The 65,218-nt window shown below is 52.0% G+C and overlaps 2 protein-coding genes across 2 annotated transcripts in view; one reads left to right on the top strand and one right to left on the bottom strand.

The window, feature by feature from the left end:
• Positions 1-1,380, top strand: part of LBX1 (ladybird homeobox 1) — a 2,655-nt gene extending 1,275 nt beyond the window's left edge. The window contains exon 2 of the mRNA XM_071446223.1: positions 1-1,380. This exon is cut by the window's left edge and continues 10 nt beyond it. Within this exon, the coding sequence (XP_071302324.1) occupies positions 1-493 (493 nt within the window). The 3' untranslated portion in view covers positions 494-1,380.
• A 28,671-nt stretch (positions 1,381-30,051) lies between these two features.
• Positions 30,052-37,672, bottom strand: TLX1 (T cell leukemia homeobox 1). Its single transcript, XM_071446094.1, has 3 exons — positions 37,204-37,672; positions 35,367-35,568; positions 30,052-31,982 (listed from the first exon to the last, which is right to left on the bottom strand). The coding sequence occupies exons 1-3, from the start codon at positions 37,670-37,672 to the stop codon at positions 31,760-31,762; spliced, it is 894 nt and encodes a 297-aa protein (XP_071302195.1). The 3' UTR covers positions 30,052-31,759.
• Positions 37,673-65,218: the final 27,546 nt, after the last annotated feature.

The following is a 65,218-nucleotide window of genomic DNA, read 5'->3' on the forward strand; positions in this document are numbered from 1 at the left end:
GATGACCATCTTCGGGCAGCGGCAAACGCCGAAGAAGCGTCGGAAGTCGCGGACGGCCTTCACCAACCACCAGATCTACGAGCTGGAGAAGCGGTTCCTCTACCAAAAATACCTGTCGCCGGCGGACCGGGACCAGATCGCCCAGCAGCTGGGGCTCACCAACGCCCAGGTCATCACCTGGTTCCAGAACCGCCGCGCCAAGCTCAAGAGAGACCTGGAGGAGATGAAGGCCGACGTGGAATCGGCCAAAAAGCTGGGCCCCAACCCCGCCGTGGACATCGTGGCCTTGGCCGAGCTGGAGCCCAGCGCCGAGGGACGGGGCAAGGCGCGGCCCGGGTCCCCGCCGCCGCCCCCCGCCGCCGCCCGGGAGCCCGGCGCTCCGCCGCCGCCCCGCCCCGCCTCGCCCCCCACGGAGCGGCCCCGCAGCCGCCGGGACAGCGAGGAGGAGGAGGAAGAGGAGGAGGAGGACGTGGAGATCGACGTGGATGACTGAGGGGCGGCCGGCGTCCCCCCCCGCCATGTCCCTCCCTCCCCATCCCGACAGCTCCAAACCGGCACCCTCGGCCCCCATCCCGGCCCCGGCAGCGCGGCGGGGCTGCTGCTCCCCTCGGTCGGAGCAATAAGCAATAGAACCCCACCACAGACACACACCCCCCCATTAATTTAGGGTAGAGTCGATATCCCTCCGCCTGCCACATCTTCGGAACGGTGCAATTACGGACGGCTTCTGTATAAATATTTAAACTTATATATTGGAATTTTTTTCCTTCCCCCTTCTTTTTGAGGTTTTGATTATTATTTTTTCTAATAGCTATCAGTGATGATTATTTTATCTATAAGGGAGACGCGTAACCTTGGAATAAACCTGGCTTCCAACAGATGTTTGGGAAAGCAGTTGTTTTCAAAGACTTCCGAAACGAACCACTTTAGAGAAGATTTAAGTTAGGCTTAAAACGGCAACAGCAAAAAATTAGCCGCTTTCCTTTCCTTGCATGTTTCAGATGTGCACGAACTAATTTTTTTCCCTTTAAAAATATTTTTTTTTTCTTTCGCAATCTTGGGAACTTGGGGCTGGGTGATAATGCAAGTTGAAAAATATATACTTTCTTTTTTTCCTAGAGCATAGAGATTTGTCTCCAATGCAATTTCTGCCTCATTTTAACAATTAAAAGCTATTTTTACCATTTTCTGCTATTGTTGTGCTTTTATTAAAAAGCTGCCTTTCGTATTTTTGATATGAAGGTGGTAACAAAAAAAAAGGAAAAATAAAAAAATCCTAGAATTATTTTTTACTCTTTTTAGAATTTTTTGCATGCTATGGAAATAAAAAAGTACAAATCCCCAAATCAATACATTTAAATATTACACTATAAATTTAAAAAAATGTACAGATTTAAGACCTGGTTTTGTTTGAATTGTACAAATTTTAAAAGGCCTGCTATTTAAGTTCCGATAGGGACAATGTCGCTTTATTTACTGTCTCTTAGAATTGTACAGATAGCTCTTTTTTTCCGATACAATAAAATCCTTACCATTTTAATATACTTTTTAACGTCCTTCATTTGTGACCGAAAAAACACGCCGCCGGTCCGAGGCTACACCGGACTTTTCCCCCGCAGGAATCTCCCTTCCCGTTTGTATTTAAAGTTACTGTGAGAGCAGTACCTGCGAGAAAAATGACGGGAAAGGAGAACACGAGCTAGACCAATATTATTCTTTTGGGGTTTTTTCTAAGTCTATTGCCAGGCAGAGTTTAGCAGGGGAAGAACGCGGAGCATCGATAAGGCCGGAGGTGCGGGCAGCGCTTCCCGGGCGCGGGGGATGCGCGGCGGCTGCGGGAGCGCGGAGGGGCGAGCGGAACCACCGGGACCCCGGGACCCTCCCGCTGTCAGCAGGGCATTTCCAGCCTGAAGTTGCAGGGCAAAAAGAAGGGCAGGAAAAAAAATAATTGAAAGAAAAAACAAATCCGAGCGGCAGCAAGGAGTTATCAGCGATTTGGACAAAAGGAGCGGAGTGTGCTGCGGGGGGAGTTGCCCTCCGCCTGGCTGGCCAGGCCTCCCGCGTCTGGGCAAAAGCTGCCACGGGGACACAGGGATGGAAAATGTTTAATTTCCTCCCTTTAGTTATTTTTCTTTTAATTTCCTCCCTCCTTTTTTTTTTTTTTTTTTTTTTTTTTGAGGGGGGGTGTTCCATTTCTTTTTTTTTTTTTTTTTTTTTTTTCAGCCAAAATTAAAGCTCTGGTGAATGTGTTTTCTCTTGGCAGCGTGACTTGCCTTTGGAGTCGAGCAACGTGTGTTTCTCCCTATTCTTTGTAAAATTTATGTGAGAAAGGCAAATCTGGTGTACAGTGGTGGAGTCGGCAGAGGTGTCCAGATAAGACAGGGTTGGTTTGTGGGTTGGAGTTTTTTTTTTTTTTTTTGGTCCAGTTTCTCCGAGGCTAAATAAATCTTTCTCCTCTTTGAGAATGGATGGGGTTGTAATTTTTAGCGTAAAGCATGAAAACTGGGGACAAATGAGCCCTCTTCTCTGAAGTGACAAGCGACAATGGAGCATATACAGCCTCCTGCGGTTCGCCATGCTGAAACAAGCGTGCCCCTCCGCAGCAGAGAGAAGGCGAGCGCTTGGAGACCATATGGTTTTTGAATTTTCTTCACAATTTCCAGACAATTTGATGGATTAGGTTAACCCTCCCTTCCACTGTTTAACTCCACAACAATGGGAGCAGAGCTGTTCTCCCTTCGTCGGGGCATCTGTGCGCTTCTATTCTTTTTTCTTTCTCTCTTGGTATTTGGAACAAGCCTATGAATTACAATGAAATTCACTTTTCTTTAGTATTATTTGGAAGAGCACTTGTTTTCCGCCACCTCCCGCCCCCACTTCGCCATCCCCTCTTTTTTCCTTTTTCTTTTTATTCTTTTTTTTTTTTTAACCTCCGAATGATAGCTTTGACTTCTGTCCAGATCTCTCGGAAAGCCTTCAATCTTGTCCTTAAGTGTTTTTATGCTAAGCAGGGAAATCGTAAATGCTGAGAAACTGTGACATTTATGTGAAGATCTAGTTAAAGGGCTTTATTTGTTTTCTTTATCTGTTTTTTTTTTTCCCCATTCCCTCTCTTGTTCCCCCTCCTCTCCTGTCCCCTCCCTCCCCCCAGTCTTTTATTCTTTTGTCTTGGAATGGATTTAATGAGGCTGCAAACAGTACAATTCACTATAACCAAGAAATAAAAAAAAAAAAAAAAAAAAAAGAAAGTGGCTGGGTGTATGGAAAATAGGCTGGGAGTTAATTTGGGTTTCTGATCTATTGACTTCTGAGTGCAAAGAGAAGAGATGCCGGGCCGCCTTGCACCCGCAGAAGTTTACCACACGTGGCTGGGGCGGGTTAGTAAATAAAGCCTCCTCCTGAAGATTTGTAGCCTGTTAATTTGGCTAGCCCCCTATTTCCAGAAAACTGGGATTTTGGATGTTTAATCTGCGTTTTGACAAACAAAAGATTTTCTTTTTAGCTTAAAAATGAAGCTCTGGCTTGTGCCCGTCGTTTGTCATCCAGTTTGAAATGCGCCGTTCCCTAGGATCACCTACATGAGTAGATCTATTGCTCTGGGTTCGCTCTCCCTCGAATTTTAGATACAATACGGGGTTTTGTTTGTTTGTTTGCTTGTTTCCTTTTCGGTGGTATGTTTGTTTGGGTTTTTTTTTTTCTTGTTTCTGTTCTTTTTTTCGGGGGAAAAGGGGGCGGGTGGGTGGGTGTGGGAGTGGGACTACTGTTTGTCGGCTGGTTTGGGTTTTTTCCCCCGCAGCAGCAAGAGGGACGCGGCGACAGCGCTGAATCGTGCCCTCTGGGCTGACCCAGCCGCAGCCCTTCCCGGCCCACTCGGAGGGCTGCTGCCATGGACGCGGCATGGAACCCCTCCTGCCCGCCCCAGACTCCCAGATTTACCCCAAATTAGGGATCTCCGGATCTGCCTCGCCGAGCCACGGGCCGCCGGCCGCTCCTGTCCGTGTCCAGCGCTATCCCGGAGAAGAAGGGTGCTGGGCCGAGCCCCCCAGCTGGAACTTCTTGGCCGGGGACACCTGGGACAGCAGTCCCCTTGTCTGGCCTTCAACCTGCCCGCAGTACTTCCTGCACGGATTCACAGAGGGGGCACAGTCCGTCCCGTGTCCGCTCCCGGCAAACCCGCAGCGTTTCGGAGCTCCTCGCCCCTAGCCCGGTGCTCCGTGCCCTGGGCACTGGCTCACCGCAGTTCGGCCTGGGAAAAGGTGGGCACGGGGCAGGGAGAGACACAAGTCTTTCCCAAGTGATTCCCGACAAGGAAAATAAAGGCGTTAATCCGCTTAAACACCCCAGGTCCTGGCCCGGAGAGGTGAAAACTAGCAACTGGCAAAATGGTGTGCGGGAACATGGAAGCGCCTTGCGGGAGCGAGCGGGGGCCCCGAGGTCGCTCATCACCCGCCCCGTCGGGGGCTGCGCTGCCCCGTGTCCCCCGCGTCGGGGCGGGCGCGGGCACCGGGCGCGGGCAGGTGCGGGCAGGGGCAGCGCGGACGTGGGGACCCCCGAGGGTTGGGTCCAGCCCGCGCCTCGACCACCGCTGTTCCCTCCCCGGCAGAAACCCCATTTCTCAAACGCAGGAGCCGGACATGCCCTCCTGCCTGTCGCCCTGCTCCCGCCCATCCTCCCGCCCCTGCCATACCCATCCTTCATCCCCAAACTTGACACTGCCTTAGATTTCGTTTGGAGGTGTGAAGGGAGCGGGAGGGGAGGAGGCGGTGGGGGGGTGTTGTCTGCTTGGAAAAGGCACTGTTTAGTGTTTGCGGGGGGGAGTTAAGCTTTTTTTTTTTTTTTTTTTTTTCCTGAGGGGGGTGGAGAAGATCCATATTTGATCTTGTTCACTTCACACAGGGCTCCCAGACGGAGAATAAAGCCCCCTTCTGAATTATCCAACAGGGTTGAAGCAGGTTGAGTCAGTGAAATTCAGTTCCTTATTTTATGAGGTGTCAGAGCTGATGTCGAATATGGCAACGATAACTAATACTACAGTCTGAGGGACCAGAACGTGGTAATTAATCCCAAAGACTTAAGTGTATTTTAGTTCAGGAGAAAAAAAATCACTAATTCAATCGTCCGGAAAATTGAAGTTTGATGCATGAGTCTCTGCTGAAAGGAAAGGCTTTTTCTTGCCGATTCTGGGGTTGGGGCAGGAATCGCAGCCTGTCTCCTCCGCTCCCCGGAAAGACAGCCCCTGTACAGGGCCGCTGCCCGCCCGCCCCCAGCCCGGGGCACACCGGGGACCGGCAGGCTGAGGTGACACAGGGCTCTCCTCATTCCCTCCATGTGTCACACCGTCTCCCCGCCCGCCTCCCGCAGTAAGCACTGAACATTCACGGCCGTATCGCGACCGCTCCCTGGTATCGCGACATGTGGAAAGGCTGTCGGGAAGCGCCGCGCGTCCCCCCAGCAGCTCTTGGCCTCCCACTGTTCCGTACCTTCGGCAGCGGCTCCCCTGGGGTACGAGCTCTTTGCCCGCCTGCCATGCCCACACCCACTCCCCACACCCTCCCCGCGGCCTTCGGCCCCGGGGCAAGGCCCGTATCTGCTTCCTCGGCTCTGCGGCACTCTGGGGGGCGCTGGGGACACCGGACCCCCTTCCTGTGCCCGAGCGAGGAGACGGGCACCCTGGGGCACCCTGGGGCAGCCCGGGCAGGGCCGGTGCCGCTTGGAAACGGAAATCTCCCGGCGCTGTGATATCGGTGGGGCCGCGCTCGCCGCATTCAGCCCCACGGCCGTGAGCATCCTCCTCCGAGCCGCTCGGCCGCGGACACCTTTCAGCCTTCTCCAACTCCGGTTTCTCCTGCGGGCCAAAGCGGGGAAGCCCCGCCGGACCACTCCTGTCCCCACTCCCTGCCAGGCTCCCCGCTGTCCCGCGGGATCTTGAGGGTCCGTCCACCCCGAAGGGCTGGGCTGGCACCCCTGGGGTATCCATGGGGTCTGGGTGTCTCTTCTGCAACGAGGGGCGGTACTATCGACGTGCGCACCGAGGGGCCGGGCCCTTCGCCCTCCCCGTCCAGGTGAGCCCCGGGCGGGGGGAGAACAGAGCGCGAAATCTTCCCTCAGGCTGTCCGGCGAGGTGAGCCTGTCCCGGGGGGAGGGATTTCCTCCATGTGTCCCCATCCCAGGCCCGGTTTCCCGAGGGGAACATCTCCATTGCTGGAGGAAGGGACTGAGGCCCCCAAGGGAATTGTGCGCAGTCCGGTTGTGCAGGTCATACATGGAGGCGGCAGCAGAAGGTATGACGTCATCGGGGCTCACAGTGACTTCATCACCCGTCCCACCGAGGGCAAGTGGCCGTCGGAGCAGAGCCCTCGAGGGGACTGCCGTCAGCTCCGAGCCAAGAGGGCCCTCCCAGAACCGGTTGATAACATAACAGAGAGGGGCGATGGATGCGGGGGAGAGAGAGAGATGGCCGGGGACTCTTCGCTGCTGGGATTCCTCTGCCGGCAGCGCTCTGGTCCTCAGTCCCTACCCCGGACTCTGCTCGCCCCCTCGCCCATCTCGCCGCACCCCCTCCGCAGCTCTGCTCGCCGAACGCATCGTTACGCTACGTGGAGCCGGGCCAGGGGGTGCGAGGGGGTGTAAACACGTGTACAGCCCGTACTGGTAACACGTGTGAGGCCGTGTCCACACGCCCACCCCCACGGCTGCAAACTGCACATCTTCACCGCACTTCGAATTTTTATTCCCCGCGTCCGTCTCCCGGAGAAAGAGTCCGAGCGCTGCCCGCTGGGCGCGGGAAGAGCCGGGGCATCCGGAGCGGGGGCTTAGCTGCCGTTGCCCGAGGCGGAGCGGCATCCCCACACGGCGCGGAGCGGACCCCGCGGAGCTCGCACCGGAGTGCCCGGCCGGTGTTAAATCAGCCCGCTTGGGCTGAGGGAGGGAGAAACAAACGGGGAGAGGAGAGAAAATGATTGCATATTTAATGAGCTGCTCGGCAAAAGGTGGTTTTGCCGGGATGGCACCGGCGGCAGTCCGGGTGGCGGGGCCGCCGTGGGGCCGCACACCCACCCTCGTCCACCGGCTCACACGCAGGAACCATCGTGTGCTGAAGTCGTTATCATTTTTGTTAACTTTTTATCGACTGTTTGCTAGATGGCATGTCACTAAAGTGTATGATTTGAGATGAAAAATTAGACAGATTAACCCGAGGGGAGAGCCTGATTGATTACTAAATAGGATCAATTTGAAAGTTTTAGTCATAACGTTTCTGTAGAGCCCCTTAATACTTCAAACTTCAATTTTACGGGCTATTGAACTAAGCATGTTCCTGACAAAATTGATATATGTATTAATTTGCTTTAACTGTTGATTAATTACTCTCCACTGAAAGAATTATATGGAGCTGTTTGCCTCAGATTTGCATATTAATCAAATTCTAGTTGATAATTCAGTTGGTGCGATGGATTTGGAGATGGGAGGGGGCCGAGCCAGGGCAGGGCTTGCAGGAAAGAGGAAAAAAAAAAAATATATCGCTAACCTCTGCTTCCTCCCCAGGTTTTCCATCTCGAGTCCCCTCTCTCCCCACCTCTGTGCTCCCCTCACTGCTTAGCTGCCAGTTAGTGCATTAAAATCAAAGATGCAGAACGCGCTACCCTGGCTATTTGGTGAAAACAGAAATTGCCTGTCCGGTTTTTATGATGTTCTCAGCCTGAGAAGGCTGCACTTTAATGTGTCCTGTCAACATGTCTGGGATTTAAAGGGAAAACGGCACAATTTAGCGCCGGGTAATTAATGACAAAGCGCCCCGGCAGTTACGATGGCACCGACGCCCTCAGCCCCTCCGGGTGATGCCCAGTCCGGGAGGAGCATCCACGGCTGCCGTCGCCCAGCCTCGACGGGGTGAGAAATGCTGTATTTCTTGCTCGGTGTAAGGGAGCGGGCCATAGAGCTGCTCTTCCTAAATGGCGAGCAAATTAACAGGAAAATAAAATTAATTGGAGAGGCTCCGGCTCGCTCTGCGCCGAGGAAAGATAATGATGTGGGAACTGGGGAGGTGTCCGGAGGGTGACATCTCACGGAGGGGGACGCGCCCTGAACCTGCCCGACTCAGCTCTCCGGTTTCCCCACGGCGCATCCCACCCGGTACCGGCCCAGCTCGGAAGACGGCCGGCAGCCGAGACACGGGGAAATAAATATATCCCGGTGTGCGCGCAGCTCTACACGCGCGGAGACCCCTCTTCCTCCCGCCTCCGCCTCCTCCCCACCCCTGCGTCCGTCCGTCCATCCTTCCTGCAGGAGCATCCCTGCAACTCCCGCACTCTCTGTCCGAGTCTCTGCTGCTTCTTCTTCCTTAAACCTCGACACGCCCTCGCTGCGGATTGTGAGGGTCTGGTTATAGGAACTTTTCCACCCCCCCACAAATATATGGATTCAAAGGGTAACAGTGTAATTAAAACCAGATAATTAATGAGACAATATTCCTACAGCCTACATCTTTAATGAACAAAACCCTTCAGGGCCAACGTGCTTTTCCAGGCTCATTAAAGAGAATAAAGTTGTGGGGCTTATGTACTTCCCAGTGTGTTAATAATAAACCAGCAGTGTACGCTTTTTAAAAGCATAGGAGCTGATACTTTCCACACCTTGAAAGAGCCTCACAGAGCCTTCTGGGACGCTTTAAATATTTTAAATGCAAAGTAAGGTTCAAAGGATGCTACGAATCTCCCCTCCCGTTGTATTTGAGGGGCTGCGCAGCAAAGCACTCTGCTGATTCCGCGCCTTTTAAGCAGACCCAAAATGCGGAGAAGGAAGGAAAAAACGAACAACTGTTCCCTGCAACTGCATCTTGCAAACTTTCTGTAACTCTTCGTTTTCTCTCTCTTTCACTCCCTCCCTCTCTCTCTCCTCTCCTCGGTGCTGTTTGGCTTCGGGAACACACAGCCACCCAGGCACGTACGAAATCCCTTTGTTTATTTCCAAATATATTTAAGAAAATAACAGCCCTGGGTTTAATGCTGAGAATATACAGCCTGTATCTGCTGCGTGCTTCTATACATTTAAGCTTCTTGTTTCCTCCCAGATCCTTCCTGTGGAAGCTCCCGAGGTAATATTTCCATTTTAGTACTCTGCAAGATTCTAACTCAAATTGTTATTGCTTCACATTTTTAAAGTTTACTTAGCAAAAGGCCCGGCTAACGTGAGCTGCTTGCAAGCTCGGAGAGAGACGAAAGGGCCTTGCCTTCAGCTACATTCTGCAAATGTGAAGGGATAGGGGCTTTTAGGGATGAGTTATACCGCAATCAGCTTAGTAAATCTGCATGCAGAAAGGATGCTAATTAGTCTTAATAGTCTACCAATATGCCCCAAGACTGGAGACACAACAACGTAAATCTGCTACCGATAAATATTTTTAATTGTTAAATTTACTGGAAAGAAAAGTGTATTTTTCCGTAGCGAACGCGGAGGATGCGGCGGGGCCGGGCTGCGACACGACACGCTCCGCTCCTCGGCGGGGCCGGGGCAGGGACAGAACCACCCTGGCAGGGGCCCCGGGCCGCCCCGACCCCCGACGTCCCCCTCACCATCCCCCCCAGCCTTGCCCCCGAGAAGGAGGGGGAGCGCCTACTTAGATTGTGCTTGGTGAAATTAGTGATGTATCACGTTAATTACCACTGTGATCTTAAAATGGTTGCAGGCTCAAGGAAAATTAATGGAAATCCAAATTCTAATTATGTGGCTGGTGTTAAAGAGTTGAACTAAATACCCGGGAAGGGAAATTGGATGATAATGTGGAAAAATGCTACATTTTCTGGCTGCTTGTGGGTATTGCATCATGAAGCCTAATAAATGCATTATCAGAGATACTGCTGGAGGATGATCTTTGGGGATACAAATGGGGAAGGAGGTATGGTGATTCCTGGGATAACTGCGGAAAACCATGAAGAAATTCCGAGAACCGCTGACTTTGCTCCATCCTTGCCCGACGTGTGCGGGCCCAGCCCTGTGTGCTGGGGCTTGCAAGGAGGAGAGAAGCGGGAGCCTCAGGGAGGGGGCACTCGGGGGCGTCCCCAGAGCGGGGCTGCAGCCGCATGGCCCGGGCCGGCTGTCCCCGCCACGCCTCTCTTGCAGCTGGGGAAACTGAGGCATGGGCACGCATCCCTCCGGGCTGCACCTCTCCGATCCCTGTGCATCCGCCCCGGAGTCACCCAGCAACCACACATGGAGGAGTAATTAATTAACACAATTAAGCTTTCGGAACCCGAGGCTGAAACCCGGGGGGTGCAGAGATAAGCCGCGGGGACACGACACCGAGTGAGGCAATGTGTGTCACGTCCGACCCACGCGTGTCCGTGGGGAAGGAAGGCAAAACCACCTTCCCACAGGCTTAACTCTTCCCTTGCTGGCCGTCTCGGGGTCCCGGGTTTCAGTGTTAGGATCTCAGCCTCATCCATCACCGAGTTAAAAAAAAAAATCGAGAGGGAAACCAATACAGACAAACACATCAAGACTCAGGAGTGGCGACCCTTGGAAAAGGCAGGGTCCAACCAGATATGAATCATTTTTCTTTGCATAGTTTAAAGGAATTACTAGTGATATGCACGGCTGTCACTGCAAACTACATTTATGGATTTGCAAGTCATTTCCATAAATCAGCTGCATTGGATCCATCAGAAGAGCAGAGCCCGGCGTCGGTGCGAAGATGATGGAGCTCTCTTTGAACGTATAATGAAGTGTTCCAAGGGCTGCAGTTATTTTTCTGCTTGTTAAGGATTTTTTTTTGAAGGGGGAGGGGGGCCTTTTCGAATTTGATTTTAAATTAAAACGTCGCCAAGAGATGCTTTATTGGTGATCACCCTTATGATAAATTTATGCTTCAATAATTACTTTTCACGGGATATCGATTTCCTCTGGCAAAAGCCTTTCTCCCTCCTTCCCAACCCCTGTTTCCCATTTCCCGAACAAGACAGTGCTCCCCTACTGCCTCCCTCTCCCCCCCGGGAATGTCTCTGCAGGCAGAAACACGAATGGGGCAGGGGCAACCGAGTGGTCACGTCAAGGAAGGGAGCAGGGATTCCACACGTGAGCACTCCGGTGTCTGGGGGAGTCCCTGAAGCCCCCCAGGCCCTCCCCAGGTTCAGCAGGCCCATGGATGGTGGGGGAAACTTCCCCCGGTTTGGTGGGGGTCCCTCAGAGGGACGCAGGAACCTCCCAGGCCGCAGCAAATCCCCTCATGCTCTGAGTTGTCCTGACTGCTGGGGAGATTGGCACTACTGCTCCACGGCACCCCCGCCACTCCCTCCCCTGAATCCAGAGCAAGCCTCGTGGTGAGAGCGTGCTGCCGGTCACAGCAAATCAGGGGTTCCCTGTGCCCCTCTCTGGCGCGGGAGAGGGTGGCTGCCGCCTCCCGCGGTGCCCCCAGGGCTCACACTTGCCCCGGCTGCTGGGAACTCCCCAGTGCCTGGCCTGGGAAGGGAGCACACAGAGCAGCCCATGGCAAAGGGGAGAGCTCACTTCACTGGGGCCATAGCCCCCAGGATCAGAAGTGCTCTGAATGGTGTCCCAGCCTGCAAACACGTCCCCTGCCAAGGAGCCAGCTGCCCCCTCCATGCCACCCCCAGCAGGCACGGCCTCACCAACACCAGTCCCACTTCTCTGTCCCTGCAGACCCACTAACCCAAGCTGGAAAAACGCTCAGTCAAGCATGGACATTCAGGGAGTTCAGGGCATCCAGTACAGAGGGTCCATAATTGTTTCACAGCCCAAGGCAATGCCAAGGCCACACTGAACTACCACAAGTTTATTGCACAAATGTTCCTTATCTTCAAAAACATTAATATTATAGCCAAACTGGAGTTTTCCAGGATGCTGAAATTATTCTAATCTATCACTTCTGATCTGTCCTTCCCTGACAAAGTCAATATTCCTCTCAGCTCCCCCCACTCCATTTATTATGGGGATAACCTTTCCCTTGGAAGGGACTCACACCTTGCTCAGAGATCAGAGCAGTGAGAACAGGAAACCACAGAACATGTCACCACAGAAATCTGGAGCTTGTGCCAACTGCCTCAGAGGACCCTTTCACAGTTTTTTCTGCTCTTTACATTAGTATCTGGCTTCTATTCTCCTCTTGATTAAAAAAAAAAAAAAAAAAGTTCCTTTATTTGGGAACAGGAGCATGGTATTTGATGGAAAAGTCATGTGACTGTGAGCTCATCTTGCTGGCTGTGGAGAAGCCAGTTATCTGTAAATGCTGGCCCACACACAGGAGTTTATGGGTGTTGGCAGCTCATGTCCTAGCCCCCACAGCAAAAATTTCAGGTACTGCCACGTGAATGGATCATCTCATCCCCTACCACTACTGCCACTACTACTATTTATTATTATTATTATTATTATTATTATTATTATTATTATTACTAGTACTACTACTACTACTATTACTACTACTACTACTATTACTACTACTATTATTTTAAAGCAGTGGATTAGATGAATGAGCAACACTTCCCCATTCCCAAACCTCAACATCAAACCCAAGTGCTCCAGCACCTGGTCAGGGCAGGGTTAACCATGTCCCGTGCACTGAGGGTAAGGAAAGGCCTGTGACCATAACCAGAAAAGCTATGGTGGGGACACAGGGCACCCTGCGCACCCCTGCCTTGCCTGGTCTGGCTTTGCAGCAAGGCCAGGGGATGCAGCATGTACCCTTGGCCAGGTGCATGGTCTCTTCCAGCTGGGTGCAGCACCCCTGCTTGTAGTTGCCACTGGGCACAGGAAGGAACACCGCTCTTTTGTTTCCTCTGGTGTGTCTGCAGTAATTATTACCTTTTCGTGCAGCTGGGGTCACTCGTGCTTCCCGAAATCCCATGCACTGCCAAAGATGGAGCCGCCATGGTATTGACATGGGTATTGACAGTTCCAAATCCGTAACAGAGACTGGAGCAAAAACTGGATCCAGTAGCAGTTGGAGAGGAGCGATGGATGGGCTGCCCTGTCACATTGCTTTTGTCCTCAGTGATGTCAAGCCTCTAGGCCCCTGCTGTGGACAAGGCTCAAAGTGTCTCTGTCCTGCACCAGGTGCCTCCTCAGCAGGGCAGAGCGAGTCGAAGGACCCCCAATTCTGGCTGCCCGCAATTACGATGTGTTAGACTGGGCTGTTAATTGTCCTGCCTTCCCGGGGTCCCACTTCAAGGCCACAGCTTCTCCAAGCTCACCTCACCACATCCTTACAACACACCCGAGGGCATCCCAATGCTGCTTTGCCTGGGACAGCAGAGGAGGGAGCTGGGACGAGCGCTGCGAGGGATGTCAGGGGTGTGAAGGGTGTAAGGGGTGTGAGGGCTGCCAGGGGTGTGAGGGCTGTGAGGGCTGCCAGGGGTGTGAGGGCTGTGAGGGCTGTGAGGGCTGTGAGCGCTGTGAGGGCTGTAAGGGGTGTGAGGGCTGTGAGGGCTGTGAGGGCTGTGAAGGACATGAGGGCTGTGAGGAATATGTCAGTGGGAGCCGTTTCCCGCCGGAGCCGCTTTCCCGCCCGGCGCTCAAAGCTTAGGCGAGGGGGACCTCTGCAGGCGGCACGGCCACCCGATCCCCAAAATACGGCTGGCATCCCCCGTGTGGGACTGAGCAGGGCGTGCTGCTTCCTGCCAAACGGTTTTAGTAAGGGGAAAAACCCTTCTAAAAGTTGAAAGGCGAAAAGAGGAAGGGTTGCGCGAGCAAAATCCCCCTTTTTCTGTGAGGTGAGCAGCCACTTCACATCCCACAGAGAAATCAAGTCATGCTTTCCAGGGCTTGTGACATTACTAACGTCACCGTGTGAAGAAGAATATTGTCCCCCCGTACGAGGACCTGAGGAATCAGGATGCTGCCACAGTAATGCAGTCTGAAGGGAGAAACCCATCCCCTGGTTCACAGTCATTTTGGAGAGGATTGGCACTTAAAGTGACACCAATGCCACAGATGTCAGGGGGAGGATGGAAGGTGAAAACCAGGCACAGGGTTAGATGTGATCTGATGTCTCAGAAACAGTGGGGTGACACAAAAGCAAGCAGGTCTTCCTAGTCAATCCAGTGAATGCCCCTGAGTCTCTGTCCTCCCAAATTTAAATGTCTCATTGAATTTCAGCCAAAACGGGACTAGGGACATGACAAGTAAATTCAGTCCTTGGGTGTTTCAAATCCTGCTGCTGTCAGGAACTGATCTTTGGAGCACTCACTGCTGTGTGCATACAGCTCCTTTATAGCCAGGGTCACCTCTGGCAGAAATTCTCCTGCCTCCAGCTTCACCCCCAGAACCAAGAGGGTTGCAGTGTCCCTAGGTCACTGCCTGTCAACTGACAGGACTTCACACCTAGAATGAAGTATGAAGTATGTGTCCTGTCCCAACTTTCCAGCTGCTTGAGACAGTGTTCCCCCTTCACTGCTCACGGGATGTTGTGTGCCCAGCTCTGAGGCTGGCAGAGCTGGCAGCATGAAGTACTACATATGTACTGGTGGACACTCCCCAGGTTATTTTCTGCTCTCACGTTCATGGGCAGCAATCACTCTCCAGGTATTAGCCCTGCCTCTAGAGCATACAAATGAGTATTACAACCCTTTTACTTCCCATGAGTATTTTCAGAAAACTAATAATAATTTGAAGGAAAATATAATGCTTCACAGCATGTTGATTGTTTGTTTTTGTTGTTGTTTGTTTATTTACACCTGGAGAGTAGGGAGTATCACAAATCATGTTCCTTTATGCTCATGCTGACAGCTCCCCCCGGTGTCCTGTCCTTGCACATCTTTTGCACAGACACCCTTATCCAAGCCAGGAATGATTGGTGGAGTCTTAGAGAGGATGGAGTCAGATTCTTTGTGGGGTATTGGGAAAAACAAAAGGCCAAGAGACACAAAGAGTGACAGACATGTTGCATCAAAGAAAACTGTGATTACCTATAAGAGAAAGAAACTTTTCACATGAAGGATCCCATGGTACTGACCAGAGATCCAACTTTGAAGTCACTAACCATGTCAACATTCAAAGGTTTACTGAACTGAGAAACCTGACCTAGCAGCAGTGAGCCCTGCTCCTCAGAGAGAGGGCTCAATCACACTTCCTGAGGTCACTTCCGATGTGAATTATATTATTATTCAATGATGAAGCAAAAAAATCCCTGACTGCTACTCCTGCATCCCTCTCATCCATCAGTGCTTTCCTGCACACCAAAATGAACTGGAGTGGTCAAGCAACTTCTAAGTCCATCAGCACAAGTACCAACACAAAACCAATGTCACATAGCTTGTAATTCACTTCTATTTCTCGTTTCCTTAAAAGTTATTATTTTATGATCTGCTAATGTTTTTCCCAATTAGTCCCATTTACTTTTCACCTAATTCAACCACAACCCTTAACTGTTTGATACTAATAACTTTAATTTCGCTTCCTTGTGTCTTTTTTTTTTTTTTGCCCTGTAGGAGGAATCAGCCACAATACCCATGAGCAAGGTTGCAAAACAACTTCTGCCCTCCTTCTTTGTGCCCTGTTCAGCCCATGCAGAAACCATGGCCATGAGGAGAGGCAATCTTCCCTATTAGATCCATGAACACTCCCAGGGAAAGCAAAAGAATAATTAGGACTGCAAGATATAAAGACACAGACAAGATCACCCCAAAGTGAGAAGAAATAATAATCAACTGATATCTTGGTTCTGCCACCAGGACCTCCTGTTTCATTTAACTGATACCTGGGTGAGAGATTTAGGGCTGGGCTCTGAGACACCTCACTTTGGAGTTGTGACAAGTCTCCCCCTCAAAATCCTCTTGCAATGGGTTTGGCGGTAAGAAAGTTGAAGGAGTGGTAAGGTCTCCAGGAGAAACTTCCCAGGCTTTCTACCCTCTTTCTACTGTGCTGGAGCCTTGATTTTGATGCCTTCTCTAGGCTCCCCTTTACAGTAGGGAGGATGAGATTAATGTTCCAGAGACATGGAAAGAAAGCTTTTGGACAGGAGATTTTTGAGGGGGAAACAGGGCAGGTATTCCACTACCTGCAAGCATGGCTGGAGCCTGCGTGCACAGCACAGACTGAACCTTGCTCTTCTCTTAGCTGGTGTCCCCAGAGCAAGGCACAAGAGCCCAGCAATTCTTCCTGAATGGTGCTCAGTGTCCTGGCAGAGGCTGCTTGTGAGGCCCTCTCAGTGTCTTTGGCTGGCCCTGAGAGCCCCCAGGACTTGGGCAGAAGGAACCCTGCTCAGGCACAGCATGCACTGTGAGCTCTGTGCCTGAGCAGCCCTCGGGTGCTCACCCTGCCAGGACAGGACCTGGGGCTTTCCATGCAGTTTGCTGATGGGTGTGGGTCTGGCATACAGGGGCACAGGAGTCCATTCACAAGCTCTGGCAGATGCCTACCTAGACCTTCATTTTTTTCCAGGCTTTGGCTCTCAACCAAGGCAGGAATCTCTCTTCAAAGGAATAGTGCTGAAAAAAAAATTCCATTTCTTAGCCAGTGATACAGAAGGCAAATAGCTCATACCAGCCCCAGAGGTTGTGGAGTTCATCTCATATTCTTTTTCATCTGCAATGCTCAAAAAAACCAAAACCCTAATGATCTGATTTTGATGAAGTACTCCACCATGATTGCTAATTGCTTTCCCATTAGTCCTTGTTTTTGAAAGTAAAGCTGGATTTTGTTGGAAAAGCTCTGAAAATCTTTCAGGGTCAAGAGGTGTGGCTTGCTAGCAGCAGGAAGGTGCAGAGAAATAGATGATGGGTATGTGCTAACTTTTCAGATTATTGGAAAATATCCCAGTGAAGTTATCTTGTCCCTGCTGCAGACACAGGCTCTGAATATTGCTTGTCCTTGCCTGGCAGCAAGAGAGTGCAGCAGCAACATCTGTTGGCAGCAGAGGGGATGCAGCCATGAGGGATGGGTGCTCACTGTCCCAGGGACCTTGCCACTCCATTTTCTTTGCATAAGCCTAAAATTATCAAGTTCTAATTGATGGGAAGAACAGAGAGTTTGAAAAGCTGTGTCTTATTAAGAAAGTTTATTCTCCTTTTTTCTTAGAGTTAATGAACTGCTGCCCCAACCAAGGCAGGTGGAGAAAGGTTTCTGTGAGTAAGAGAGAAAAAAGGTGTGTCAGAAGGGGATTAGTTGGAGCAGAGCCTGCCTCTGAGCAAGACAGAGGGCGAGGCGACCTTGCAAAGCCTGTCTGGGCCATTTTCTCAAGCTCTGGGAAGAAGACTGTAATGGCAGTAGTGGCACAGGAGAGCTGCATTCAGAATGGAAATTAATTTTGCTGTAATGCCTGCTGTTGCTGCTGCTTACACAGCAATGAACAACGGCTGTCTAGCCTTGAAATCCTAAAATCCTCCAGCTGTCCCCAGCCCTAGGGAGCATGAGCAAGTCAAATGGAGGCTTTTTCATACCAGGAGGGCTCTTGCTCTGTGGCCTACTGGGAAATGTAGTTCAGTTCCTGCATGGCCATTTCACAGCAGCCTTTGCTCCCTCTGGTTAGCAGAGCCTGATGTTTGAGAACAAGGAATTTTGTGAGGCAAGGTTGGGATGGTTCCTTGGGTTCATTTGCTCCTTGCTACAGTTGACCATCCCTCTCTGTGTGGGATTATGAGATATTCCCTCTTTGCTAGGATGTCTGAGGGGAAGAGCTGCAAGATGTCCTTTCTAGGATGCTGCTCTGCAACTCCAACAGAGAAAGACAATCTTGGTGGTGAGGGGCTTGCCAAATCCTGCCCACTGTAGAAATAAGGGTGGGCAGAAGCAAACAGGAGACATGGCTGGAAATAAGGCATGTGGACAAAGGCTGTCCTGAACAAAGGCTGTCCGGGGCTGCTACCCTGAGCTTGTGCTTGCCTGCCCCACAGAGTCATGAGGTTAGCTCACCCTTAACCAGGGAAAGGTTCACACTGACACATCATAGAAACAAAAGTGAGAACAGTGCTCTAAGCACTGAAGACTAGGCTAGTGAGGGGCAGGGCAAACAGGGACCATTTGGGGTTCAAATGTCGCAGAAAAGCTTAAAAACTGCAAGAGAAGAAGAGGGAAGGAAGGGGGCATTTGGGGTTCAAATGTTGCAGAAAAGCTCAAAAACTGCAAGAGGAGGGAAGGAAGGACTTGGCCAACCACTCACAGATGCTGCATGTGACCAGGTATGTAACCCTGGCAAAGCCAGCAAATTTCCAGCATCTGGCAGAAAAAAAATAGTGGGTTTGCACACTCTTGAGTGTGGGGCATATCTTGAAGAACATGAGACTGGATGGGTTTGGGGGTGTTTCATCCAAAATAGGGAATTTGGACTTTTTGCATTTCTTCACGTGGCTTTTTTTCATTTCCACCAAAGTTTTCTTTCTTTCAGTAAGGAGATGTGAGTTCTATCCAGACTGCGCCTCCCCATTTTCCTCCTCAAAATAATAACAGCCTCATTTGCTAAAGGCACTATAAGGATATTAAGTGAAAATGAATCAAGTTTAATTCAATTGTTATTTTAGGAGCTTTGCCTCGTCAGGGTTTTGCAAAGCTTCATTCTTCCTCTTGCTGAAGACCAGCTTTAACACGCCCCTGCTGAGATGTTGCTGCAAGCCATGAACCCATCACGCTGGGAGTTTTACTTAATGCTTAGGGTTGGATTTTATTTAGCTTAAATGTCAGAGTCTGTCTGCGATGCTGCTGGAGGAGAGGGAAGAACCAGAGACTGGTTAGCTCAAGTCCATCATATGCAGCTTAGAAATAAAATTAATTGTCTGGCTGGTGATTTCTCAGGCAAAACCCCAGCACTTCTTTGCTCAGAAAGCACCACATCACTGCTGCCCTGCTTCAGAGAGGCTTCACCTGCATCAGGTCTCATCTGGATCTTCTCCACCTGTTGCAGTACCCTTTGGATCACCAGCACATGCTGCCAGGGTGGGAAGACCTGGGGAAGGATTAGTCTGCATCTGCAGAGCACTCATTTCACCTGCTCTTTACTCTTTGTACTGGCTTTAAATGCAATGCAAAACACCCAAACTGCATTGGGGCCTGCCCTAGTCAGGAACCACTCCCTCATCCCCAGTGAGGCATGAGCTCCACCCAGGACAAGGAGAAGCTTTGAAAAGGGGGAAGAGAGGAGGGAAGGCAGGGACAGAGGGACCTGAACTACCCTGGGACTAGTGACCATGGCTTGGCTATGTGGGCAAGCAGGCTGTTGCATGCCTGTAACCACCTGGGCATTTAGAGAAAATTCACAGCCCTGCACAGGACTGGGGCATGAGGGAGAATGTGACGCTGAGGGGTGAGAAGAAGAGGGCTTCAGACTCCCCCAACTCCCAGCAAAAATTTCAGAGGAGCTGTCAGCTCCCATAGCTTGCATGCTGGAGCTGTAAGATCCAGCACACTCCTCCTCCCTCTCATTGCTGGTTTCTATAGCAGAGGAACAGAAGGAAGGACAAGACCCCAAAGATAAAAACTCACACAGAGTGCTGGGACAGCTCAGTGTCAGCAGCAGCAAGCAGAAGGAGGGAGCACTCAGAGCAGGGTTCTCCCAGCCCCTAACCTTGCTGAGAGCCAGCACCCAGGATTTATGGAAGAAAAGCTTGGAAGTGACCTCTGATCCACTCCAGCAGCAAGCGCGGACTCAGATGGCATTACAGCTTGATGTACAGCCAGCGGGTCTGCCGGGCAGTCTCCTGTGAGCGATGGCTTGCGATATTTCTGGAGTTTATACCTAGCTCTCCAGCTCGATGGGCTTTCTGGCTATGATTTGTGCCGTGTGTAGCTCTATAAATATTGAGCTCAGAGAATTATATATGGCGACAGCCCTACAGCACTCCCGGTGATATATCCCTGCGTTTGTGGTTGTAGGCGAATAATTTTAGTTTGAGTGGTGTGGCAATGAGAACAAGGAGGAAGTAAAATAAAAGAGTAATTCGAGTCCAAGTGAATGGCAGGGAGCATGCGTGAGGCTCCAAAGCCTCTCCCACCAATCACTCAGGGAATTGACAGCCAGGATAATTTCCCAAATTAGTTACCTTATCCCGGAGTACTGCTGTCTGCAGAATTAAGATAACTCACCACTTTGCTGAAAGGATGTGTTATGAGAGGGCAAAGAAGGAGCAGGGGACAAGGCTAGCACTCCAAGGACAGGGTCAGACCATCCCTGCTGGGGCATTCCTCAGGTTGGAGCATGTGTCTCGGGGTGGCCATTGCAGTACAAATGCATTAATGGGCCCATTATACTTAGATTTCCATCTCTGTACTGTTGCAGACTTGGACTACCCGTGATTCTCAAAAATTCAGTTTGCTAGTCCAGTGTCAGTTAATAACACCAGCAATAGATTAATGCAAAGGAGCTGAGTCTCATGCTCCCCTGGAAAACCCACATGTTCAGCTCCCTCATAACCACCTAAGGGCAAAGACATGGTCCTGTCAGAACATTGGATGAGCAAGCAACAGGCCAGGAGCAGGAGACACCATTTACAAGGAGCTGGAGTGGTTTCCTCTGATTTTGTAAAGAGATGAAAGGTCAACAGAAGGCAATAACACTTCTTGGTAACTTTGTATCAGAACATAGTGCAGATGTTTGCAATCACAGCTCTTGCAGACACAAAGGATGTGAGAATTGATCTGATTTCTTCCTCCAGAAAATATTTAAGATACATGGTAAGAAAACCTACTTTCACTGAAAGCTGTTGCTTTAACCTTGAAAAGACACAAAGGGTTCAATGAGTTCAGGACTTGACACAAACCAATTTGGGGTTAAAGTTGCAACTTCTAACATGCTAGAAGCCTTGCAGGGCTGGGATTTATGGGTAGGTTGTCCATCAAATCGCCCCTTTAGCCAAATATTGATATCCCTGTAGGAAATTTGCAATGAGTCAAGAAGGAGGAGTCTGAAGCACAAAATAAGGGTCAAACATGTTGTGCCTGGGAGATCCAGTAGGTCAGATGAATAGTTAGAATGATCTGCTGTGGCCGGAAAATGTATTAATCTCTCACCCACATGAGTCACTGGAACATTTCATATTCCTTCCTCCATTTCTGGATGACTTCCCCACCTGTGCAGACCATGTGGTTCTGGAAGATGAGACCTGCATACCAAAGCCAGTGCCCTAGCATAGATAAAGAACCCAGACTTTCTTGGTTGTAGCCCTGAACATTTCCTTGCAATGTTGCCGCCTGCTTTGGTGGAGTGACTTGATCCTAGTGCAGGGGTAACGTTCCCTGGGCTTCTTTTGCAGGGACATGAGGGGTCTCCCATAAGCTGCAGCAGCCAGCAGAGCACCAGAGAGCCACTGGCCTTTGCACCAGTATCCTGTGGAGGAGGTTGTCCTGCTGCTGCTGCTGCTGTGGGAGCCAGCTCTGCTCCATGATCCCATGGCCTGGTGCAGGCTGTGGCTAGACAAAGGCACCCTGCAGGCAGCACCATCTCACCCATCCTCCTGCTTCTCACTTGGTAGTGCCCATCTTTTCCCTTGTATCAGCCAGAGGGGCTGATCTCCCTTGATAAAGACCATGTCTTTAGCTTGTTTTGTGCCATGAACAACCTGATTCTTTATCTGATGAGCCCTCTCTCTTGCACCTCTTGGTGTCTGTACTGGTGGTATTTTTCTCCAATAAATGAGGCTGGCTGCTGCTGAGCTGCAACTGTCCTCCAACTGCACTGATAATTCATGTGAGACTACATTTTGCCTTTACCTGAAGCAGCCAAATACACCTATGAGGAGAAATTAGCTGTGAGGAGAAATTAGCTGCTTCAGTGGCACAGCTCAGTTGCTTGGGAGATTCCCAGTGCCTCCAGGAAAAAGAACTAAATGAGGCAGCTCACTCAGCAAGTGTCCTCCCCAAGGAGCATGGCTCAGTGCTCTGCTCCCCTGCAGCCCCACCAGAACTGATGACCGTGCCAAGCAGGATTCATCAGGGCTTTGTCCCACAGTGTTGATGCTTTCTCCTCATTGCAGGAAACAAGGCACTACAGCAGGTTGGCTGTGCATCCACCTTCCCTGTTTTCTACCAAACTCAAGCTGTTTCTGACTCTTCACTGCTTTTCTATTGTGTACATCAGTGAGTAGTCTCATCGCCCCAAATGTCTGGCCCAGCCATGGCTGGGATAGGGGGTGGAAATGGAGTCTGGCTCCCTGCATGCTCATCTAGCCCCCAGAACAGCCCCCAACACAGCCCTTTTCTCCCCAGTGCTGGCAGGTCTCTGTTGGACAAAGAGAAAAGGGGCACCTGTGAGGCCCCATCCAGGACATTCATCACTCAAATGTTGGCCAGTGTGAAACTCACCTTCAGATCCCCATCCCAGTCTGGCTGGGCTGCTGTCAGCTCTCCTCTGCCCCAGGGAAATCCCATTTGGGGCCATGAGGAGAACATAGGCAGAGAGGACAGAGGTCAGCCTGACCTTGAGGAGGGCCAAGAGAGTGGCCAAGACTGGACCAAAGAGAACAAAACCTATTAGGCAAAGAAGAGAAAGTTCAGTTGATAGACCATCCAGAGAATGTTTATCCCAAATTTCAACATGTCTTTTTAGATCATTTTGGCCTCTGCCCTCTGGGCACAATTTCACTAGTAAATGTTCTGTGGAATAAATGCCAAGTGATGGTGAAACACAAATAATCCCTTCTCATAAAGAATTACTTTTCTGGTGAATACTGGGCTATAAATGCAGCTTTAAAAAGCAATAACTTGTTAAACTGACACACACAAGCAGACCCCATTATAGTCATTTGATGCAAGCCAGGAAAAAGTGCCTCTAAATCACATAATTATTTCAAGAGACAAAGGCATTTGCTCAAACTGGTTCAAATCACCTTTGGGGAGGGAGGAGTGAAGGTTTGTGTCTGCACCATTAAGTGCTTTGAGTTCCTGCAGCTCACCCCAGACTCTTGTTTTAATAGCATTAAACATATGAATATGTGATAATAAAATACAGGTGGTTTCCTTGAGCTTTATTGACTTTGTTTATCACAAAGACAAAAATCATTGCTTGATTATTTATGTGCTTGAGTGATTATTTATGTGCTTGAGTGATTAACAGGTTTTTTATTTTTTCTTTTGATGAATGCAAGCAGCCTCTTGGCTGTCCTAGAGAACTGTTGCAGCCACCTGTTTTGATCAAAGCTCATCCCTCTGCTTAAAAACCCCAGCTGCTTGTCCTCAGTATTTACTGCACTCCATGAGCCAGGAGGCAGGGGTGTGTAGCCAGGAGAGGGATGGAGCCAGACCCCTTTCTCCATGCCTTGCTGGAGCTCAGAGAGTCGAGGGCCTCTCATTGTGGCTGCAACCCCCCCCAGTGGCCCTGCCCACATCACACTCCCCATCCTGGCACTGCCCAGTGCACCCAAACATCCTGCAACTTACCCAGCACATGAAACATCAGCACATGGGATATCCTATGGAAAGTCTCACTTCCTAATTCCAGTGGGGAATACTAAATAGAGGGGAGTCCATTGCTTGAATTTCTCAGGGCTGGCTCTTTTCAAGAAAATGCATGCAGCTGTAGTGCTTAGGGACATAATTTAGGGATGGACCTGGCACTGTTAGGTTAAGGTTGGACTCCATGATCTGTGAGGTCTTTTCCAACCTAAATATTTCTGACCCTATGTCCACTCCAGGGCCAGGCTGTGTCTCCAAGGACGCGCTCGGGGCTGGGTTTGGCCACCCTTCATCCTGAGCACCCAGTGCTGGTGTGCCTGGGGCTCGGCTGCCCGTGGTCCCCCCCACCCTGTGCCCTGGGCGGGGGCGCGGGCGTGTGGCCGGTGCCGGCGGGGACGAGCCGAGCGCTCGCCAGGCGCTCCCTGACCCCTAGATGGAGCTCGGTGCCCGCCGATCGCTCCCGGGCGGCCCCGGGGCGGGCGGGGATGTCCCCGGCAGCTCCTCACGCACGGCACAGGCCGAGGAGAGGGGCAGGATGCGCGACCCAGTCCAGCTTGTCTAACTGCCCATGGGTGCTGACCCCTGGCCTGAGAGGTTGTCACCAGGACGGTGTTTCACGTCGTGCTGTTCTGGCCCCCTCTGCGGGTCACCGTCCACCAGGGTCAGCTGTGAAGGAGCAGTGCCGTGCATTTGGGGAGAAACACCCATAGCTTTGACCCCTATGTGCATCAGAGCACTTGTGATAAAGGTTATCTTGCCCTAGGCCCCATACTTTGGGGGAAAACAGACAGCCAAGTGTCCCTCTCTGTCTGCTGCAAGAAGGTTTGAGATTCTCTGGCTCCCATCCAGGAAAGATCCATAGGGCTTTAAAATAATGGCAGATTGAGGGAGGTTCCTGAGACTCAAGGGAGGGACAGGACACAAGGAAGGAAAAAAGGGCTGTGGGGTGAGTTCCACGCAGCATGTCTAGAAGTGCCAAGCAATACCTCACCCCCCCCACTCCTCACATCTCCTGTGTGAGGGGATCTCCACTCCTCTTATCCCACCGGAGCCAGTTTGGGCCAAGCCATCAGCAACAGTAGGGGTTTCATCCAGGAAGGGGAGTGAGGCTGGAGTAACCTCCTGCAATCCCACTTGTCAGCAGGGAAGGGAGAGAAACCAGCTCCTGAGACACAGATGTTCAGCAACAGGACGCAGTTCCTCACTCCTCACTTCTTTTGGCAGTGTCTGTGGCCACAAGGTCCCTTAGGAAATCCTTTCCTCTGGATGACATTACAGGTGTGTCTCTGCCTGTCTCTGTGCTTTCCCTGCCAGGGCTGTGTGTGTTTCCCCAGGGACTGACACACACATGTGCACCCTGGGGTCCCAGCAGGGGATCTGCATTCCTTCTCCTGCCTGCTACAGGTCTGGCTTCTGCCTGTGGTGTGTGAGATGGCTCTGCTCAGATCCTCAGATCTTCAAAGGACCAAGTCTGGAGGGAGACTGCATCATGGTGGGCACACCAAGAGATGTCTGGTGCCTTGCTCCACAGAGAGCATACTCTGCTCTACATCCCACCTCCTGCCTCTGGATGTGGTGGTATGAGCCACAGCAAAGGCAGGTTTCAGACCTGTCATAACAACTGATAAGGTTACAACATTTGTTTTCACTCCATCCCAAAGTGAAAGCCAGACCTTTTCAAGCATTTCTGTGTAAATGGGGGTGAGTGGGTAATGCCCCACCACTTGCCCCTGCGAGTGGCTAAGTCAGGGGACAGGGAGGTTGGGACACGTCCCTCTGTGGTTGCAGGTGTCCCTCCAAAGGCAGTGGAGCACAGCCTAACAGTGCTGTAAATGCATATAAAATTTCCTGGAGCCTAATGCTGGAAGGAAATGCTCTGGATACAGCCCAGCAGTTACCACCATGCTCCACAACTGTGTCACTGTGGGATGCCAGAGGACTGCCATTTCAGCAACAGCTCCATGCTGTGACATCTCCAGGCCCTGCAAGACCCTCCAGTGCATGCCACTGGTGCAGAGCCAGGCAAGCTGGGTATAAGCCCTGCATGAGAACAGCCCTCCTCTGCCCAAGCCAGGCTCCCACTGGGCCAGGACCCCAAGGTGCCCCTCACTGCCCACCCTCAAACCCCACTGCCCTGCAGACTTGGTGCCTTTTCTCTGCAGTTCTCAAAAGAGCACCCTTGTGATACACCATGGCTCCCCAGGACCTGCTGGCCTTTATCCTCTCCTCCCCCAGCCTGACCTCAGAGGACACCCCCACTTCTTCCCCGGGCTCTCCTGTGGAAACAGCCAGATCAGCTGGGAGAGGGAGAGCACACAGAGGCCTGGCCACAACTCAGTGCACTTGTGATCACCTCCTCACCACGAGCCTGAGCAAGCCCCATCCCCACCTGTACCTCTTTCTTCCCCTTTGTCACCTTACATGGGGAGATCTGGGGTCAAGCCCTGCCTTTCAGCAAATTTATGTCCCACACACCTGATAGCCTAGGCTCAGTCTAACCCCCAGTGAGCGCTGGCATCACAAACTAGACACATTCTACATGGATGCCTAGAGAGGAAGAGTCTGGTGAGCCCTTATATGTGCCTAAAACCTCACAACAGCAGGTAAAAATTGCTAAACATAATGACTTTCAAAAAATTTCCTCTGGCTGAGACAGGGAAGACCCTGGGAAACAAAGCTTTTCTCCATATTTTCATCTATCCCCGTCTTAGTACCACTTCCTAACTGTAGTTTTAAAAAGTATATATTGATTGATACTTTTTAATCACTGCTTTGTTATTTTGAGCCAGTTGCAGTCTAGGAAAGACAGACAGTTAACCGCAGCGTCAGACCAGCGGGTTCACATTCTTTACAGGCAGAGAGAGAACGAGTTTTCTCAAGCTTTGCTCCCTCCTGCTCGAAAACCAGAGCATGGGCTCCTCGATTCTGCTCCTTTTATTTTTGTCTCGAAAGCAGAAAAGCAAAGAATGCCTGAGCTGAGGGCAAGTACTGAACTTCCAGCCCCAGGGAAGCAGAGGGCAGGGAATTCCAGCTCTCTGCAACAGGGGATTGCACATCTTCAGCACATAGAGGTTTGGTATGACCTGGACTTTCAGAGTTGAAAGCTGCTGAGGCCAGCCCTGTGCTTACCACAGCTAGCTGCAAACAAAAAAATGTAAAAAAAAAAAAAAAAAATTAAAACAAAACAAAACAAACAAACAAAACAAAACAAAACAAACAAACAAAAAAAACAAAAAAACAAAAAAAACACCCCACCCAAACAAAACCAGAAGGAGGGTAAAAAATATTTTCTACTCTTAAAAAAAATCAAGATTATTCTGGTGCTATCAGAAAAAAACCCTAACATAATTCTTTGAATATAGTTTTATGTGTGACTTGAATAAATGTATAAAATTAATTTAAAACTACCAGTAACAAAGAGTTTCTGATTAATGGAAAGGAATAGGGGAAAAGACCTCTGTCCTAATCTCAGATAAGTACTGACCCATCAAACAAATTTCCTACTGTAACAGAGACAATAACAATAATTTAAGGAATATCAAAATCACAATTAGCTGCACAAACAAAAGATCTAAAAAAAAAAAAAAAAACCAATCTGGCGTGACTCCAACAAAAGTTTCTTCTGATAATCTATAACTTTGTGTGTTCTGGGGTTTTTTTCCCTTAATATTTATTTTTAAAAACCTACCATTTCCCCCCAATTTTAGACCTTCTCATTTAGAAAATTTTCAACCAGGAGAAGTTGATAACTCCAAATGTTATTCCAGAAACACTTTTAAAAAAGTGGCCATCAAAGCTGACCGCTGCACAAAGAAATCAGTGTCACTCAGCCAGTCTGCTTCTGACAAGGGAAAAAAAAGGTTAATTCAAAAAGTTCCAGCTGTCCCAGAACCCCAGAGAGGAATGGCTTTTTATTGTAACCCAAACAGTTTTCAGCAAAGCCATTTTGAATTTTGTTGGTAAGTTGGTTGGGGTTTTTTACCCCATGTAGCCCCGAGTGCCTGTGAGCTGGCCTTGGCGGCGAGGAGGGGCTGCCTCCGCGGGGATGGGCTCCTGCTGCCGCCGTGCTGAGGCAGCAGCCCCAAGTTAAAGCTTTTTTTTGGTGTACTGGTTAATCAGGAGCACATTCAAAAACACCAATCAACAGTCTCAGTGAAATAATGAAAATGATCCTGCATATGGGTGTTTGTGGGGTCAGTGCCTCCTTTCATTATCGATTATACAAACCATATTGGAGGACACGTACACTCGCCTCAGTCTTTCTCCAGCAAATACACGTGGCTCCCACTGATGCTGCTGCTGCAGCAGAAATAACTTAAAAGATATAACAAATGCCCCATAGATGGGGTAATGCAGCTCACAAAAAGCTGCATGTGGTACTCAGGTAGGAACTGGGGTGTGCATGTATTGGAGGGATCAAATGGGCTGGCCTGTGCCTAGCACAACTGCAGGCTTTGCTCAGGGTGGAAGGCTCCAGCAAAGACCCTTCAGCCTTTTCCTGGGCCATCCCTCAGCAGAGATAAACCAACTGATCCTTGTTTGGATGACTCATGTGCTCAACTAATTGGCTAAATGGGGGCCAGACCTCTGGTTCCCTCTTGCCCTCATAGTTTGCTGAGCTGGGACCAAACGCAGACAACCACAGCCCATCCCACAGGGCTTCGTCTCCTCCAGCTCCTCACAGATGTTTAATACTCCAGTTGCTCATGCAAAGACGGTGTTCCCCCCCTCCAGATTTCACCTTCAAAAGCTCAGCACATCCAACCCAAATGAATGATAGCTCTGGATCCCTGGCAGTGTTGTGGGTGAGAGAGATGAGAACAACCGCAGCACGGTCCCCTGTGACTCCCTGTGCCTTCAGCTCCAGGCAGGACACAAACCAAAGTCACTCTGCCTTGGTCTGCATTTCCTAGATACAGGCAAACATAGAAAAACATTTCTCCCTGACTCCCATTTCATGTTTGGGACTTGCTTTATTTTGAGAGCGAAGGAAGGGGGAAATGACTTTGAAGGCATCTTAATGCAATTTTATTCCTGCTCCCAAATAAGTATAATACAAAAAATTAAATCAGCTTTCAATGTGATATGGATGGCCCCAGGATACAGCTGAGGTGATGTCAGTCTACAAAACATAACATTACGTGTCATTATTTCATGTCATTACTTATTGATTTAATTCCATCATATTTCAGACAACTTTTATTGTCTAGGTACAAATCATCATATTAATAACTGGAAGCACATATGCAGATATCAAAAACACCTTCTGCCACTAAACCAATTTTTAAAATGAATCCAAGAGAAATATTTTAAGAGAAAATTCCTCCACAATCAATTTTCCAGGGACAAGAAAGGCCAGGCAACTGTTTTTCTTGTTCCAATGTAACATATATTCTCATTTCATATTGAGATTCCTTTTTTACTGTTGGTTTGCTGTTTTTTTTTTTTTTTTTTACAGGAAAGATCTTTCAGAAAAGGGGGAAGTTGCCAGTTTTGAAAACAAGGTATAGCTAAAATTCTATCTAAACCTATTCCCTCAAATGTGCAATATCATCTCTTCAACTTCACTGGGGAACATTTTAGATTATTAACTGAATAAAGTGAATATTATAAAATGGTTGTCTTACAATTAAATTTTATAATATTGATGTGTCATAATAAGAAAATAGAAAACAGTTTAAATATCAACAGTGAGATTATTATTATTATTATTATTATTATTATTATTATTATTATTATTATTATTATTATTATTTTTATTTTGTGGTTGATTTTTCCTATGCAGAAACCCTGAAAAGAAAAATTTGTTTGCACACACTGCAACAAACTGTGAACCATTAAAGGTTTGTACACAGCAATGCCTCCTGAAGGAGTTTAACTTTGTAGACAAAGTTGAGTGAATGTTAAATAATAAGCTCATTCAGAATAAAAAAATCTGACTGTAGTATAAAACAGAATTCAAACAAAAGACTTGCCTGAAATTTACATTGGAAAAATATGTATTATTTTATTTTAGCATTCTTCTGGCAGTAATAATCTTTTAAAGATATTTCCAAAAATGCATGTTCTCCAAGTTCCATATTTTCCCATGTTTTTTCCTTCTTTCCTTTTTCTGGCTTCTTTTCTCTCCATTGCTGCAGATGTTTCTCTGTGCTCTCATACACATTGGACTGCAGAACGGGAAAATACTGCAGCACCACAGATTCTCAGCCCAGTCCTACAACAGCGGATTTCGGATGAAGCAGGCTATTCATATTCTCCCTTAACAAACTCCCCAGTAACGCTGCACCCAGAGGACCCAGCCTTGAGGAGCAAGGACTGTCCCCCACCAGGAATCAGAGCTTGGGGTGTTTTGTTGCAGATGTCCCACAGGCAGCCTGGACCCCAGGGCCACGTCAGGGTGTCCCTGCCACTGCTCGTGGCTGCCTGCCCTTTTCAGCCGTATCCTCCAACATCGTTTGCTCAGTAACTCCCAGTGCTGCAAGGAAGCAGCAGGCTGAAGCCAGCCACGGGGCTGGGAGTCGCCCCCAAGGAAGCTGATGAGAGTTTTCCCACCCATTTGATTTTCCTCTGAGAAGGGCTTGCCAGGCTGGGGACAATGTCCCGCAGCAAGGCTGAGTACAAATGAAAAACAGTGTCCCCACAATAATCCCCTGCAAGATTGTCTCTAAAATGTACTCTTGCACATTTCTTTATATTCAAATTCCCCTTTTTGTATTCAGTTTCAGACACAAATATCTGTAGATCTGCCTCAGCCCAGGTAAGACCTCATTCCAAGGTCTTATTCAATAAATTATTCCACACGAGTTTAAGGCTAAACCCCTGCACTAAGTCCCTGCCACCCCCAGCAAGCCCCCCAGAAAGGCTTTGATTAAAGCAAGCGCTAAATGCACTGCTGGGTTGAAGCCTGAAAATGTTTATAGGACCAGAGATTAAAACACAGCATATTACATCTGGAGCTTCCAAAGCCAAGTGGACCTGAGCAAAGTCAAATGGAAATGCTAACTCTATTTTTATTAAAAAAAAAAAAAAATAGTACAGGCTTCAGCAGTAGTTGTGATCTGCTGTCTCCTCCTGGGGAACTAATAGACAGGGAACAGCAAGGCTTTAAATGATTTATTCAGTACCCTGGAGATTTTTTATTTTCTTTTTCATTTCCACATAAATTACACAAGCACTTTATAAAATGAATTCACATAAAACACCTTGTAAGTGCATAACTTAAAAAAAAAACAAAACAAAAAAAGCAAACAAATGAATGCCTTTAAAAATCTCACTGAAAATAGGTTTTCTGGTTGCTTGTTTGTACTAACTGCTTAAATTGGCAGTGCTGTTTTAGATTATAAGTAACTGAAAAATATATATTGTTTATATATATATATAGCTATATATTCCTGGCATTTGCTAGAAGTGCTTTGTTTAATTTTGTCTCATTCTCTTGGTACAATTAAAAGAACAACTAAGTTAAACAGCTGAGAGTGAAATCAATTTTTTGTTGTCAGGAACCGCCTTCTAACTGGAAACTGATAAAATAAAACATTGGACAACATTTTGCAAATTATATGGAAATATTCCATGGAAAGAAACTGCATTACCCCCACAAACTGCCACCCAGGTCTTCTTGTTATTAAAATACTCGCTGATGGGCACAGAGTCCGTGGCAGCCAGGGACTGTTTGGGCTCTTCATACAATTGAGATATCATATTTACCGTCCTCAGGAGTCTGTCAGATCCTTCTCTTGTTCCCCCCTCGCAAGAAAAAATTAATGAAAAAGGGGAGGAGAGACAGCGAGGTGAGATCTGAAGGGTTCCCATCTGGCACAAGCAGAAATTGCTGCTGTTTCCTCCATTTGTTGCATTCCCGAACGTCTCCGGTGCGGGCAACCCAAGAAGGCTCACAGCAGAGACATGTTTCCAAGGGAGCCTTCTCCTTTTCTTTCAAGCCAACAGTTCAAAACATATATCTATATATATATCTATATATAGATATATATAGATATACATATATATATGGTTATACATAGACTCTGCACTGCCGCCAGTAGAATCCTAAGTTTTCCTCTCCCCCAGCTGGATGATCACCAGCGGCTGTGTCTGTCAGGGCTGGGCTTTTGTCTGGCAGCACGTCAGCAAGTTCAGGGTCGGCACTGGAGACTTTCAGGAGAACAAAAGGATTGGGGGGAGGTGAGAAAGCATTGCTGCTCCAGTAACTCCATGGTTAGGGAGAGTTTCTGGGGTAACTTTCCTTCTTTTTGTTCCTTGTGGAGGGCTTCCCCAGCTGGATACATAGGATGCATGTGGCCAGAGGATCAGGGGGTTCCAGCCCTCCTCGGGGAGAAACAGAGTTGCTACATGTCCCACCAAGGATGCCTCGTGTCCCCCTGGGGACAGCCCCGCCAATAGAAGGTGTAGGTGCCACAAGTGGGTGCCAGATTTATTCACAAGCAGAGGCGACCGTGGTGACACTGGTGATCTTGGTGGAGTCATCAGACCAAGGCTGGAGATTCTGAAGGGCGAAGAGAGAGGAGTTGTGGACACAGATGGGGTCAGCTTGGATGGGCTGGTTGATGGTTTTTTGGAAGGCTTCCTGCTGCAGCTGCATGAGGATGCGGTTTGCTTGCTGCCGCTCAGCCTCCCGCTCCTCCGCTGTCTGTCTCCTAGGAGAGAGGGAGCCATTAGGGGGGTCTGGGGAAGCAAGGGAAGGGTGTTGCCAGAGAGATTAACTTGTGCTGGGTGCTCATGATGTGGGAGAGCAGGGGTAGGAAAAGAGGGTGCCTTGCCATGGTATGGTCCCACATCCCCTACACAAATGGCCAGTAAATCCCATAAACTGGGATTTAAATCCCAGTAAATCCCATAGACTGGGTCCGTCTCTCTTACTGGCCCCAGCAAAAGCTCTGCTCTGATCAAAGAGAGTTTGCAACAGCCCACAGCTCTGGATTACTCTCTGCCCACAGGAAAAAAAAACAAAGCAGGGACAAAACACCCGAAGTGTCACAGAACAGCATTGCAAAAGTTGTGATTCCCTGAAAACATGCTTTGGTCTAACAGCAAGAGCTGAGCATGCAAAGCCCCAGGAAGAAGCATGAAGGAGGGTGGGGTGAGACAGTGACTGGCAGTGCCACACAGCTGGGAGATGGGCAGTGTCACCCTGGATGTCCCATTTCAGCATCCAGGTTTGCCACCTTGTCTGCCATGCTGTGGTGACCAACTGTTGAGAGCTTGGATGAAGGCAAAAACATTCCTTTAGCAAGAAGCAAAATTTCAGCTAAACACTAGAAACACATATTTTAGCAGTAACAAAAATCAAAGCACAGAATATACTATCTGGAAAGGGTGAATGACAGTGCTTTTCAGAACAGTTTGGACATGTGTCTGCCTGGTATGACACCAGCAGAGGTGATCCCCAAGGAGAGGGTGTTAGGGGGTCAGAAGGGCCTCTTCCAGTGTTGGTCGGGCCCTGGCTCTGGGCTGCCCAGGAGCAGAGAATGGGATAGGTAGAAATAGCCTGAATCCTCTTGTATCCACAATGGAAACGCCAGTCCTGCTTGCTTGGATGACAGGTCAGTCTAAAGTCTGCAGCTTGCACTCACCCCTACTTCACCTGGCACCTCAATTGATGCTGCTGAGTAAACCTGGGAGCAACTCACGGTGCTGGTCCCAGGATAATTCTCAAAGCATCCTCTCCCTCCCTCACACCCCCAGGCTCAGCTGACATCCTCTCAGCAGCTTCAGTGGACCAGTGACACAGGAAATGGCAGCTTTTTAATTTAGCAGCTCGGGGGGGATGTGAGATGTCTCATCCCCTTTGGCCATGGGAATTGGAAGTGGCAGCTCTGATCTCCACAGTGGCGTCTCAGAGCACAGGGCAGGGGTCCCTGGCTCCCAGTGGGGAAGCAGGCTGGCACTTGGATGCCAGCAATGGCCTCTGGGCACCCAAGCCTCCAGACATGCGGCCAGTGTTCCCTCCTGGGAGCAGGTAGTTCAGGGCTCAGTCCCTGTTCTAATCACTGTGTCAACATCTCACATCAGCCATCCCGGGAAAGGAAGAGCGGGCTCAGAGTTGCACCTGCCTGGGGAGCAGCTCAGTCTCTGCCTCAATGAATATTTAATGACTCCCTGAACAACAAGGAGATGCTCCAGGAGGAGGGAGGGAGCCCCAAGTCCAGGATGATCAGGAGTACCATGGCTGTGAGCACCTTGCTCCCAAGGGTTTCCCTCCTGCAAGCAGCTGGTCTAATCATGGATTCTCATCAGAATGGGATTTCCAGGTTCATACCTGCCTGGAAAGAGCTGTGTCTAAAGCAAGAGCCCAGATCAGAGGGGATCACACAGATACCTCCCTGCAGCAGAGACATCCAGGCAAGGGGCGGGGGCAATACTCTTCTCCCCAATCTGCGTTCAAGCAGTTTAACTGATCAGAGAGCTTATAGCAACTCTATTTTCTCAGATAACTTTCCACTGCCTCATTCAGGCTGAGCCTACAGCAGCACCTTCCAGCTCCCAGTGCCCCAGGAACCACTCAGAGCCCGCTGCCCAGTGCAGGGCTCTGAGGCAGGAAGCTGGGTGTGCTATCAGCCAGGGTCACCCACATCTTCATCGCAACACCCGGCAGGCAGAGATGCATACAAGCAGAACTTACATGCCTGTGTCCCTCTTGCTCAGGCCAGAGATTCTCTCATGTCTAATATTACAGCTGAGGTCTGGCTGCAGCCTCTCCCTTAGGCAGAAGCAGGATTTTGTTTCTCTTTACCCAGCTATTTTTTGTAAAACAAGTGAATAGGTTTGTATCTTCTGCACCTCTGCCAAAAGAGGCTGAATTTAGCCAACAGACGCAAAGAGTATTGACAGATGGATTTGCCTCACTTCCTTAGGAAACCTGGTTAGAAGACACAGCTGACCCCATTTTGCAGGCCACAGCAGGACTGTTCCTCCTCCAGGATTCTTTTTCTGGCCAGCTAGAGACTTCCTAACAGTTGGGGAATTGGACTACCATGGATTCTCTAGGGAAGAACTCACTGGGGTTGAGAATTCACATCCCCTCTTGGTTTCAAGTTCCTTGACCCCCATTTCTTACCCAACCCCAGCATACTCAGGCAATCACTCTCCTGTTAACTCTTGGGAAGACCCTGGGGAAGTCCTTTCCCCCCATTGTGAAGAAGCTGCCTTCCTGCCCTCCAACACCCAGCGCGCAGCACCCAGCAGCTCAGCGCCCAGCCCAGGGCAGGAGATGTTCTCAGGGCTGGGGTGTCTCCCTCGGGAACATCCCGGGAACGTGCAGCTTGGGAGGGGCAGGGTCACTCCGACGGAGCCCTGGAGGCTCCGTGTGAGCCCAGCCTTCTCTTCCTCTCCGGCTTTACCGACACGCCCGGCAGCAGAACAAAAAGAAAGCGTTTGGGCAAGGAGGCGCCGCGAACCCCGCGGGGACGAAAATCTCCACGCTGTGCAAAGCCCGGTACTCCGACAGCCCCGGGCCGGGGGCTCCGACTCGCCGCTGCCGCGGACAGAGGCGGGGGAGCCTCCGCACCCTCTGGTGACACTGACTGCACCCACTGCACACGTGTGGGCTCACACACGCTCATCCCCGTGGCATATCCGCACGCGTTTTTGCACGCAGGTCCGGTGTGCTCACACGGCCCGCAGCACCCCGCACTCGCGGGGCTGTGCTGTACACTCACACCCCCGTGCACGCTCACACACACACACACACGCATAAACACACACACACACACATACACGCTGTTTGCGGGCACACACGGGCACGCGTGGCCTTCACACTGACCGTGCAGTTACACTCTCGTGTCCTGCTTGCACACACGCTCGCAGGTGTGCACGCAGCACATGCACACACACACACACACACCGCTGTGCATGCACACGCACGTGTACACACACAGTCACATTCACACTCACAGGGGGCTTGCACGCCTCTGCGCTGCCATCAGGGCTCCTGGCAGAGCTGCTGGCAGAAAGGTCTGTCCAAGATCTGTCCCCCCCCCGGACTTCCCCACCCCGGTCTACCGAGACCCCCGGTTCCTCACCTCCACTTGGTGCGCCGGTTCTGGAACCAGGTCTTCACCTGGGCGTCCGTCATCTTGAGGGCCTTGGCCAGGGCAGCGCGCTCGGCCGAGGCCAGGTATTTCTGCCGGTGGAAGCGCTTCTCCAGCTCGCAAATCTGCAGCCGGGTGAAGGAGGTGCGCGGCTTCTTCTTCTTGGGGGGCGTGCGGTTCTGGTAGGGGTGACCTATACGGCGTGTTACAGTGAAGGGTGAGAGGGCCACTGGGGGGGACACGGGAGGAGGGGGGATGAGAGGCAAAGAAGCAAGCAGCGACACATCAGCAGAGGGGCTCCGGCTCCCGGCCGCTGGGCTGGGGACAACCCCCCACCGCTCCGAAGCCGCGGCTTCCCCGCCGACACCCACGCACGAGCTGCAAAAACTCGGCGGCGGCGGCCCCGCGTACCGGGAAGGCCCGGCGGCCTTTCCTGGGTGCTGCGGGCACCCGCCGGGCACCGCTCGGCTCCGGCGGAGGGGAAGGTGGCCGCTTGCTCGGCCAAGCGCCCGCCGGAGAACGGGGGCTCAGCAGCGGCAGCCGGTCCTGGCGCCGGGCCGGGGCTCCGCGCCCCGTGCCAAGCGGGTTCGGGATAATTTCGTTTAGGCGCGGCGGTAACGCCATCGTCCCCGACCCCAGTGCCTCGTAGAGGGAAGTACAGTCCCGGACTGGAAACTGGAGTCGAAATTTTTTGTTCTGTTTGTTTGTTCCTTTTTTTGTTTTGTTTTAAATATATATGGTTTTGTTTGGATTTGTTGGTTTGATTTTTTTTTCCAACCTCACAAAAAAAAAAAAAAAAAAGAAAAGTCACATTGTGTCTAAGCCAGGAACAAACTGAATGAAATTCAGTCAGGTGCTTGCCAGGGGAACAGGGCGTTCGTCCACCCGCGGCCGTGCCCGAACCCAGCGCCATCGGGTCGAAATTAAACGGGAACTTTCAAAAATCGGGCCTCAGTTTCCGCCCTCGGGAAGCGGCGCTGATTTCCCCCCGTTCTAATTTCGTTCCTTTTGTTCGTTTGTTTGCGTCTTTTTTATTTATTTCTTTTCCTTCGAGTTTTTGCTTTGTTAGTGCCGAAAGACGAGCCCAGCTACACCCGAATACAGTGGCGAGGCCGGGAAGCGGCTCTAGCCGAGCCCCGCTCTGCTCGGGTCTGCAAAATGTCCCATTTGGTGGGGAAAAATGCTGAGCCGAAACCCGCAACCGGGGAAAGCCAGCTCGGTAAAGAAAGGCAACGGGACGGCCTTCCCGGGCAGGTTAGGGCCGGGGCCGCCTGTCTGCCTTCCCGCCGGCCGGGCCGTGCTTCCCAAAACTCTCAGTTTTGAAGGAAAGTTTCCCCGGGTCTGGCTCGGGCGGCAGGGATTGGGCAGCCGTGCCCGGGGCTCGCGGGAGGTCGTGTATGGAGTTTACCATCCCTTTTCCTCTTTGCCCGCCTTTGCCGACCCGTATCGCGGGGAAAAAAATGTAAAAAACCTACACCAAACTAATAAATAAATAAATAAAAAGGAACTAAAACAACAACAACATAAAACCCCCCATACATAAACAATCAATCCAACCAAAATATCAAAACAAACAAACAAAAGGAAACACAACTCATTTAGGGGGGACTGGATATGTCTCATTTCCCACCCCGTCTTGCTTTTGGCCTCCTCCAGGACCAGCTTCCCAGGACCATCCCGGCTGCTTTCTCCACCCGGCCGGAGAGATTCCCGGCTGGATCCTGCGTGCCCCTCTGTTCACCGGTTGTCGCGCCGAGGCCGGGCGGCGGGGGACGAAGCGGGGCGGCGGGTGCAGAGAGAGAAAGGGGGTCCCGGTGGCGCAACTCACCTGTGAACCTGTCTTTTGTGTACCGCCTGTTGCTCTCCATCCAGGGGAAGGTGAGCCCCGTGAGGCTGTTCATGCCGTTCACCGCCGGCACGGCGGCTGAGAGGGGCTGGTGGACGCCGCCGGCCACGGGGCGATGGGCCGGGACGCGGATCACGCCGCCGGCCGAGCTCAAGGTGTTGCCGTTCATGCTCACCGCCATGTTCACGTTGTAGGAGCCGGGCAGGCCGCCCATGCTGCAGGAGGTGCCGGTGTAGGCGCCGGCCGCGCCGCCGCTCGCTCCGTAGCCACCCGTGACCGTGTTATAGGCGCTGCCCACGATGCAGCCCAGCCCGTAGTCCGCCGAGTCCTGCAGCCGCGGGTGCGACACCATGCAGCTGCCCGGCTCCGACGTGTTGAGGATCTGGTCGATGCCGAAGCTGATGGGCTCGGCTTGCCCTTGGTGCAGGTGGTGAGCCCCGAGGTGCTCCATGCCGCCGCTCGGGCACCGGGGCCGGACCTCCGCCCCGTGCAGGGCAGCGCAGCCCCGCACCGCCCCGAAACCGGCAACGGGGCCGCACAGAGCCGGGAACGCCGGCTACGCGCTCAGTCCCATAGCACGACGGCAGAGCACCCCAAGAAACGCCAGCAGAGCCACGCAAGGCCGGGACACGGCAGCCACACGCTCAGCACGAAGACACAGCAGCACAGCCATGCGCAGCCCAGGTACAAGAGTGAAACAGCCCCGCAACCCGGGACACGACAGCCGTGCCCAGCGCGGCACAGGACACAGACACTGGAGACACAGCCGCGCCACGCACACCCGACAGCTTCCAGGAGCGGAGACCGACACCCCAGCCACGCACACTGGTCCCGCTCCGATGAGACCCAGCACCCCCAGGTACCAAGATACGTCGGGAACCTCTCACCCAGGACGCACAGACGTACGCACGGACACACACACACACACACACAAGGGTGCCCCGGGGACCCCTTGCCGCGGCGGGCGGTGGGGAGCCGGGAGCCCCGCGGAGCGGAGCGCGGCGGATTGTGAGTGCGATCGCCCGCCGCCCCGCTTGCCCATCAATCACCCTACCCAGGGCCTACTGCTGCAGGCCCTCACTCTCCATTGGTTGGATGCTGAGAGCAGCCCAGTGAATGACAGCAGAGAAGAGCACACAAGAGGAGTTTCTTCTTCCCCAGCCCCCTCTCGCACCCCCCCCACCACCAAAAAAAAAAAAAAAAAAAAAAAAAAAAAATCACCGCCCTTCTCGGCCTTATAAAGTGAGCGCTGGGTGAGAGCAGGGCACTACAGGGGCGAAATAGTGGCTGATATCGGGCGGCAGAGCGGGGTCGTTTGGTCCCAGAGTTTGTGGCTGCGGACTGCTAGGAAGGGGGATCTTGGCTGCCAGGCCCCGCAGGAGAATCAAGCCGAGGCTGCGATACCCAAGGGCTGCCGCTGATCCCGAGCGAGGGCTGAAGCCGGAGGATCCCCTTCTGGTGGGGTCCCAGACCCGCCGTGCCCCTTTGTTCCGGAAGGGTGCTCTCAATTTCATAAGTCAGCGCCTTCCAAAAAGCCGCGGAGGAGGCGGCTCTCCCACCACCAGACCCCAGAGCAGGGACACGGGGACTTTGAGAAGGGCACCCCACAAGTGCCCGGACCCATGGAAGGGGTGGGATGGGAGGAGACGAGGGGCTCCTGAAGCGCACTTTCCCCCGGAGAACCGGGGCGGGGCTCATTTCCCCGATGAGGACGACGGCGGGCCCCAGCTGCGCCCCACGGGGCAGCGGACACCGCTGACAGAGCACCCGCCACTGCTGGCCCCACCGCCTGCTGCCGCCGTCCCCTCCCGCTCCTGCCCGCGAGGAGATGAGTGTTCCCGTTAAAAAAAAAAAAAAAAATTAAAGTTTAAAACAACATGGAAATGAAAGCCGCTATTGCAATTTCTGTAAAACTTGCTGTGGCCCTGCCCCGTCGGTGCCTGCTCTGCACAGCCGGGCCGGGGTCAGGGCCGCCGATGGGACCGGGCACTGCCGTCTCCTTGCATCCGGCCTCCCACTGCAGCAGACCGGCACTGCCCAGTGCGACCCAGCGCTCCCGGCCGCGGCGGCAGGGTTTTGCCCGGTAGTTTGTGCTCTGCCCGCCTCATCCTCCCCGCTACGGGCTGCGACCGGCCCTCCAGGCCCCCTCCTTCCTGGCTGGGGCAAAGGCTGCCCTTCTCGTCTCCAGCGTGCCCGTAGTTTAGTGGCCACAAAGGACCGTGGGGATCCCACAGGACAGCCTGCTCTGGGGTATCCCCCCCACGAAACAAACGGCACTGGCATGAAGAGTCGTGTCTGTGCACTCAGGTACACCTCCTCACTCATCACCAGCTATATCATCCCATCCTCATGCTCACACTCCCAGTGTTGCACACAAGCTCACAGGCACACTCATGAGCTCACAAACACCCATGCTCACAGTCACGCACATTCCCTTGCACACACACCGACGTTTGTGCAGTTATTCAAATGCTCCACATTCACAGACAACTACAATCCCCTGCACACACAAGTTCTGACACACGTTCTCATTCATGCCTTCACAGCTGAATGTATTCACACCCACAGTCACTCCCACAACAGGCAGTAACACAGCCCAGTTCCTGTGCCTTCAGACACCCCTAGACACACACACTGACACACCAGTGCTGGTGGGTTCCTGCCACCCTCACCCAAGCCACAGCCCCGCTGTGGTACCCCAAGACCCGTCGCTGTCACCACAGCCGCCACCACAGCCCCTCACGGGAAGGCTGTGGAGACAGGGGGCGGCAGCAGCAACCACAGCCTCCCCTCGGCCCCGTGCCCGGCCGGTGCCCAGCCAGCCTGCCCCCGCCACCACCCAGCCCTGCCTGCCCGCTGGGGTCGGATTTCCCCCCCTCCTCCCAGTACCTGCCTCAGTTCTTGACTTCTGAACTCTTCAGGGAACTCGCTGGCGCCAGCTCCATCAACCAAAGTCCTTGTGGTTAGGAGGAGCTGGGAGAGGAGGGAGGGAGCGAGGGCTGGGGCCAGCCGGGGCCGGGAGGCTGCCCTCGGGCAGGGGCCCTTCTTGTCCCACAGGACTGCAGCTGCCTTTCCCCTTCCTCAGGATATGCCTGAGCTTCTTCTCCTGCCCCTTGTCACACAGGAGATGTGGGGCAGAGTCTGCTCACCTGCCCTGAGCATATCAGGTTGTCTCCACAGGGAAGCAATAAAAATGCCATGCTGGTCCTGCACAGTGCCACAAAGCCCCCTGCAGTGAGCTCTGACACCCAGAGGGACGCAGATCTGCTGCCAAGTAGTGAGACCCAGGAGATGCCCCCCTCCAGTAAATAAGACAGCTGCCTGATGCTGCTTGCACATCCCAAAGGCCCCAGCTGATGCCAGGAAAAGCCTTGGCCTCCCCTGTGCCAGGGATCCCCCAGGCTGAGCAGATGCTGAAGGCCCCAGAGGGACTGGCCTCCAGAAATCAGAAGGTCACCACCAGTGATTCAGTCTGGTTAGTGAGGGTCACAGCCCCCAGCTGCTGAGCTCAAGGTAGAGCTTTGGGGCAGTAAAATTTGTCAGGAGACAGATAACAGGTAAGTCAGAATTCCTTCTGGCCAGCACCCAGTGAGGACAAAGGAGAGGAGCAGGCAGGGCTAGGTCCTGACAGGGATTCAAAATTTCTGGAAATCAGTGGGAATTATTGATGAGTTTGGGGATGATGCAGAGCCCTAGGATTTATTCCCTGCATAAGCCAGACTTCACTTGCATCCTTGAGAAAGCCACACAGCTCCTGGCACTGGAAGTTTGGGCACTGCACATCTAAGCTCCAGGGCAACACCCAGTTGAGATGTCCCAGTTCAAATTGCTCCTGGCCCTTAGGCTCCCCAGGGCTGTGGCTTGAGCAGTACTGTAGAGCACAAGGCTCTGGAAATGTCCTCTCAATTAATATATGGGTTTTGCCTCCCTAATTCTGAGGCTAAAGAGGCCGTGCTTCAAGCTCACACACTGAGATATGTCAGGGTCAGTCTTGGTGCTTTCAGGTTCACATCCCAATGGGAGAGTCTACAAGGACCAGCACCCACTTGGAGATGCATCCAGTGAGCCTACAAATGGATCCCTGGGGTGGGGGCCAGAGGCACCCCAGCCCAGCTGCCTCTGCCTGGATCTGCAGTCAGTAGGCTTCCATTTGCTGAGGGTTGGATTTGTCACTCTTTGCTAGGACTCTAAATGCCAGGCCCTGCAAAAAATAATTCAGATATCACACTCTAGGCAGAGCCCAGGGAGACAGACATTCCCAGATGCTTCCCCAAACTGCTGCTTCAGTTCTTAGTTCTGTACAGAGAAATCCTGTTTTGTGGGAAACACCAGTAAGGTGGGTCAGACCTCCTTGGAGTCAGGCAAAAGCCTCCAATGCAGGAGCTGACACGTGCACTAAGTTGCTGCAAAATTCATACCTTAAGGAAGCCCAGTGTCCTTGCCCTCCACTTCTCCAGAGCATCTGACCTCCTTCAGGTATCCACAGCCACTGTCCATATTCCTGCAAGCCTTGAAACTTTTGTCCCCCTTCACCTACCCCAAACAGCTGCTGGGACAACTTCATTTCTAAAATGGTGTTTTAATCCTGCCCCAGATGAGGGTTGAGGGCCCAGTTTATCCATGCTAGGAAATAACAATTAAGATGAGGGTTCTTCCTGATGCATAAGGCTCTCCCTCCCCACGAAGTGCCCAGGGATCCTTTCTCAGGTTCTCTCATTGATCGTGTGCATCTGCCTCCTGCTAGCAGAGAGGAGCAGCCCAGCCAGGGCCTGACCTCCACCCTCCACTCCCCTTTTCTCCGGCTTTGCTGGCTTGCCGGGGCTCCTCTTGGCCCCTGAGCTCCTTTGCAGCTCGGGGCTCCCGGGAGTTTGGCATCGCAAGCTGCCTCTCTGCCTCGCAGCTGCTGGCCGGGACACCGCTGCGAAATACAAGCCCTCCTGAGGGGACCGGGGACAAAAGTGGTGTGTCTGGGACCTTGGCAAGATCCCAGCAAAGCCCATTGGGCTCGGTCCGAAAACTGCGCTTCGAGCAGTGCTTTCCAGAACCTTTAATATTCTCTATATTGCTGAAAGGAGAGTGAGCAGCCCTGCCGCAGGTGCACGGCGAGAAACACCCCTCAGCAGAAGGGTGCACCCCGACTCCATCCCTGCCTCGCTTCCTTGCGCTGGGGCTCCCCAGCTCGGGTATTGTCCAGCTTTCTGCCCGTCCGTCACCTCCCGCATCCCGCGCTCTCCCGCCACGGCCCCTGTGAAATCCATTGCGGCGGAGGCGCCGGTGCGGGCTCGGGCTGCGCACGGGGGCTGGCGGGAGAGCTCCGGGGCCAAGACGGCCCCGTCGGGTTCCCTCGCCTCTCCCTGGAGCGGAAGGCGCGGTGCCCGCTGCCGTCGGGGCTCTATCCCTCAGCGCTGCCGCCCGCACTAAGTTATACCGCAGGTGTCGCGACAGACGCCGATAGCGAAGCAGAACGGCCCCCGCACCAACCGGCCTGGTTCCCGCGGGGCCGTGGGCTTCCCAACGGGAAATCTCGTTTTCCGCAGCTCCCACCGAGCCCGAGCCCGCACGGACGGCGGTGCCTTTTCCCGGGCTCACGGTCTGCAGGAAGGGCGGCCTGCGCTTCCTGAACGTTAAAAGCAATTAACACCATTTGGGGAATTTTTAATTGCTCTATAAAGCACGCTGTAAATAATTACTCCCAGCTCTGTTGATCCCCCGAATACGCACTGACAGTTGTAATTTATGGCTTTGGAAACGTAGTCCCGTGCATTCAGCATAACTCCTTATTACAGTAATGACTTAGCGCCGCTGCACTTAATGAGTATAAAGTGCCCGGCGCAGCGGGAGCCGCAGCATCGCACGAACTTCGCCCGCAACGATATTTCTCCCCTTTATGGTTACAAACGACCGAGGGGCTACGAGTTAATACGGCGGGGAAGGAGCGGCGGGGCCGGCTCCCCGCTCTGTCAACGACATCTCCCGGGGCAGTAGTTATCTACCAAAAATAAGTATTCAGAGCAGTCCGCAAACTGCCCCTTCACCCTCCTGTAGCCCCTGGCTTCTTGGAGGGAACGGGTTCAGCGTGGGGATGTGCAGGGTGACGACTCATCGCACCTGTGGGCGCAAGCAGACGGTATCGGCACCGTCTCTCTGCCTCCCGCCTCCCGCTGCCCTGGGACTGACCAGCTCCATGCAACAGGCCGCGGGTCTCTCGTCCTTGCGGATCCTCCCCAGACGGGGGTACCCGCGGCGGGGGGAGATGGCGTGGTGGCCGGTGGGACCCGCCGTGCCCGGCGGCGCCCCATGAATATTCAGTGTCGCCGGTTGCCGGAGGAGCATCTGCCAATAAATTATTGGTCCTGCGGCACCAGCCCCTCTCTCCACCGTGCAGAAATGCGTGTAATCCCATTAGCCCCGTCCCCTTGGCCACCCGCCCCGCACCAGCCCCTCCGTAATGAACGGCGTCTGGTCGCCACCCCCGAGGGCATCGACGGCAGTGGGGGACACCGGGGGCTCTGCCCCGTTATTAACTCACAGTTTAATTACACTCCCCGTGGCAGCAAGGGAGCAGACATGGGCTGGTCACCCGCGTACCTCCGCAGCCTCCCCCTGGGTCTCCCCCACTCCGAGAAACTCTGACCCCGGCGACAGCCAGGCCCTTCGCGACACAGAGGATGGCAATGGGGATACGGGCCGGTCCTGCGGTTGCCCCTCACCCACGGGGGCTGCTCACTGCCGCCGGCCCCGGCTGCCGGCAGCTGCCCTGTTTGCTCGCCCGCCGGGGAAGCGGCGGCCTCTTTGTCTCCCCCCCGCCCCGAGCCTTAGGCCTTTTCCCCATCAGACAAAGTCCTGTTTTGCCAACAGATTTGTGTCTCTCTCCTCCCTGGCCCCCCATCTTAAAAGCCGCCCTCGGGGGCAGGGGCGCAGGCAGCTCCCATCGCCGGGCAGGCGGGAAGCGGCCCGCCCTGCCGGCTCCGCTAACAGAGTAGCTTTCACTAATGAATGAGAAGATCCGATAATAATGGTCTTAATTATTGCAAACATTGTTACGGGCTTAGCTCTAAAAACCTCCAAACCCTCCTCGGTAAATCCTCGCGTTTGTTTGTTTATTTCCTCCCTCTTTTCCCCTCCCCGAGGTCAATTAGTACGCAAAAAGCAAATACAAATTATGATAGAACCAATGGGTAAACTTAAATCTAATTTGCTGCTGTTTGCATAAGCCTTTGGAGAGGAGAGCCGGGCAGGGGGGACTGCCCCGTTCCCCCCAGGCAGCTGAGCACAGGTGGGTGGCTGCGGGGCGAGTCCCTGCCCTGCCCGCGAGTCCCTTCCGTCCCCGAAGTCAAGAAACTCCGATGGGTTCAGGCGCTTTTCCTTATTTACACTTGTCTTTTTACAAGTGATTCGTATATGGGCTGAAATATCTGGTCTGTAAATAAACAGAAAATATTCTTGTACCTAAGGAAAGTACCGACAAACTTCAACACCACCGATTATAACTTATAGTAATTTTTGACCTAAGGATTTTTTCTTGACATGTACATACTGTATGTAATCGAAGTTAACATTTGTGAAGTTTTTATACCTTTTATTTTATGACATTTTGAAGTACGATTTTTGAAATTAACAGTTGACAGAGGAAAGTCTCCTAGCAAAGGAGACTTTCCCTGCTCACCATTTAACTAATTTTTGCACCTGTACTCATTGCTGACGTTAAGAATATATTCAAATTCTGTCAGGGCACCTAAAAACTTGCCGCAGCGCTTGTCATTTACAGCACAGATATTAGCCGTGGCATAAAATCGGGGAAGTGATCTAGAAATAGGAAATCATGGGGGTTTCCGAACCCTAAGTCTCCCCTCGTGGCACCACCTGCTCCCCGCGGGTAAAACGCTGAGCGAGTGCCGCCCTGAGACCGATGCCTGGGGATGGGGAGCGCCAAGGATTATCTCTATTTAAACACGATTGGCCACTGACGCAAAGAGTCATCTGCACACTTGTGAATTTAATCAATTATTTCCAGTTTTCACTTTCGTATTAAGTGTACTTTCCACCTGTAATTCGTTGTAATAGCCAGTGCTACAGCCTCTCGATTCACCAAGTGACCACGGGGAGAAGTCAGAGCCGACTCCACCCCAAAGGTTTTGCGGATGTTTTTGACTGCCCAAGCGGAATGCCGAAAATCAGCTTAGAGAGAGCCCGACAGAAAACAAACATTAAACACGGTGTGTAAACATAAATCGGGAAGAAGAGTCGGTGACACCAGTTTCCCAGTTCCGCGCACATCACCAACGGCTTTGAATTGCCAGTGCCGGCAGGACCGGGGCTTGCAAAAGCTCGCTGTTCCGTGTCATTGCTCCCTCCACGACTTTCCGGAGCGGGAGCTCCCGGGACCCCAGAAGAGCCCACCGTGCCTCGCTGGCCGGTCAAGGTCACTCACGGACACCGGGGCATGAAGGGATGTGGGTTTTTATAGGTGGGGAAATGAGCTGTGATTTCTGGAGACAAATACTTCAGCGCTCCGATGGAATGGAGCTACCCGAGGCATTCTATAATCTTCCAAGACAGTTTTCTCCTTTTCCTAAAGGAAACAGGGACAACTTCCAGCAGCTCATCCTCTGCTGCGAATTTTCCCCAAATCTGCAAGTGGCAGGAGCTGAGGTTTCAGAGATGGAAGGGAAAGTGCCCACACAGATGGGAGCTCCTGGAGTCGAGATGCTGTACCCTGGGCAAAGCTCCTCTCCTCAGACTGTGAGGTCCGACACAGAGATGTGGGGCTGGTTGTGGGGATTTCAGTCCTAGGAGAAATCCTGATCTGTCTTCCCGTTCAGAGGGGAGCATCCTCCGAGCCGAGCCTCGAGTGCAGCCTCACCGAAGAGCCCCCGCAGGTCCAACCAGAAATAAGAGCTAAGGCAAGGCAGCGAGTGAGCTCGCAGCAGGGTTTGCAGAGAGATGCTGGGGGAGCTCTGGGGTCTGACACAGCCTGGTGCAAACCCCTCATCCATTCCCCAGCCTCGCTCAGCTCCAGGAGCAGCTCAACGGCAAAGCTGGAGTTTTGACAGGGCACTGAACCTGCTGCAAAGGAAACGGCAGCTTTGACATCCCCTTCATCCTCCCAGCAGATCTTTTCCCCTTTTTCCCAGGATTTTTACTGCTCACAGGAGATGAGTCAAGACATTTCCTTCTCCCCTTTCATAAATATTGCATCTCCCAAATGCAATTACCAAGGGCGAAGCAACACAAGTGTTTGCTAAATAAGATTATGTGATAATGTATTTTATGCCTGTGCTGTGACACCAGACAATCCCCCTATTAATAACAGCTCAATGAGATGTGGAAGTTCTTAACAGGGTGCTTTGGGGGATTTTTAAAATTTTTTTTTTTTTCACCATGGGAAAGGCAAGCACAGTACCATAGCATCAGTTGTGTGGGAGGAAGAGCAATTCCGGGCACCAATTAAAATAGCAAGTGGAGCTGAAAGCAGCCCAGTTGTTCTGTAAATAACACATGGACTGGTAAGGGGTCCTGCTAACAGAGTGTAAATCTCTCACAGACTTTCATAATGCAACAGGCCTAGAGAGGTTTGTGCACATTGCCGTGGTCCTGTGAATGAATTAGTGCCTAACTAGGAGTATTTGGGGACCCTGTAGGTTTATCAGAAGTGCTCTGTGCCAGCCTATCCATCTCAAACTATTAATGACAGGCCTCACCTCTTCCTGAGACAAGACAAGAAGAAGAAAAGCAATAACAAATCCACCCCTTGCTTCAACTTCCCTCAGCTGGAATAACTCAGTCAAAATATCCCAATCAAAACTCTCCTCTGGTGGGATGTCTCCAGATCTCACCTTTATCTGCTTGTTTTTCCTTTTCTCCAGTGGCCATGTCCATCTGCCAGCTCCTATTGACCCATCCATCCCTTGTGGTCCTCTGCCTCTCTCATATGACTCTCTGTGTGTCCCTTTGCATATGGCCAAAAGTAACTGGGGATGCTGGCTGCCCACCCTGAGACACTGTGCTGTGACCCCTATTTAGGGAGCCCTTTGAAAACTCTGTACTGCAAAGCCCAAGCTCTCTCAGTGGTCCCTGGCCCCAGCACCCACATGTTAACATAAAAGCACCAGCCCCCGTGTCCACCCACCTGCACAGCACCCAGCAGCCCCAGGGTGCCTTTGCGGGACGAGGGGATACACAGCACATGCCTGTGCTGAGCTGCCCTCAGGGCATCACACTGCAAGTGTGGGCAGCCCCAGGCATCCAAGTCAGGGATTTCCCTGCGGACTTTTTCTGCTTCAGCCCTTGAACTGACACAGATTCCCCCCCCCCCCTCCAGAGTCGCTGGCCAGAGCTTGGTCCTCTGGGTGGCAGAGCCATCATCCCCATGTTGATGCAGACAGGGTGACACATGAGTCCTTTGCCTTCTTTGATGCTTCCAGGGTAAATTCCTCTAGAGTCTGCAGAGTTTGGGCTCTCTATTTCACATTAGCACTAGTTTGTAGCTGCCCTCTGGCCCCTGGGGTGGAAGGTCAATCCTTTATTTACTTAGTCCCTCACTTAGTTCATCTGCAGCCCTCTCGGTGCCTTGCATAATAGGCACAAAATGGGCTGCTAAGCTGCTCTCTGGCCATGAGCCTGCACTCCTCAGCTCCTGTGCCCTGGAGAAGTGTGTTGCCTTCTCTGGGTGATATCAGTGCCACACAGCAAAGCAGGCTGGGCAGGCAGCAGCTCTTTCCTACACAGGGGCAAGATCTGATCCAGCACAGGATGAAATGAGGGGCACACACACTTCCAAGCTCTGACATGCCTAGGCTGAAGGTCACAAATGGCATAGGAAAATCATATCCCTGGCATCACACCTGTCCTGGCAGTTCCTGTGTGCTGGTGTCTCTAGAGCTGATCTTTGCTGCCTGTAGAACAGCACTGTCCCTGGGCACTGCAGTATCCTGGTGCCATTGCCCTCTTGGGGTGACTCAGGTCCTGTCCTGAGCCCATCAGATGCTGCTGCACCTGCGAGAGCTTCATCAGGCAAAGCCAGGGTCCCGTGCTGAGCTGGGCAATGTGCCGGCTCCAGGCTCCAAGCCCAGCACAAGCAGCCAGCTCCCTGCTGCCAGCACCCTCTCTGCTGTTAGAGCAGGCCCAGGACAAGAGAGCCTGGTGGATCCCAGCCATGTCCTGCACCCCCCAGGATGGCTAATGGACTCAGAGACAGAAAATTCCCCAGAAGCAGAGAGGTACAGATCAGAAGGCCAAGTACAGTTCTCCAGCTGCAGCAGGCCACAAACCCGGTAGCTTTCTAACCTTGTCTGCCTGCATGAGCCCAGAGAGTGGCATTTTCCCAGTCCTGTCCCACCTGGGGACAGCCACCACCGAGCATCTCTCCCCTTGTTTGGGATGCTGCAGCTCACTGTGGTGCAGCTGAGCCTGACCTCAGCTCCCTGTTGTCTGCAAGGAACATCAAACCAAAGTAATCAATAGTAGCAAACAAGCTGTATGAATATCTAAATGGTTATCAAATCATTACCATTGAATATCAGCCATATTAAAAAGGTAAATAAAAGTATTTCTAAAGCCCACCCACACTTGTGCTGGGTTAAGCTCTGAGGAAGCAGATGAGAGAGCTTGACTCTCTCAGAGGAGAGCAGATGTCTGAACAGGAGCTGGAATAGAGCCTTGGCTCCCACCCTCTCCAGCAGCAAGGGACCTGTGGTGCTGCTGCAGGCACTGCTGCCTGCAAGGACTGGAGGGGTTTTCCAAGGTTCAGCCAAAAGCAGAGACAAAAGGAGTTTCCTTGAGGACTCCAGGCACTGGGAGGGAAGTGTGCCCTTTGCCTGGGTGCACCAGGCTGGGTGTTTATTCAGGTCCTGCAGAACAATGCTGCAGCCGGAAAAACAATCTCCCCCCTGCCCTAGGCCGGGCTGGAGGGGCTGTGTGTGTCCCCTGAGCTTGTCCCCTGGGTGGGTGAGCGGTGCCTTGGCTCACGGCCATGCTGATCATGTTTGTCACCACAGGGGCCTTTTTCTTTTTTTAAATCTTTGTGTTTCCGTGATCTCCCAGTGCTTTGGATGACAGGAAGTGGAGCTTCTTGGAGAACAGGTCAGGGATTTGGGGAGTTTCAGGCTGGGAAGGAACACAAACTCATCTGTCCTGACCTCCCACTGCAGCCCTGTGCCACAGCATCCTCTGGCTGCAGGAGTGATGGCTATAACCTGTCACAGGCTGCACCAGAGTTCCTCTGGAGCAGGGAAATTGCCCCTGTCCAACAACTGAGACCCTGCTCTTGGGATCCCAGCAAGCCCCAAAGCTGGGTGTGGTGACAGGAGGGGAAGGAAGAGTGACAGCAGCCAGTGCTGTGGTCTGTGCTTCAGCCAGTCCAGACTTCCAGAGGGCAGAGGCTTCCCAGGACACCTGCAACCCAGGGATGGTGGGGTCTCAAGGCAGCACTAAGCTAAGCTCTAACATCCCCTGCACAGCCACCTTTGCCAGGAGAAATCAGCCAGATGGGAGCAGTACCCTTGCTGAGGGTTACCCAGAGAAGGCTGAGCCATGCCCAGCATTTAGCAGGGCTAAAAATGCTCACAGCAGTTTTTATCAGCTGGAGGAGGCTGCAAGGCAGTGATCTGCCTCTGGACTGAGTGCTCCTGGTGTTCCCTGAGTGAGATGTGTTCCCACTTTGATTGCATTACAGGATGTGACAAGCTGATCCCTGCCAGGAAATTAATGAGCCCGAAACACCTTGCTCATCCATCACCACCCCAATCAGCTGCTTAACACACTGCCCACCCCGGCCACACAGCCAGCACTGCTGGTCACTGAGACCCTGGAAACCACTTCCCAAGGACCTAAGGTTGCTGCCAGGCTGGCAAAGGGCCCAGGCCACCATCAGGCCAGCACATCCCAGCTCTCCTCACACCCCAGCAATGGCTCTGGTGCTGACACCTCCCTCCAGGCCATTCTGTCTGACCAATGCCTGTTTTCCCTGCCCGTTGCCCATAGGAACCCCTGAGGCCACCGTGGTCCTCAGTACCAAGGCCATGGGGAAATGCCCTGAGTACCTGCCAACACAAATCTCATATTTGGCAATGACTAGGGCAGGTTAACACAGAGCTGAAAATAAGAACAGAAAACTTGATGGGCTGGAGAAGTGTCTCTTCACTGAATCAGATCAGCAAATTGGTGAAAAATTCAAAGGAAAATGAATGGAAATGGTTTATCATGTAACAGTGGGGAGAGCATTGTCCCAGGGCTTCATTTTGCAGAGAAAAGGCACAAAAAGGCACTTGGAAAACACTAGCAAGTGGCATGTCCTCAAAATCCATGATAAAAGGAGCTGGAAAGTCAAATGGATGAAGGCACTTCCAGCTCCTGGAGTTCCCCAGGGTCTGGTCCCTGCATAATGCTGTACCAAAACTGGTATTCAACGTGCTCACAGCCTTGCAGGAGTTTTTATGAGACACTGGTGCACCACGGTGCATTTGCTCACACTTGCAGCTTGCCAGGTGGATCCTCTGGAGCTGCTGCTGGGTTTTGGGGCAGTGGTGCTGGATGCCTGATGCTTAGCAGCATGGCAGTGGTGAGACGACAGCTCCCTGGGCTTGTGCCAGGTGAGCAGGAATCCTGCCTGGCACTGCAGCATCCTGCTCATGTGCCCTGCTCCTGCACAGCTGCTGCTGGAACTGGGGGAGATGAGGGTGTCCAGGTCCCCAGAGAAGATGGCCTGGGGGAGAGGTCCCTGCTGAGGAGCCCCAGTGCCTGGGGATGGCCCTGGGGAAGAGGATCAGGCTGGGAGCCACTTCTGTCTTGCAGACTGGGGGTGCAGGGCAGCCCTGAGAGTCCAAAACCTGCCCAGAAGATGCAAGGAGTGAAGCAGTTTGCACAGCAGGTGAGGCCAAGCAAGGGCCCTGTGGGTTTTCACAGGATGAGGGTGTCCAAAATGTCCTTTTGTACCACCCCAGCACGTGCAGAGTCGCAGCAGGAGGCAGAAGATCAGGTCCTAAGGATGGGAGTGTCTGCAAATGCTTTCTGAGCTGCTTCTGTCCCTGAAAAATTATATTCTATTTAATTAGCTTTGAAGTAGCATGTGAAATTCCCATGTTGTGTTTGTGCTTCACTTTGTCTCCATTGGATAATTATGAAAAATACAGCTTTCCAAGTGTGTCACTTGCTCTTCTTCAGCTTAAAAATTTCTTTTCCACCTGGTTCTCCAGGCAGTATTTTTCAGTTCATCCTAATTGTGGGGAAAAAAAATTTATTTCCTGGTAAAACAAAATAGAGACAGAAACTTTCCAACCCAAAACTTTTTCACCATCAAAGTAGGACCAAGTGAAACATTTTTTTCCTGACCATCTTTGTTCCCCTTGAAAAATGTCAGGAGGAAAAAAGTCACCAAAAGACAAAAATTCAGTAGTTTCCTCCCTAAGCTGATGGAGATCTCTCTAGAGGAAATGTGTCTGATAAGCTAAAGTGAACCCACCTCCCCTGCTTTATCTCAAGCGGTGTCAGATGGGTATTTCTAGCAGGATCTCTCCTGGACACTCAGAGCATCAAATTACTCCCCATCCCTGCTCCTCCGCGGAGCTGCCCCCGAGCTCCCGGGCCGATCCCCGCGGGCTCCGGGCTGCAGCGGGATGAGCTCCTGGCTGAAGGGAGGGGCTCTCCCCGCTGGCAGACTCCGTTCTCCAAAGTGGCTGCTTCACTGGAGGGGGCTGCAGATGTCCCAGGAGTTGCCCCCAGTGCCACCCAAGTGGCTACAATTTTTCTGTTTTATCAGGAGTTTTCAGTCATATGAAAGCTGCTTAGATGCCTCAGTTTCCCCACTTAGTGTTTCAAGCAGACACCTCACTGCAGTCCTACCTAAAGCAAGTGAAATATCTGCATTTCCTGGCAGCAGAGGCATCTCAATTCACCCCTAAATACAAAGTCAGCAGCACTTGCTTCTGACCCCACACAAGGCCCAACAGGGAACTGAACACCTCAGAGCATCGAGGCCCAGAAACACCCCATGGCTCAGACTGGACACGTGCTGCCAGCTGGGCTGGGGCACAGACAGCAGTGGTGAGGGCAAGGCCAGTCATGTCCTCATCCCACCTGTGTTCATTTTCCCTCTCTTGTTTGTTGTTAATATTTCCACCTGCCCAAGGAACCCCCTTGGCTGCCACCACTGATGGATCAACCCTCTCCTCCATTCACTTTGTCCTTCAGAGCTTTGCATCCAGGTGCCATGATGCACATGCTCATTTTTGTAGTGGAGAGAGGGCCAAAAGGAGTCCAGCCTGGAAGCCCTGACCCAAAATCAGGCCAATTACCCATTAATTGATGCTGCTTGCTCCCCAGTGATTAATTGACAAGAAAAGCCATGTCACATTTTGCAAGCCCAGACTCCAGTGCAGCGACATCACAGGTCCTTTATCAGCCCCGGGGCCAGCCGTGGCACCAGCCTGTCTGAGCCAGCCAGGTACCTCCACATCCCAGGGCTTGTTTGTTTTGGTGTAAGCCTGAGTGTAATTGGGGCTAAAGAAAAATACCCACAGCAAAACAAACGCGGCGCCAATGATGGACACAGCCCTGCAGCCAGCACAAAGACAGAGGGGAGGAGAGAGCCTGTCCTGAGCAGCCCAGGTGGAGATGCCCAGAGAGTTCAACACATGGCTGTCAACTGTTCAATTAATTTCCAGCAGCCCCTGTGAGAGTGAAGACCCCAGTCAAGCACCTCCTGCAGACTGGATGTGCCCAGGGCCAGAGGAGAGCCCCACTGCATCCCACCCTGTCTTCCTAGCTTGGGACCGGGATCCCCTGCACCAGCCACGGGACTCTCTCATGGCTTTCCTTGACTCAGTGTCCCACAGCATCATCCTCAATAATTCATGTACAAGACAGGGAAAAGGATTAATCACAAACAAGGATTAACATGAGTTTTTTCACATGCTGGGAAGATCTATTGGCCTGGCTCTGTTAGGTTGAGGTGATTAATGCAGTGTGCAGCCCTGGACAGAAGGCCTCACATTCAATTACAGATGCTGGTGGGGTCCTGGACAGCAAGAAATCAGAGACAAGACTGAATGGAGACCCCAAGCCACTGTAAGACATTCTGAGTGGACCCACCTCATATTAGCCTTAATCAGGTTTAATGGGATTCAGACAGGTTAAGAAACCAAACACACAGATCAGGCACACTCTGACATCCCAGAGCATTTGTGATTTACTGCAAAGCCATCAAATCTGGTTCTTAGGTCACATCCCACACACAAGCCTGCAGGTTTGTCAGACCCGCCCTCTGAGGCCATGGGAGTGGACTAGCTTGGTGGCAGAAGTTATCTTAGAAATAAATTTTTTAAAAGTTGAACATTTGACTTGATTAACCATTATTAGATAACTAACAATTCATTAACATCAATTAATTACAAGCTGAATGTTATTTTACTTCTTTGATAACGCTGACTCCAAATGCTCTTTTTCACCCTGTCCAGGGCTGCACTTATTTCCAGGCGAGCTCCCCCTGTGCCCCATGAACACCACCTGATTTATTTCCAACAACAGAGATGCTTCTTTTTCTGCTGGAGGGTGCAAAGAGAGAGAGCTCTGGGGGTTTGTAGCCAAGATTACAGGTGTCCAGTATGATGAGGTTTGAATCCAAGTCCTGAGCTGGTGCTGCACACTGACTCTTTTTTGGTGTTTGATCTCTCTGCTATTGTTATGCCAGATTCCTTCCTCTTGTATCATGGCCTTCAACAACAAAATGCCTCTTTATTCAGATCTAGGTTTAATAATCAAAGCAACACAAAATTCAGGAAAGCCACCACTGAGTTGTATCCATGTGGTGAGGCTTTAACTACATGTTTTAGAGCCTTGATAGCATCAGGCCTGTGGCACCCATTGAAAAGGGGACAGTCCATGGTCACAGACTGCCTAGCAGGAAAAGCTTTTCCCTGCCCTCTGGTATGGCCAGCCCCACTTCCCCCTCCAGCCTGGCTGGGCTCTTTTTTCACAACCCAGTGATCTTCCAGGGAGGACTTATATTAGCCCAAGCCATGAACACAGAAAGTTATTTGTAAGCTCTTGGGCAGAGTCTCTTTTCATATTAATTTGGTTAATTAAAAGTAAATCACTACTCTGGATTATCACTAAGGGTCCCAAGCCCCATCAGTCTGCCTGTATTCACAGGGAGCAAGGGTGTCACCCCTGTGCAGAGGGTATTCATGGTCACAAGCTGGGCCTGCTGTGTCAGTGAGTGGCTCTGTCACCCATGGGTGACACAGGGGGTGCCTCAAGTTATTTGGGCTCCAAGGAACAGGTACCACTTCCTTCTGCCCACAGGATATTTAAACCAGGGACATCTGGCCATGGCTCTCCATGATGGCAGGGCTTGAAAGATGTTCTATGAACATGCTAGCCATGATCAATATTTGGAACCTGCTGGCCCTGGCTGCCCTCCCCAGGGCTTGGCAGAGCATATGGGTGTTTCCACCCAGCTAGTGTTGCAGCAGCTTTTAAGATGTCACTGATCTCCTCAGAGGGACTGTCTGCCAGTCAGGGAGGCTGAAGTGGCAGGGGAGTCCAAGGAATTCTGCAGGGTCACATCACCAGCCTGGTTCCCATTCCCATGTTGGTACCCAACACATCACTTGGCAATGCTACAAAACCACCCAAAAAAAGGTATTTTCTTCTCCAGGCAGGACATTGAAGGGCTGCAGTAGTGGTGGGATGGACAGAGATGGATGCCCTGAGAAGTGGTGTGGAGATGCTTCCCTGTGGCACTCACAGGAGGGACATGGCTCTCCAATGAGCACTGGCATCCCCCCTCTCTTTACCACATCCTGTGTCTGCATCAGGGCCCTGCCACAAAGAGCAGCACAGCTGGGTCTGGTTTCACTCCTTTTCTCAGAGCAAACAAGCACAGACAGCATCACCTGCTGTGTCAGCCTGGGGGGCACCAGGGCCGGCAGGTGTCATCCTCCCATGGACACGGCATGCAGCCAGCCCTGAGCTGGTTGGGTGCTCCAGGCTGGTCCTGCCATGTCCCCCATACTCAGCTGGGCACCAGCTCCATCTCATATCACAGTGGTGGGAGAAGACAGCCCATCCACCCTTGTGGAAAGGGGTCTCAGGGCTTCCACACTGCTTACATGAGGGTGAAGCCACCCTTTATGTGATACAGGCAGGACAGGGATAAATGCCGTGTGTGGGTTTGGCTGCCCAGAGGCCCATGGGCGCGGCTCTGCACGCACAGAGTGCTCAGGGGACAGGCAGAGAGGGACAGAGCCAAGCTGCAAGGCCAAGGCTGGGGGGATGTGTAAGAGTCTGGGCTGGAGGAGAGTGCTGGGGAGAGCTGGTGTGCAGTGATGGGGGAGAGCCAGTCCAGCCCCACTGCCTGGTGTCTGCTTTTCAGTGCCTGCAGCAAAATCCACCTGCCACTCAAAGCAACCCCACATCCGCCTGCCCCGCAGCCCCGCGCTGCCTGCATGTCCCAGCTGGTTGCAGATGGATAGGCTGGGAGCAGGCCAGGAATAAACTGTGCTGCTGGGAGCCAGGGATACTTTGTCCCATTTTGGGGCAGCTCACAGGCAAAGCAAACCTGGGATACCTGGCTGTCTGCTGTAGACTGAGCTGCAGCATCACACTCACCCTCTGAATTCCTTGTTTATTTGGCACATGCTGCCCAGCGCCCTGGAATCCTGCTCAGTGCTGGTAGCTGGCAGCATCAACCAAGCCAAGGACACACAAGGAGCTCCACAGGGTGGGGAAAGCAGAGAACAGAGTCTCCAAGAGTTCAGGGACTGTGCCACACTGCCTGCAGTCCCACGAGTAGGGAGGGTGCAGGGGACTTGCTGACCATTGCCCCCAGGTACCTTGTGGCCCCTTGTCCCACAGCCAGGCTGATCCTGCCTCTGCCAACTCACAGGCCAACCTGTCCCTGCTGCCTCCTGTTATCAGCCACTGAAATCCCACCTGTTCTCCCTGCCATTTGTAGGAGCAGCCCTGTCCATGTTAACCTCTGACCCCACTAAGATTCTTTTGGCAATTGCTTTCACCAGGGGCTTGGAGGTGGAGGTTTTCTCTGTGGCAGAGCTCGGCCATCCTGTCTCCATGGTCCTTCCCAACGTGGAGAGTCTGCAGTGTCTGCAGCTTGGCACAGGGATGCTGCTCCTGCCAAGCCAGCCTCCGATCCACAGCAGTCCCAGCCTCCCTGCAAAGCCTGGTAAGAGGTGATGCTCACCTTCTGCTGGGAGATCTTTGGAAGAAGTCCACCATCCTCTCCAGTGGTCCCTGCTAAATGTCCATGGCACCCCTGTCTTGTCTGGGTACAGACTGGAAAGGTCTCACCCTCACACCTCCCAAGGCTTGTGTGACTTGTGCTTTCAGGTGCCCCAGGAGAGGGAGAACTTAGACCTGCCTGAGACCTCGGGAGCAGGGGCAGAGAGGTGGAAGAGCTGGAAATCCTCACCAAGTGGGCCCATCCCAGCCTTGGTGGATTTCTCTTCAGCCTCCTCCCCTCACTCACCCTTCCTTAATTATTCTTAATGGGCAAGCTCATAAGAGCTTCTATTAACTTTATTACCAGATCAATTAGTGCTTACTTCCCCCTCACCCTCCTTGTGTTAATAATGCCATCAAATATGAAGACAACATCCACAGTGCTACCCAGCAACCTGGGGAAGGTGCTGGGGAACACAGTCTGGTCTGAGCTCCAGATGCTTTCTTGGGCACTTCTGAGATTGATGGATCCTCCCCAAGATGTGGTCCAGTGAGGAGGGGAGCCAGGGAGGAGGAAGATTAATTGGAGAAGACATTGGCACCAAGCAGCTCCAAAATCTGCTGGCATGAGCTGAGCAGGAGAGGTTTGGCAGCAGAAGGAGCCCTCTTGCCTGCAGCCCTGTGAGCTGGTGGGGCTGGCACAGGCAGCAGAGGATACAGGTGTTTGTTGGTGGATCTGGTGGAAGGAGCCATGGCATCAATCAGAGCACCAGAGGATGGCAGGAATGGGGCCACTGGGACAGGAGATGGGGGAATGGCTGCAAGTGCTTTCTCTGAACAGGGGGAAGAGCACACCTTTCCAGCCCAGAGGGAGGAGCAGCACCAGCACCCTGCTCTGCTCTATGGGGGACATGAGGGAGGATGGGGACACAGCATCCGTCCCCACATCCCCTTTAGAGAGGGAGGGACACAGAGGAAGGGTGCTGAGCACATCACTCAGCAATCCTTCCTCAGACTCTGTCCCTTTTGGGGACCTACTCCAAGCACCCCAGCGGCGAGTGCTCACCCTCAGCCCTTGGCCCTTGCACAAGTATGAGTGCTGATGCAGAGATGCAGGAGCTGGCTGCAAGCTGCAGCCAAGCTGGATGCCCTGGCTCTCAGCAGGGCCACTGCAGCCTGACTGACAGGCCCTGAAGGGGATGCACAGGAAAACTGTGGGAGAGAAAGGATTTTGAAATATTTAACCGGGGCACCTTGCATGGAAAGAAACTCCTCTTGCAAGGACACCAGCTCCCACCACAGAGCATTTCTCATACCCCTCAGCTGCCCACGCAGTTTGTTCCAGTCTGAAAGGACCCACTTGAACATCCCAGAAAGGACACAGCCTTCCCAGCACCCCGAGTCACGTGTCCTGCTTGTGTCATGCTGACAGCTTGCAGCTTTGGCACTTAGAAAGCACTGCAGGACCACTGCAAAATTCCAGCCTGCCTGGACATGGGACAGCTCTGGGCCAAAGGACTGCCAGCCCAGGGGCTCATGAGGCCTCTGGTCCCTTTGCCAGCTGGGTTAACCAGCAGAGCTGCAGTATGGGGACAACCTGTACCTGAGTCTTTTCAGTGAACAAGCACTCATAGCAGGGTCTGCAGGGCCACCAGCCACCAGGTGTAGGTCCCTGCAGACCCAGCTCCCAGTCCCATCCATCTGAGCCATGCTCAGCATTCAGCATCAATACAAACTTGTTCACCTGCCCAGATCCCCTCCCAGATCCTGGAGGATGCCAGATGGGGCACTGTGTGTTTGACCAGGGGAAAAATACCAACAGCTTTTGGTGGCTATCAGCAGTTGACTTCTGCATGGAGACATTGCTTCTTGACTGCATCACCTAAGAAGATGTCCCCAGCCAGAGAGGAGTTAGCAGGGGATTGCATCCTGCTCTCCTCATGGAAGGAGGTCCCACTGCCTCCTCATGCCATGGGTGGTTTGCCATGAGCAGCCATCAGCTGGGCCCAAGTTTATGGCCAACAATCCCCATGGGGGCACAGGTGGTTTCACAGACACATCACAGTGTTTTCTGCTGGCTGAGCACCCCAAACTCTCTTCTGTCATCTTTCCAATTGCCCCAAGTTTAGCTCTCTCCTGAACAACCCATTCCTGTGTCCCTGGCTGGCCTTGTCCCTGCTCTTTCCTGCAAGTCTCCCTTCCATGGAGCTGATCCAAGGCTCTTGAGACTCACAGTGCTGACCTGCCCCACCCACCCCTGAGGCTGGACCAGATAAGATCTCTGCCCAGCACCTGGCCAGCACAGGGGTCTCCAGCCCATACAGAGAGTACTCCCCTCTGCTGACAGCAGGGTTGTTACTCCCAAGGCTCAGACCAAGCAGGGAGCTGCCCAGCTCCCACCACAGCTTACAATCTGCTTACATCCCATTCCTAAGGGAGACCTTCAAAGAGAGCTCCTGGCCTTCATCCACTATGGGCTCTGCTGACTCAGCCCCAGAGATCTCCAGTTTGCAGCTGGCCCAGAGTGGAACTCTGGTTCTGTGAACCTCCAGAGACTCATGGGGACTCTGAGTGACTGGGGGGTGTCCTGGGCAGAGCACCACAAACCTGGGATCAGTCACAGCCAGAGGGCTGGTGGGGAAGAGCAACACCACCACCACAGTCTGGAAAGAGAAGGAAACCTAGCCTGAGTCTTCTCAGTATCCAGCAGAAAATGCAACTGGAAAACTGATGCTAAAGCCTTCTAAGTTCACATCCAAGGAGTTCCCCTTTGCACGTAGAGGTGGTGGGTGCATGAGGGAGAGAACGATGCTCTGCTTGAATGGGGCTATTTCTGCCAGGGAGGGAGGAGGAGAGAGCAAAGCACCACTACCCCCCACCCCCCAGCCCTTCCAAATAAACAGGTCTGGGAAATAATAGTCAATGTGAAAGGAATTAAAAAGGCTTCAGCGTGTGTGTGTGCACGAGTCCTGCCAGGTTAATACTGCTGCCTATTCGCCTGACAGCTCCAAGATTGATTACCTGCCTCAGCGCTCTTTATAACTTGATCAGTCGAATTAATCTCTGGCTGCGGGCCCATCTGATGCCAGGCATCACAAATTTAATTTGGAGGTGTACGGGATCTTTTATTCCTCCCTCCTCCCTCCTTCCCCCGCCCCAGTCCCTGTCCGTGTCCCTTTCTTCTCAGCTCATCAGCACGCACGATGTTCCTGCTGATGTAAGGATGACCTAGGCTGTCAAAGCTTCCTCAGGGCTGCAGGGAATAACATCAGCAAGTAAACCCATGCTACCCACAGGAAAAAAAACCTAAAAAAAAAAAGAAAAACAAACAATCAAAAAAAAGGCAAAACTCAAAAAAAAAAAAAAACAGACAAAACAAAACAAAAACCCCATACCCCAAAACAAACTAAAAAACCCCAAAAACAACCACAAAACCAGAGGCCAAAGCAGACACTAAGTAAGACATATTAATGTACTAAAGACTTAATGAAGTTGGGGGGGGGTGTGGAGGGGAAAGTGCTTACTTTATTAGTTTATGGCCGATTAATGGGAACGGTCATTACAGTGATGGAGATGGATTACTCCCATCAAAGCACAGCAGCCCCTTTCAGAAGGTAGAAGGGTGCTGGTGATAGTGCCTTGCTCCCAGCCAGGGTTTGGGAAGTGGGGTGCTGCACAGGCGGGGGAGATGGGCTCAGGGAGGGCAGGGGGCTGCAGAGATGCCAGGGAGGTTTTGGAAGATGCCATGAGCAAGCTGGAGACTGAATAAATGAGGGATTCAGGTGGTGGGACTGAGGGGTCAGTGCTTTGGAGGAGGAACCCTGCAGAAGAAAGGAAAGGGCCAAGTGAAGAGGCCAAGGAGCCCCCATGCCAATAAGCAGCCTGGGGGTGATTTCAGGTCCCCAAAGCTTTGCTCACCTTCTAGGCTGAGAGGAGCACAGCATCTCAGGTGCATTAATACCCAGCCAAAGAGGGCACAGGATGGACAGACAGACTGGCCAGAGGCATGGGAGGTCAGCTCCAGGGGTGATAAGCAGCTTTTGCCCCTTGCCCATACAGCAGTCTGGGCTGAGACCCTCAAGTGTGTCTGCAGGACCAGGATGTGAGAGCCAGTTTGGTTCACCCAGAACACGGTTAAATACCTGCTCACAGCCCAGGTGCCCTATGGTGATGACCCAGAGGTCCCCAGATACATCCTGATAATCAGAATTACCAAATATCTCTCCAGCCACTAATTGGTAGGTACTCTTTAGTTCCCTGGGGCAGGGTAGTAACTCTTGTCCCTGTGAGCCATGGTTCAAGGACCATCCACTCTCACTGGGGATTAAAAGCTCCAGGGAAACACCTACACATGCATTCACTCAACAGCCTTTGATTCCTCCATGTTTTCAGCCCCTTTCATTCACACCACACCAAAATTTACACCAACCACGGAGGATAATTTACATTTTTTGCCTTTCATGGCCAGAATATCCACACCAATAACAGGAGTTGGGAATTGAAAGGGAGCATCTTAGATATTTGTGCAAACTTTGTTTGTCTGGAAAGCAAAGGTATTGAGCTTCACATAGAGGGAAAAGAAACAGAGGGAAATGCATGTTTGTCTTCTTCTTGGGTGCCAGGGTCCCAGAGCACAGCCATGACAGGCTCTGGTAGCCTCCTGCCCTGTCTACCCAGGCACCACTGGCAGAGGTGGAAGTGCACCTGCCAGACCCTTGGGAGAAGCAAATGTGCACCCAAGGCAGATGCCTTCCTTCCCTGTGCAGCCCCACCAGTGCCATTCCAGGTGCTGCTGCAGCTGAGCTGTGACAGCCTGCAGGGATGGCCATTCCTTCACACGCTCCCACAGCTCTGCTCTCACACACCATGACTCTTCTCCAGCTTGGGTTGGGACCATCTTGTTAAACCTTCTGTTTTGTGGGATCACCAAGCACTGGGAGATGGGTGTGGTGGAGCACAGCAGGGCCACAAGGTTCCATCACTTCAGATCCTCTCCCAGCTCAGCAGTTCCTTGTCTGCATGCAACAACCTGTGCTTGAGCCAGTTTCCCAAATTACTGCTGGACAAGCCTGAGATGATTTGATCCCCAGAGCTTGTCTTGCAGCAAGCCTGTGTTGCCATTTGTTGTGAAGGGATTGAGACGCCCCCAGCAGCTCCCTTGCCATCCCCATGCAGAGTCAGGCTCAGCAGCAAGGGAGGAGCTCCTGGTCCCACGCTCACATCGAGCAGCGCTGCCCCTCTCAGCATCCACATGGACTCGCAGCCTTGCATGATTCCCGAGTGATGAATAACCACCCTAATGAATGGAGGGAAATTGGATTAGTGCTGAACACCCATGTGCTTGAACTGAGCCTGATTAAACCCCCATCTGTGCAGGGAAAGGCCGAGGCTTCCCGCTTCTCAAAAGCCAGGGAGCTGGCAGCACTTGGGCACGGTCTCATCTGCAGCCTGTTGGGACATCTCAGGGCTCAGAAGCTTTTTCCCCTTCACCACTGGCAAACTGGGCCCTGAAGGCTGATCTGGAAACTTTGGGACTGGTTTCCTTCACTGTGCTGACCTGCTCCCAATGGATGCTTTTGCAGCTGGAAGAGGGAAGACTTACAAGACTTCTTGGTTGTCTCTGGGCTTGCTATCAGGTCCTTCCCTCAGCTGGGAAAGTCAGTCTCATCCTACTTGCCTCAGTTTCCCATTTCCAACTGACACAAATGACACCTTCCTACCTGCAAATACTGTGTTTTCTATAGAGTGTTTTCCACTAGAAATTTGGCCCAAATGGCAGAAGCCACCTCTGTCTTTCTTCATGGCTTTGCATAGACCCCTTAGAATGAGTCTGGGGACACTCATAGGGCTGACAGTTTCTAAGACATGGGTGCCAGGACTCAGAGTAGGCAATCTGCCAGGACCAAAGCTGCAACTAGAAAATTCAAGGCTGAAAGAGATGCCAGGATCCTCTGTAGTTGTCTCAGAAATACTCAGGATGGATCATATCAACCTGTCTACAAACATTGACAGCTTAACTTGGGTTTGCATAAAGAATCCCTATGACAAAAACACAAAGCAAAGGATCCCAGTTTGCTCTGCAGATCCCAAGAGCTGGCTAAACCTCCTCTAACCTTAGTGGAAAGGCTTATTTCAGTCCCTCTCACTGCTAAAACAAGTGAAAAACAAAATGGATCTTATTTTTAAGTGGTTTTCTCTTTCTTTGGGTCCCATTGACCCCCCAATCCAGGCGGCTCAAGCCCTTGGATGGCTGCACCTTTCTGCAGACCCTGGGAACAGTAGTGGGACCTGATACCAGGTTCCCACTGCTCCCAGTCCTGGGACAGCTTGGGAGTGTTTCTGGGGAGAAACAGCAGCTGCAACCCATCTCATGGGAAAATAGGACATGCCAGTGGTACCCCAAAGACACATTCCAAGGAGTCCTTTCAGGTCCCCTCCCCACACACAGGACCTTCCATGTCCAGGACATGGCAGAACATCCCACACCAGGATCTGGACCTATACCCAGCTCCCAGCTCTGGTCAGTGCTCTCCCCTCCTTCCCCAGCCTCTGCACATCCACGTGAAGGACCAGGATACACCACCAGCCTCACCATGAAACACTTTGCATTAGTACAACTCAAGGTCTGACTGCCAAGTGCTTTTGGCACTAATTTTTCCTTGCTCTTGTATAAGTTGAGGCTGCAACATCTGCTGAACAGGTATCAGCATGTTATGAAACACAGTCACTGCTCCAACTGACAGCACAGCAATCCTGCAGAAGAACCAAGCCAGACACCAACCCTTGGATGATTTTCCTGATTTCCATGAAGGGTTAGGCTGTTTTTGTCCATGGGCTCCATTGGGTTTACAAGAACAACGGTTGCCTTTGGATCTCATGGAGCTTGGGCACTTATGCTGCTTTAATTGCAGGGCTCCTTTGCTACCAGGCCCCAATCAGGCAGGTGAGTGGCTGACATTTGTCAGCTGTGCAGTGTCACTGCTGTGCCAGCATTGCTGGGAGGTGGCTGTGAGGCCACTTGACCCCAAGAGTGCCAGGACAGGCACAAGCACCCATGGCAGGAGGCTGCAGGGAACAGGGGGATGTTCAGCACCAAGATGGCATTATGGTCCAGCACAGCATCACAAGGGGGTCCAAAATCCCCCAGCCCCTCTCCCCACTTCATGGCCCCATCAAGGAAACTTTCAGGTGCGGGACAAGGTTGACACCAGTGATCTGTCACATCTCCATAACACCTGGGGTCCTGCCCTAGATGTCTGGCACCTCCTGGAGCTCACCCTGGGGCTGGAATGACACACCAGCTCTGCTTCTGCACACTTGTATTACACCCCCACGAGAAACACCTTCAGCTCCCAAATCCAAGACACAGCTTGTGCCCACTCCAAGGACTGAGCCATGAAAAGCCTTCCTCAGCCTGAAAACACCCCAAATGAGTTTTCCTCTCCAGCTTTGCCAGCAAGGCTGGTGGGGAGCCCTCACTAATGCACCCATAAAGAAAGGCTGCAGGTGCCAGCAGCTCTTCAACCATAATGAAAGTCTCAGGTATCCCAGCCTGGCCAAATCACCTCCTACAGACGCAGAACGGCGCTGGAGTAGCAATAAAAGTGTCAGGGATGTCTCCTCGTGCATCACCAGGCTGCAGCATTTTGGGAACGGCCTGCACAGAGGTTAATTATTGCTTCCCTCTCTTCCCCTCTCGCTCCCAGTTTAAGATGGATCTGACTGTCAGGAGGGGTGACAGATGAAGACAAAGCACAGGTACGGCTCCGTGAACTCTGCGCCTGCTGTATCCTCCTAGAGCAGCCGGGAGCGCGCGGGGTGGAGCTGGGGAGGGAGAGGAGGGGGCGAGGAGGAGGGAGCGTGGAGAAAGCAGCAGCCATACCAGTGCTGGAATGGATTTGCAGTGAAGGACGTGGGATTGCTGGACTGGGAGAAGAGAAATCACAGCTCTTTCTACCCCACTCTTGTGGAAGGAATTTATTTTCCTTCTCTCCTCTTCATACAGCTTCAAAACTTCAGCTTGGCAGAGATCTTTTCCCAAATATCAAGGAAAGTATGAGAAAGAGCACATGGTCAGCTGCCTTCTGCTCCACATCACTGCAAACACAAACATGTATTTGGGCATCTCCCCTTTGAAAGTTAATTTAAAAAATCTGGGCCAGGGTCCCAGCTCTGCCACAATCATGAGTCTCTGGAGTCCTGCTCCCTAAAGCAGCCTCTGGCTGGAACAACACTCAAGTCTTTTGGGTGGAAGAAGCATTGCAGATGCTGTTACAAGCAGTCCCCAGCAGACAGATATCTCTGAGCATCCCTTCTCCATGTGCAACAAGAGGTGACTCGTCCTTCACTTTCCTTCCTGGTCAGTAGCTGTAGTGCCAGCACAGTCATTGCCATTAAAGCCTTGTTTTGGCCTCTGGAGGTTAAAGAGATGACCATGACCTTTCTGTTTCCCAGGACATGTCCCTCTTCCTCTCTACAGAGCAGCGGGCCTGTTTTGATCCCCTGTCCTCCCAGTGACCAGACATGCTGCCCAGGGGGTACCCAGCCCTGCTGCCCCCAGCAGGGACAGGGCAGAGCTGCTTTCAAAGTAGCCTCTCTCCAGCCAGCTGGGGAAAATCAGTTCCAATGCAGCAGACAGGAGAACATTGGTCTTTCCCAGGAAAAGCCAGCTGCTTTGCTTCCCAGTGAGTTTTTTGGGGTTTTTTGTTTGTTTTTTTTTTTTTTTTTTTTATAGTTAAGGGATGCTGTGACAGTGTAGCACGTGCCCCACAGTTGCTGTTTTTCCCCTCTGCCCCCACACAGAAATTCCCCAGGCACTGGG

The sequence above is a fragment of the Agelaius tricolor genome, unplaced genomic scaffold, assembly GCF_023055355.1.
Source record: "Agelaius tricolor isolate 1412-34295 unplaced genomic scaffold, bAgeTri1.0.p SCAF_22, whole genome shotgun sequence".
Classification (NCBI taxonomy): Eukaryota; Metazoa; Chordata; class Aves; order Passeriformes; family Icteridae; genus Agelaius; species Agelaius tricolor.

What these genes read in the sequence shown, in the direction of transcription:
- TLX1 (XM_071446094.1), bottom strand. Translation starts at nt 37,672, where the DNA reads ATGGAGCACCTCGGGGCTCACCACCTGCACCAAGGGCAAGCCGAGCCC. An exon ending in CACAAAAGACAGGTTCACAG is followed by an intron (nt 35,569 to 37,203) that starts GTGAGTTGCGCC and finishes CACGCCGTATAG; the next exon opens with GTCACCCCTACCAGAACCGC. An exon ending in AACCGGCGCACCAAGTGGAG is followed by an intron (nt 31,983 to 35,366) that starts GTGAGGAACCGG and finishes CCTCTCTCCTAG; the next exon opens with GAGACAGACAGCGGAGGAGC.